The following is a 72,089-nucleotide window of genomic DNA, read 5'->3' as shown; positions in this document are numbered from 1 at the left end:
TGCGGAGGCACAGGAATTTTGTCGATCCTACAAAAACAGAGGGTCACCTCGTACATCGGATGATGCACGACGGTCTCCGCCACACACTGACTCGCAGGCTAGTGCTGACCTGTTTACTGAAACCGGACAGGGTTGACTTATCTCCACCCCATCTTTTTCATTGCAGGCTATTTACCTCAGTATTCTGCATCTGTCAATGCTGTTACCTCTTTTTTTGCAGTGCTTTCCATAATTGCTGAGAATTGAACGTTGCCCCGATTGTGGTTCTCGCATGGCGGAGCGTTGCCTACCCCCATGGCGCGAGCCGTACTGTACTTTTCTCTAACGTTGTCTTTATTTTACAGGTACATTGTTGGACAACTGTTATTGTATGTTGCTCTAGGTTATCTCCGTAAGGGTGGGAGAAGCCTCCTGGGACTTGAGGAGTGTCTGGGTGGTGGGTGGTTGGGATGGGTTGGTTTATGCTTTGGTTCTGTTGTTTGTGCACACGCACTGTTTTGCTATTTTGATGATGCCTGTTTTGCGGGAGAGTGGCGGCGGCTCTGCACGCACATGTTTTATTGTGATTACATCGAGTCTGAATGGCTAAGATAGGTCAGCAGTCTGGTCCTTCCAGACTTACCTTCATGTCTTGGAATGTCCGAGGTTTGAACGACACGAGGAAAAGACGGCAAGTTCTAAACTACGCAGCGCGACACGGGGTGGATGTATTGTTTCTGCAGGAGACGCACCTGGTGGGAGCTGACTCGTCCTCCTTTGCAAAGGGCTGGGGCACACACAGATTTTTTTCTAGCTATAGCAGATATGCGAGGGGGGTGGCGATCTTGATACACAGACGCGTCCCATTTGTGCTCTCAGATACTGTATTTGATGTAGATGGCAGGTATGTTGTGGTTATAGGGGTACTTCTGGGCTTCAAGGTCACCTTTGTTGGACTATATGGCCCCAATTCTGACTCCCCTACCTTCTTCCAGGGTCTCCAGGATGTTCTGCTGCGATTAGACACTGATATGATGATAATGGGGGGGGACTTTAACCTGCTGATGTGCCCTGCCAGGGATAGCACCTCCTCTTCCCCAGATTGTAAGCCCCGTTCACGCGCTGTGCTGGCGGATATGTGCGCGCACTACCCACTGATTGACATTGAGGCCCGTTTGCACTCCAACACACCCACCTACACCCACCACTCGGGATATCACAACACTAGTACCCGAATAGACTATTGGCTCCTTTCCCCAGGGGTGGCCGGTTGGGTGAGAGACCATTCGACACTCCCACGCACGCTGTCTGATCACTCTCCCATAGTGCTGACCCTACTGATCCCCAGGTTGGGAGGGTATGAGAGGCAATGGCGCTTTCCTGGCAAGGCGTTATCTGATCCGGTTTTCAAGGAGGACGTTCGTACTGCCATAGAGGAATATTTTGAGTTAAACGAGGGCTCGGTGGACACTTGGGCTACATTGTGGGAGGGGTTCAAGGCCACTATTAGAGGGGTTTGCATCAACAAACATGTAGGGGCTTTGCGCGAGATCCGAGCTTCCCTGACCCGTATTGAGACGGATATTGCCGCACTGGACATGGACACGCTCACTGACACAGACGGTAGAGTGGAGGCGAAGAGGCTCGAACTGCTGCAAGAGTTCAGGGACACTGCAGACAGGGAACTGACATATCTCTGCACACAACACTCAGCTAGGCAATATGGCGAAGGTGACAGGCCTGGCAAGCTCCTGGCCCACTTGCTCCGTCCCCCCCGCCAGGCTTCATACATCTCTGACCTGGTAGATGATTTAGGTGTTCGTCATCAGACCACCCCTGACATTTGCGGTGCCTTCCTATCCTACTACAAGGAATTGTACACCTCAGGCCTGACGGCTGACTGTCGCGACCCGGGCCCCTATATTAACGAAATCTCTATGGTGTTCCTAGAGAAACATATGCAGGAATTTTTGGCGATGCCTATCGAGCCGGACTGCGTTGTGGAAGCCATTGATGCATTAAAGGGCTCCTCGGCGCCGGGTCTGGATGGCTTTTCGGCCGACTTTTATAAGGCGTACAAGGAGGAACTGGTTCCTCGCCTCATCGAGGTGTATGCGGAGGCGCTCGAGACGGGGATTCTGCCGCCCACGCTGCGGGAGGCAGTTATCATCTTACTTCCTAAACCGGGTCGGGACCCCACTAGGTGTGGATCCTACAGGCCCCTTTCCCTACTTAATCTTGACTATAAGATTTTGGCGAAAGTCCTAGCCACTCGACTGTCTTTACTTATGGAATCTATCATTTCACCAGCCCAGTCTGGATTCGTCCCTCATAGATCCACCTCCTTCAATCTGCGGACACTGTTCTCTATACTTCACAGGATTGAGCCAGATACTCCGGCGGCTGCGGTGTTTTTGGACGCCGAGAAGGCATTTGACTCCTTAGAATGGTCGTTTTTTCTGTCCGTCATGCACCGAATGGGCATGCCGTCCCTGTTTGTCTCCACGGTCGAGCTGCTTTATACTGCCCCCAGAGCACGGCTACGCCTTAACGGCACGCTCTCTGATAGCTTCCCTCTTTCCCGGGGAACCCGACAGGGATGCCCCCTGTCCCCACTTTTGTATATTCTGGCCATGGACCCCTTGGTACGACACTTTCAGGAGCGCCACTTGCATCGCGGGCTCCAGTTCCGGACGGGTCCGTTACTCATCTCCCTCTATGCGGATGACACCATCCTGTATGTCAGGTCTCCGGAGACCAACCTGTCGCCCTTGCTGCTTGAGGTGGAGCGCTTTGGGAAATATTCTGGCCTTCGCATTAATTGGCACAAGTCTGACATCTTCCCGCTCACCCCCTCCAATGCTCGCTGGGACTGCCCGTTCCCGCTTGAGTGGAATACTGATTCGGTGAAATATCTGGGTATCCACATTCATCTAGACACGGTATCCATGATACGTCTCAATTACGGACAGGCGTTGGACTTTCTGGAGGATAATATTACGCTCTGGATTCGCCTCCCTCTCTCGATGGCCGGCCGTATCGCCATAATCAAAATGATTATACTTCCCCGTTTTTTGTATTTATTTAATAACATACCGATCCCGCTCACTCAAATCTTTTTCGCCCAACTACGCTCTCTGTTGTTGCGATTAGTGTGGGGGGATAAGAACCCTCGAGTTTCTTGGCGCATTCTCACGCTGCCTTATGAACGGGGTGGCTTTGGAGTGCCAGACTTTTATATTTATTACCTAGTCGCGCAGTGCGCCTATGCGCATCCTTGGTTCCATCCGGACGCTCGGATCCCATATTTGAGACCTGAAGCGGACTTGGTCCTACCACTTACCCTTAACTCGATATTGCCCAAAGGCTTGCCCCGGGACCCACTTGACATACAGACTGTGTCCACTACATCGTGGGCCTGGATGCAGTTGCGTAGGCTGCTTCGGTTGGACGTGCTGTACTCCCCGGCTCTTCCATTGCCTAACCCGCACTGGCTCCCCATCACCGCGGAAGCGGTGGTCCGCAGAACGTTGTCCAAATACCAACTCGCCACAATAGGGGATCTGTTCCCGGACGGTCATGTTTTTTCGGTGTCCGAGGATCCGCGATTTACGGACCGGACGTTTATGGATTCCTTTGTCCTGACTAGGGTGAGGTCCATGCTTAGAGCGCAGTTTCCCTCGTTCCCACTGCCGCCGGACGACATGGCAGCATTGACTTTCCTACTACAGTCACAAACAGGAGCCCACATGGTCTCCAGGTTGTATGGAATCTGTGTGGCGGCCCTTCCTGCTTCGGATGCGAAAGTTCGTGCGGCGTGGGAACTTGATCTGGGCGGCCCTATCACGGACGCCCAATGGGATGCCTGTTGCCGCTCCACTAAAGAAGTGTCTGTCAACAGTAGACATAAGCTAATACATTTTAAATTTTTGAGGCGCCTATACTTCACCCCGGCGCTGGCCCACAAAATCGACCCGGCCAGGCCTCATCACTGCCCTAAATGCAAGGCTCCACATGCCGATTTTGCACATCTCACATGGACCTGTCCAAAACTGCACACCTACTGGCTGCAGGTACACCACATCCTGGGCGACATTTTAGAATGCGAATTGCAACACAGGCCGGAAATTGCACTGCTTGGCTATGTCGCTGAGTTCCCCCGGACCACGCGCAGGCTTGCTGCAATCGGTTTCTTGCTGGCGAAAAGGGAAATTGCTTTACTTTGGGGGTCCAGGCGAATCCCTGATTCTAAGACTTGGATGCGCAGCCTTGCCCAATGCAACACCAATAGTGTGGAATATTCCACGCAGATCCCGACAGCTTCACGCCCGATCGACATCTGGGGCCCATATCGGCAGTATATTGGCAAGATTACACGGGCTACACACTCCCAAGCTGCTAGCTCTATTGTCCCAGAAGGGGTGGGTTAGGTGGTCTTGGTCAAACTAGCGTGCGCTGCCTATTGCGTTCTACAAGGCTTAGCATATACATACTATTGGGATGGGGTGTGCGTGTGCTGCTGATTTTAGATAGTGTGCTGGTTGGGACCGAGTAGTTTCCCTCATCCGTTTCCTTGCACACTTTGCCTCGGCTGGAGTGGTTGCCTCACCCTGGTCTTTTCGTTTGTCGTTTTACCTGGCCTTGTCTGCCTATGCCAATGATACTGCCGTCATGCTTGTAAATGGATGTGTTGCTTGCCGCTCTCTCTATCACGCAGGCTCATTCGTTTTCGTTATGTTTGAAAATGATTATATCTCTTTGTGTCATCTTTCCACGTGTGCAATATTCCTTTAGAATTGGAAAAGTGAAAATAAGACTCTAGAATGTGTTCCAATGCTAGTAATGTCATTGGTCTAGTCCTCCATTTACTTCCTTTGTATAATGACCATTACTGTTTTTTCTGTACACAGTTTAATGTGTAATTGTATGCTTGCACGGACCAATCTGATGCTAATAAAGAGATTTAAAAAAAAAAAAACTTTCCTTGGAACACGTAAGAGCCCTCAAAGACTTTACTCTTTTATTCTTTATTATAGTTAGCTTAGTTAGGGACTTAGGTTTTGAAAATGTCAAACTGATATTTTTCATATACAATAATATTTTGATCTTCATAAAACTGTCATAACTATTTGCAATGATTCTAATAAAAATGCTTTAATAAAAATTTCTAATGCAAATTCCAAATAAGTAGCTAATAAAAATCTTACTTTGGAAAACAAGCTGGTCTTGTTATTTCATGAGTTTAGGTTACCATTAGCAAGATCTTATCGCCACAGTGGCTTAATTAATTTGTAGGGTTTGTAAAATATGATGAATTCATTCACCGCGGTTGTATATAAATGTATATAATTTGTGAATAGGTTAATTAGGTCATATGATTCAGTTGGTCAAAATATGTCATGTTAGTTTATGAGCCTTGTGATTGATTTATGATTAATGGTCATTATTGTGAAGTTGGGTAGCGTAGTTTATGACATATTTCCTATAGCCCGCTGGATCAATTTCCTGGTAGCAGACTTGATGGTTGCTATGGTAACCAACATGCTACATGGTAGTTACATAGGATTGATGCCTAACATATGTTGAGTTCGTTCTCGTGTTACATGTAAGGTTTTTTCCAGCAGCGTGAAAAATCCTAGTTTTACCGGTACAGCGTAGTGTGATGAGAAGGTAGTCACACAGTACATTTGATCTGTTTCAGAGTTGTGGTATCGTCGTATATCACAAGTGTTGTGGCCGTACAACACGTGTTAGGGATAAGTGTGTTAGATGGAGTGTATGTATAGTAAGGATTGTCTATGAAATTGAAGCTTTGAGTATAGGGACAATGAGCCCGTTCTAAAACTCACTGCGAGAAAGTAATAGAATATATTCAAACTTGAGTGAAGGGTAAAATAACGTCGCTTATTTTATTAACGATTCATGTTATCTGTAGTGGGTTAGAGTTCTACCAAGATTTCATGTGTGTATGGTTAGGGATATATTCCGTTTGAAAGTGTGTAATTGATTTTGTAATTTTGTTCGAGTCAAACTTTGAATTGCTACTTTAAGTGCATTCAGAGGGAAACGCGTTCGTTATTTACCTGTTTGAAGGGTAAAGTAAAGGTTTGCTTTATCGGCGAATGTATATTCTGTGAGAATAGCGTGGTCTATTCCACGTAAAAGAATTCTTGTATGATTGAAAATTCTGTCACTTTATTTAGAGAAACAGACAGATGAGTCTTCCTTGTCGTTGTTAATTAAATTTCATTGAAAAGTGTTCTTAAAATGGCGCTGTGAAAAGTTTTTGTAAAGGAGGGGTGAGCGCTAGGAGTGAGACGCGAAAAACCGCAGCGACTGTGTACGTCACACGGTCCGCGCAGTGATTGGATATCATACGTCACAAGCTATACTCTGATTGGCTCACGTGACTTAGTCGAGCTGAACACTGATTGGTCTTCATGGGAAGCTCCATTCTTATAGGTCGAGCAAAGTAGTGACGTAGCTCGAACCTGATTGGCTCGTTGGTGTGTTTTGCGCACGGATTGGTTAGTGTTACGGAACAACCAGGAAACTTTTACGATCATTTCCGATTAAGTGGATTTGATTTTAAAATGAGTTATTATTATAAAAATGTTGAGAAAAAGCTTACGATGTTTCAGAAATGGAAAATTTTTATTTCACCTGACAAGAAAATTGAAACGCGAGGTGGTAAATTACTTCATAAATATAAAACACCTGCAGCGTATATGGAAGGTGAATATGGTTATCATACTGTTCTGTGGTTTGATGTATGGAAACATTATACTAAAGACGACGGCGTATTGGTTTGGCCGGACGATGGTTCATTTAACATGAACATTTTAAGAAATTTAAGAGAAAAGATGTCAGCTCTTATACCTAAGCCTAGACCAACTCAATTTGAAACTTTAGTTGAATGGGATGATGAGATGTTTCAACTTCAGAAAGAAGCAAGTGGGATAAAAAGAACTCCAAAAATACCGAGTTACAGAAGAGAAACACATGAAGACAGAATGCGAATGTGGAGACAGGGAGACATGTGCGATGGTCTTTATTTAATTAGAGAAATGGTTTTAGGGTCTCCAGGTGAAAAGAGAACTGAAAAGAAAAATAATGTCATAGAAGAAAGTGAATCAGAAGATGTAGTTTTAGAAGAAATTTTTACAACAAATAAAAAGAATGCTCAACTGAGACCGCCTTGTTCATGGTCTACCCCGATGGTTTCTACAGGAACCACACCAAGTGCACCTCCATTAAATGAATCTCCAAAATTGTACCCAATTAATTCCGAATCTTTTGAAACCAGAAAGATTAGAAACCAGAACCAATTCTACTGTTTATAATGAAAACCGAAATTTTTCAGAAACTCCAATGGAAAGGGAAGCCCCTAGAAATTTTATAAGAACTGCCAGAGATGAGGAAGTTGTAAATACTTCAGAATATTTACGAAAGAAAAATAATTCAGCAGTTAACTAAAGGCATGGAAGCAGTAACAGTTCCAGTAACGATTGGTCCTGTTCAGCCTGTTTTTGATAAAAAAGAAATTAAACAGCCAGGTTTGACAATTCCATTAAAAGCAGAAATTCAAAAAGCAGCTGAGAAATTTTATTCAGATTTTTCTGAAATTCATCGGGAGAAAACAAAAATGCCTGATTTGACTTTTAATCAAGGTTCTTTTAACCAGTCACCAATGGGTGCAGAATCAGATGCTGAGACTCCTGAGAAAAGAGGGTCAAATTCAAAATTTGATGTTGCGAAATTAAAAGCAGATTTGGAAGAATTAATAATTGGCACAATTGGTCCTGACAGTCTAAAATGTTATCGTGATGATGAATTACTGTTCATCTGTAAGAGCATTCAATGGAAAACAAAGAATAAATATGATCAGTTAGAAGAACTGGCAGTTGAACTGGAAATCGATTTGGGCAGACAGAAAAATGTAGGGAAACACTACAGATTAGATTTTACAGAAAAGGACATTGAGAACTTTAATACAATGGGAAGAATAATGCACATAAAAGAATTGATTGTTTACATCAAAAAGTTGGGTGACTTGAGTAAGTGGAGAGTGAAGTGGATTAAAAGGAGGAAGATGAAGGATTGGATAAACTGGATAAACTGTCTAAACAGTTTCCAATGAGAGAAATTGCAGGTGGAGGATATGTCCATGTCCCATGGTCAAGACAAGATATTTTGCTTTTCACAAATGATTTTCCTCGGCTGAGAGAAAAGCCTGTGGAATGGTATCGACAGGTGGACAGATTCATCAAAGTTTCAAAAGTTCTGTGGATTGATCTGGATGGATTTTTTGACATTGTTGTCCCATCAGATCTTTGGACAGAATGTAAAATTGCTGTGAGTTGGCCAAAAGAGGAACCGGAGCGAATTAAAGAAACAGGTGCTCCAGCTCCAATAGTCATGGATTTATATGAAAAAGTGATTTACTGGTTGAAAAATAAAATTGCCCCAAAAGAAATTGATTGGGTAAAAATAGACATGACAAATCAGGAACCAAAAGAATCAGTACATTCATTTTATGAAAGATTGTTATTAGTTTTCAAACAGTACAGTGGTTATGAAAAATTAGACGAAAAGGATATGAGTCATTTTATCTACAGATTCGTTTATGGTCTTAGACCAGAAATTGGAGAAATGATCAGGAATAATATTGTCGGATGGCAATCAAATTCAGTTGACGATATTTTGAGAAAGGCAAAATACTGCAGTGATGAGTTAGAAGTGAAACAGAAAAAGTTAAAGGAAAAAGCTATGTGGGCGCAGGTGAAGGTGGCTGAGCAACAGATTGCAAGCTTTGAGAATAAAAATGTAAATTTTGCACAGAATCAGAACCAAAGTCAGGGTCAAGGAAAATTAAAAATTAATTTTAACAAATCAAAGAATAATGCTAGAATTGAAGAATTAAAACAGAAATTACCTTGTTTTAATCGCGGTGAAATCGGTCATTGGAAAAGTGAGTGTAAAAACTCACCCAGAAATTTTAAAAATCCATCATTAAACCCACAGATGCAGAACGATGTTGATCTGCAGCAACAGCTACAGCTACAGCGTCAACTGAATGACCTGAGTCTTCAGCGACAGCTACAGCAACAGTTAACACAACAACAGAATCAAATTCCACAGCCTCCATTTCCTAATTGTGGGGAGGTCAAAATTATAATCCAGGTGTGGGATTCGGAGGAAGTGACCAGGTAATAAGAACTCAAAGACAAAATGTGCAAAATACATCAGGACAATTTTTGTTAACAGGAAACCAAGGAAGCGATTCTGATGACTGCTTCTGACGGTGCCCGAGAGAGGGGGAAGAGTGTGTAATTGGAGCCACTCTTGAGGTTGACCAGACTGGTCCATTTGTAAATGAAAAAGTAAATGATGTAGAAATCACTTTTCTTGTGGACACTGGTGCTACCCGTTCTACTGTTAGATCAGTAGAAATTGAAAACCTGCCTCTCTCTGGGGATACCATCCAAGTAGTCGGAGTAAGTAATCAGCAGATTAAAACAGATTTGACTGATCCTGTGAAGGTTGAAATCGGCAATTTTAAGGACAAACACAGATTTTTTGTTTGCAACAGCAGTCCTGTAAATTTGTTGGGAAGAGATATATTGTGCAAAATGAATTGCAGAATATATTGTTCACCTGATGGAATTGAATTACAAACCATGGAGGAAGATGGGTTGTACCGATTGACAATGATGTTGGTTGAAGCAGAAGAAACAAAATTATTTCCTGCATTTGAAAAGGAAAATTTACCAGAGGAATTAAAAGAGACAGTCAAAACTGAAATTTGGGATTTGACTGGAAATGAAATGGGTCTAATGAAACATATCGATCCAGTCAAAATTACAGTGAAGCAGGGAATAGATTTTCCAAACATTCCTCAATATAAAATGAAAGCTGAAACGATTGAGGGTGTTATTCCTGTAATTGAAAAGTTCATAAAACAAGGTGTTTTAAAAGAAATTGAGAGCAGTCCTTGTAACTCACCGATTATGGGGATTAAAAAGTCAAATGGAACGTACAGGATAGTTCAAGATTTGAGAAAAGTTAACCAAATTGTTGTTCCATGTTGTCCAGTTGTTCCAAATCCAGCAGTCATTCTTTACCAAATTCCGCATGATGCAGAATGGTATACAGTCATTGATCTTTGTAATGCGTTCTTTACTGTTCCTTTGCATCCAGAAAGCCAAGAAATCTTTGCTTTCAGATTCCAAAATAGGACCCTCGCATGGTGTAGAATTCCTCAAGGGTATACAGAGAGTCCTTCTATCTTTAATGAGTTGTTAAAGAAATCTTTGGAAAATCTTAATCTACCTGGCAGGTCAACATTGGTGCAGTACATTGACGATCTGTTAATAGCTGCAAAAACAAGAGACAATTGTGTGACAGATACGATTACTCTTTTGAATCATTTGGCTGATGAAGGACATAAAGTGTCCCCTGCAAAATTGCAGTTTTGTAAACAGGAAGTAAAATACCTTGGTCATAGAATTGCAAAGGGAATGAGACAGGTGACGATTGAGAGAATAAAAAGGATTCAGGGAATGCAACCTCCAAAAACACAAAGACAGGTCAGAATGTTTCTAGGAATGGTTAGTTACTGTGGTCAATTGATTAGTGGATTTTCAGTAATTGCGAAACCACTTCAGAGACTGACGAAAGCAGACATAAAAGATCCAATTATTCTTTCTGACATTGAATTGGAAGCTTTTGAAAAGCTAAAAAGAAGTCTATGTGAAGCTCCAGCTCTGGGCATGCCAGATTACGAAAAAGACTTTGAACTGTACTGCAGTGAAAGAGAAGGATGTGCCTTGTCTGTGTTAATTCAGAGACATGGAAACATGAGAAAGCCTATTGCTTACTTCTCAGCAGTTCTTGATCCAGTTGCAAAAGCCTTACCAAGTTGTTTAAAAGCAGTTGCAGCAACAAGTGTTAGTCTTGAGCAGAGTGAGGGAATCATTATGGGATTTCCTGTAAAAGTCTATGTTCCCCATTCAGTTAAAATTCTCCTTACAAGGAGCAAAACGCAACACCTGACAAGCAATAGATTGACAAAATATGAAAAGATAATTCTGGGATCAGATAATGTGTCAATTGCAAGGTGTGTGAATTTAAATCCTTCCACACTGTTACCTGATACTGAAATTAGTGATGAAAATAATGTAGAACATGAATGCTTGGATGTTATGGAATACTGTACCAAGCCAAGACAGGACATTAAAGATGTACCATTGCCTGAATCAGATTATGTCTACTTTGTAGATGGCTCCTGTTTAAGATCATAGGGAGGTGTTTTAAAAGCAGCATACTCAGTCTGCACAGTGGCAGATGTTGAAGAAGCATCATGTATTGAAGGAATTCGTTCAGCACAGGTGGCTGAATTAATTGCTTTAATTCGTGCTTGTGAGCTGGCAAAAGATCTGAGAGTCACCATAATTACTGATAGCCAGTATGGGTATGGAGTTGTGCTTGATTATGGACAGCTCTGGTCTCAGAGAGGCTACATGACATCAGCAGGTTCACCAATTAAAAATGCAGAATTCATCAAAAGATTAATTGATGGCATACAGTTGCCAAGAGAAATCGCTGTGGTAAAATGTGCAGCACACAGAAAGGGTGAAGATTTTATCACTAAAGGCAATGCTTATGCTGACGAAATTGCAAATTATTGTGCAAGGAATAATTATTCACTTAATCGGGAGAAAAACAAAGAATTTGATTCAAGTTCACTGATGCTAACATCAATTGTTGAGACATGGCAGGAAATTGAAGAATTACAAGATGAAGCTGATGATGATGAGAAAAACACATGGTTGAGAGCAGAATGTAGAGAAAGATGAGGATGGAGTTTGGACATACAAAGATGGCAGGGTAGTCTTACCAAATTGCATGATTGCTGACATGGCCAGAATGTACCATGGTCCTGGTCATATTGGAAGAGATTCAATTATTAGGCTTTTTAAAGAGACTTGGTTCAATACCAAATTCAGAACAATAGCAGAGTCTCTCTGCCAAAGGTGTTTGATCTGTCAACAAATGAACCCAAACAGAAAATCAGTTGTGGGAACAGGAATAATAGGTCGGGAGGGTGGTCCTTTCACCAGGTTACAAATGGATTTCATTGAAATGCCCAAACACAACAGGTTGCAATATGTTTTAGTGATTGTTTGTCTATTTTCAAGATGGGTAGAAGCATTCCCCACACGACACAATGATTCAATTACTGTAGCAAAATTGCTTCTACGTGAGATTATCCCTAGGTACGGTTTCCCTGTGACCATAGAGAGTGATAGAGGAGGACATTTTGATAACAGATTGTTGAAATTGATCTGTGAAGCCTTACACATTGAGCAGAAGTTACACTGTGCATAGAGACCAGAGGCATCTGGAGTTGTAGAGCAAATTAATAGAACGATTAAAAATAGAATTGGAAAAATGTGTCTAGATACAGGCATAAAATGGACAGATGTTCTTCCACTTGTTTTGATGACTCTGAGAAGTACACCAGATAAAAAGACAGGTCTGAGTCCTCATGATATTATCATGGGCAGAGTCATGAGACAAGCATTTATACCGGTAGGAAAACTGTTGAGCATTAATGACAGTGCAATTTTGGAGTATTGTAAAAAGCTGTCTGATGTCGTGACTTCTGTGTCTAATCAGGTGGGAACTGAAGTACAGTCAAAACACAAAGTGCAAGCGCATGATCTGAAACCTGGAGATTGGGTGAGAACAAAAGTTCACCGAAGAAGAAACTGTCTGGTTCCGAGGTGGCAGAAGCCAAGGCAGGTGATACTTGTAACGACAAATGCAGTAAAGTGTAGGGGAATAAAAAGGTGGATTCATCCAAGTCATACTATTCCGATACCTACACCTGAAAATTCTGACAGAGAAAGTGATACAACAGCTGATTCAGATTCTGAAGAAGAAGCTGAAGAAAATCCAGATTCTGAAGATCGACAGAGACGTCGACATCTGGAAAAGCCTTCTGTAAATGGAGATCTGATTGGAAGAGATTTGAAAATTATTGAAATAGATTCTGAAAATGATGAAGATCTGCTAGAAAAAGAATCAGCAGAAAAATCTGAAGAAGAAACAGGTGAAACAAAGAAGTTGAGACAACTGAAGATTCTGATCAAATTCAGAAGAAAGACCAGGAGAGTATCGAAAAGCAGAAAACAAGCTCTGAAAGAAGGAACAAGAAACCAGAAACTGGGAAGTTGAAGGTAATTGAAGAGGAGGAGGAAGACGAATTGCTAAGTACCAGTGACGGAAGAAAAAGTATAGTTCCTAACGGAGTGAAGCTGCCGATTAGAAAAGATCCTGAGTCAAGAATTGACATTTCTGACAGTGATTCTGGAGAAAGTGATGAAGATTGTCAAAGGGAGAGTGTGAGAAAGAGATCTTGGAAAACAGAAACTAATGTGACTGAACCAAAAAGGAAAATTTTGAGAAAAGGTGAAACCTGGCCAAGTGAAAACGGAGGGTGGAGAGTCAGGCTAATAAAAAGATCAAAGGAGCAGGTGAATGAGATTACTAGTCAAGAGGATCCTGAAAAGAAAGCAGAAAAAGGAAAGAAAATAGAGGTTATCTCTAGAAAAACAAAGAGAGTTTTGAGGCCAAATCAGAAGTATAAGTCTCCTGAGTGGGCTTATATAATAATCCCACCTGTAATTGAGATAAATAGTAGCAGTCAGGAAGAAATTGAGGACAATAGTGACAATGATTAAAGTACTAATCTGTTAGAGTTTAGGTTTCTGTTTTTGGCATAAGGCTGAAGAAATTGTGTTAGGTGACAAAAGGTCGAAGAAATTGTGTTTAGTTGGAAAATAACTTGTGACGCAAGGTCGAAGAAAAGTTGTTAGAGAGTTTAAAAAAAAAAAATTGAAAAAGGGGGGCGTTTTAAAAATGTAGGTTTTTATTAGATATATTTTTACATTTTTGTTTTCTTTTTCTAAGATAAGACTAACTAAAATGCCTGTTGTTTTGAAGCGTAGTACTTCAAAATGTTCCATTCTTAAATATTGCTGTAAGATGACTCTGATATGTATGCTCATATTAATTCTGCTCTGGTTAGTGTTAGCTGTCATCTTTCCTTTCGGGATCGATAAGGAGATGTACAAAGTCAATATGACAAGCAAAGCTTTAATTAGTCAAGACAAACATAGTGCAACAAACAAAGCTAACAAAGTTATTGATCACAGACCAGAAGCTCATCAAGATAGGTCTGTTAGTGATTTTTCTAGCAATACATTTTCATGGCTTTTAGGAGAATATGTTAAAGTTATGAGTGTCAAAGATTGCTATATCTGTGTAAAGTTACCTGCTTCTGTTTCTGAGGGAGTGACATACAATATGCTTCCTCTTACTTATGGCATGACCTGTAGTGTGATATCCAGCTTATTTTACCAGACTGGTCGCTTGGAGTATTATTATTCAAACTATGATGAGATTTTTGCTAACCTAAAAATTGAGAATGCTTTAAATAAACATAAAAAAGCTAAACAGATGAGGGAATTCTTTTTAGTTACTAATGAACTCACCTATGAATATGCTTACAGAAATAATCTAACTTGCAAATTGAGAACAGAGGAAAAGACTTTCCTGAACTTAGTTGAAGAGAGAAGGGCAATCTATAAAAGGAATGAAAAGGTCAAACAGACCAAATCCAAGTTTTGGCAGAAAGAGGATGAGAAGCTTAATGGCAAATCTTTTGACAATGTTGCAATTCACATAGATAAACCGATTAGTGGCAAGCTTTGCATTAGGAGAGATAATACTCTTTTTGATAATTATTTTGTAGGTGCTAGCAATTGTGAGGAAACTTACCAAATCATGGGACGTTGGGATTCAAAGGTGTCAAAGATCCAATTTTTCCTGGGATCTATTTTATCTGTGGAGACAAAGCTTATTATAATCTTCCAGACCATTGGTACGGGACATGTTATGTTGGACTTGTTTTTCCAAAAATATTTCATGTTGACAGAAATGCAGAGGGTTCGTTTGAAATCAGTAATCATGTAAATAGGTTCAAAAGAGAAAGTTTCTCAGAAATTTTGGGAGACATTTTTGAAGCAGTAATACCTTTAGTAGGTATAACCCTGAATGCAGGAAGAATCAGAAAATTGTCCACAATTGTTGACAGATTGTCTACTGACACAGCAGGTGGTTTCCAATTAGTGGATACCGAAGTCATTGCGGTGAGGTCAATGGTGATGCAAAATCGCCTTGCTTTAGACATACTCCTAGCAAAAGAGGGAGGAGTCTGTAGCATTTTACATATCCAGCACTGCTGTACATATATCCCAGACGAGAGCAGGAATATTGAGATGTACATTAGGAACATGACAGAGATGCATTCAGAGATAGTTCCCTTAGAAGAAGATGACTTTACAGAACGTCTTTCAAAAAGATTTCAAGCTATAAAAACCTGGTTTCAAGAAATTGGTGGTTCAGTTCTTGGCAAGATTCTAACACCTTTGTTTGTGATCATTTTTGTAATAGTTTTGACAAAGATCAGTTGCATGTTACACAAGAGAAAGAAGCACATGAGAGAAAAGAGGAGAATTTACAAAATCAGAAAAGAACAGGAGAGGGAGATAGAGTTAGAGGAGTTACGCAGAGCTCAATATGACAGTTGCAAAGAATTTGCTGAAACAAAACTTTAGAAATACTAACACAGTGAAATCGAATCATATTCTTTTAGAAAAATTTTGGCAAATTTTGGGTATGGTGTGGTGATTTGTTAATCACCAGATGAGGGAGTTGATGGAGCGAGATTCAGAAATGTTTTCATTTCAACTCGTGAAGTCACACTTCTATAACAAGAATTAATTATATTAATGAATTTGTGATGTGTGTATTAATTCAACCTAGTTTAAAGTTACATTCACGAATATACATGAGGATTATTAACATGTGTGCTCATAAATGTGCAATTATGTCGCTTTCTCATGTACGTGGAAAATAATAAAATTAATCTTGTCTATCGTTGTGTCATGACTAATAGCAGCTGTTTTAAATAATGGCATGTTCTTATTTTGCTTTCTTGTCTATGTGGTGTCACTTTACTTTACAGATGCATAAAGAATCCTATTGGATTAAATGAAGAATGGTAGATATAAATGCTGCTTTAATTGTACGCTTCAGCTAGGTAATTTAGACTAATGAGTTAAATGTAGCTATGGTGGGTGGCAACAGAACGAATTATATTTCTCACATTAATTATTTTCTTGGGTTTGTTTATATAATAGTTTTACAAAAGTGGTTTGGGCCTAAGTACATTCGCTTCTGCTAAAATTCTGCTCGGAGCAAAAGAAAGTCCATGACAGACAAATTCCTGCTGCCTGAAACATTTTGTTGAGACGAGCTGACTGTTCCTTAGTCAAGCAAGGCCAAGGCCAGGAACCGGCAAGAGAACGTGCGACAAATTTCATATCCGAGGAAGCAAATGACTTTACTTGGTTAAATGTTGCAAACTGGAGGAAGCCTCGTTGTTCGAAAACTAGAGACAATGGACTCTAAGAAAGTGACAGAACTGATGTTCTAAAAAGTGGAATGACACAATGGCGTCACTTTTTAGCCAATGGGACTCCGATTTCAGCAGAAAAGTTATACTTTTGCTTAGATTAGCTTAGTGCAGAAAGGTATAAAACTTCTTCCCCGTGGAAGAGGAAGGCTGCTTCTTGCTGACCTTTGATGAGGGTGTCGTGCTGATGAACTTTCCTTGGAACACGTAAGAGCCCTCAAAGACTTTACTCTTTTATTCTTTATTATAGTTAGCTTAGTTAGGGACTTAGGTTTTGAAAATGTCAAACTGATATTTTTCATATACAATAATATTTTGATCTTATAAAACTGTCATAACTATTTGCAATGATTCTAATACAAATGCTTTAATAAAAATTTCTAATGCAAATTCCAAATAGGTAGCTAATAAAAATCTTACTTTGGAAAACAAGCTGGTCTTGTTATTTCATGAGTTTAGGTTACCATTAGCAAGATCTTATCGCCACTGTGGCTTAATTAATTTGTAGGGGTTGTAAAATATGATGAATTCATTCACCGCGGTTGTATATAAATGTATATAATTTGTGAATAGGTTCATTAGGTCACATGATTCAGTTGGTCAAAATATGTCATGTTAGTTTATGGGCCTTGTGATTGATTTATGATTAATGGTGATTATTGTGAAGTTGGGTAGCGTAGTTTATGACATATTTCCTATAGCCCGCTTGATCCATTTTTCCCGGGGAGAGGTGTGTCTCGTGCAGGAAGGCCCCATGCGCTCCGTGGCAAGATAGGTATTGCAACACCTGTTTACCTTTGCTCGATTATTAAGGCACCTGATGTTTCAGGGAAGTTGAACTCTGCCTGGAACCCCGCATGGCCCTTTGGCACATTGGCATAACGAAACTTGAGGGCCCGCCCTCCAAGGTACATGGGCGGGTCCCCTCCGGACTCATTAAGGAGCTCTCCGGGCACAATACTGTGCTGGGGGGGCCTCCTGGAACTTGGGGCACCCCGCACCGCGGGGCTGCAGGGCCTGTGTAACGCCACTGCTTTGGCATCATCCTAGGTTAGTGTCACAGGTGTGTGGCAGCCAAGTGTACGAGCAATGAGTATTACTGTGAACGGACATAAAAGAACAAGACAAACAAACAGTTCAACAATACCCTTCCTTCAACCCCTCCCCCCCCACTAAGTGAGAAAAGGCCCAGTGAATCCCTCAAAGGAAGCCCTGAAAACAAATGAAGGTATAAAGTTATCATAACAGTGTACACCACTGGAGGGCAAGTCTGATGTGGCGGGAGAGGAATGGGTCACAGTCTATCATGAAAATAGCCTGATCTGGGGTGATATCAATGCGTTCAGCGATGAGATATGTGGTTGGAGACACTGAGTTCACCCCTGGAGCCACCGGGAACAACATATTCGTGCCACAAGCTGGGTCCGGGGGTAACAAGTCTGCGCTCGCACTGGAGTGGATGTCCAGGGGAAGCGCTCGGGAGTGGTGCATCGAGGGAGAGATCAGTCTTTGGCCTTGCTGCTTACAAAAAGATAAAGCTTCAGCAGGGGTGTCAAAAATATGGGCCTTGCCATTGACAATTGCGATTCTCCTATTACCATGACTAGAGAATCTGGATTTCATTAAAGACACAGAGGCTGACATTATGCAATGTCTTTTATTGAAGTCTCCAAGCAGCCGCATATGTCATAATACAAGGTGCCATAAAGGACATTGAAACAAGGTAAATGATATGGCATGACAACAATCTGCCTCTTTTAAAACAGGCGAAGAGAAAAGAGAAAGTTCAAAGGTATCGGAATGAAAACTTGAAGGCTTCCACTGGATCCAAATGGAGACGTGAAGAAGAAAGTAACCAAACAAGGATTCAGCACAAGGTATCCAACGTTATGAAGAAGGGTTACCTGAAAAGAAAGAAATTAATGAGAGTCTCTAGAGCAAAAATAGAACATTTCATAAATGAATGAATGTAAACAAATAATGAAGCATTACATAAGCATAAATGTAAACACAAATCATAAATCATAAATCACCAAACACTAGTGAGTGGGATGGGTGGGACAATGTCAGCCTCTGTGTCTTTAATGAAATCCAGATTCTCTAGTCATGGTAATAGGAGAATCGCAATTTCATTACAAGAACGGAGGCAACATTATGAATGTTGGTAGCTTTGTAATACAACATTAGACATATGTTTGATAGGTTTACAATAATGTCTAGTAATGTCTAGCAAAAGTACTGGCGTTCGACCAGTCGGCCGCTTTAAGAATATCATCTAACTTACCTCCAGACCATAGAGATTTACTGGCCATAGCACCTCTAATAGAATGAGCTTGAAATTTTGCCAAATCAATACTTGCCAAGTTCATGGCTGTCTTAACCCATCTCGCAAAGGAAATAGAGGTTATAGCTCTATGAGGTTTAATACAGGAAATAGGAAGTTGTTTCTCACGAAAGGACAAAAACTGGACATTCTTTGATCATATACTTTCATGCACTCAACCACGCAAATTTTGGGCAAGGATCAAAACATGGATAGAAGATAGAATCAGGCATGGTTTTGGTTCTTCTGTAAACTTCGAATTTGACACCAAATATGTTATAAGACCTATTAGAGATCTCCAGGGCTTTGACGTCAGAGACTCTATGACAACAAATAAGACAAAGAAGAGTTGCTAGTTTGATGGAGAGGAGTTTCCTATTCAGAAGGGAATTATCAGGCCAGGAGTTGAAAAGATCTAGAATCAAGTTCACATCCCATAGGGTATCATATTTGGGTTTTGGGGGTCTCTTCAAACGAATGCTCTTCATTACTCTGCAAACAATAAAAGCAGATCTATAGCAATTGATAAATCTATAACTTAAACCTTTATCAAATCGGGGCGTGGCCTGCTGAGCAGCGGAATGGCCGCACTTTAAGCGTGCTCCGCCGGTCGGAACTAAATCCTGCTAAAATCCTGCACTGGGAGAGCCCTCGCGAACCCTAAAACATCTGTGGAGGTGGCGGAAGGGGTCAAGACTGCCTGGATTGATTCTCTTGTCCCGGAGAGTCGCAGATCCGGAACCGGAGGCGGACGACTGCCGAGTCGAGCTTCGGGGGGACGAAAGTGGAGCTCCTGGCCCGGCTGCCCATGCAAATTGAGCCCGCGGCTTCGTGGGCCTTGCTCTGCTTCCACGACGGAGCCATGGACCGGGCATGACTGACGGAAGTCCGGCCTCCCTCAGAAACACACGCTGAGCTTACCGAGTGAACCTGGGCATTGGTTCCCACTACGGGAGACACTGGAGTGGCGAGGAGAAGCCCGAGAACACTGCGGACCCCCACCGGAGAGTGACGGTGGGAGTCCACATCGAGGGGAAAACTCAGCGGTACCCACCTGCAGCACCCCTTGAGACACTCGCTGGTGGAATAGACCCGGGGAAGCGCTCCAGACCAGGTGAGGAGGCTCAGTCAAATATCAGCACAGAGGGCCCCGCATATTGCCATTTTGTGCAGCCCTGCCCTGAGCCTGGTATTGAGAGACAGAGGGCTGGCGGCTAGGACAGACGAGGTACACGGACGCTGCAGCGGAGAGGTGCCACTGAAGATTGAGTCCTGGACGCGAGAACACGGGCTGACCACACTCCAGACCAGACGGGGCCCTCCGCAACCGACTACATCGAACTGCTCCAGAGGGCGCAAAAGTGAGGCAGCCATTTTGTCATCTAGGGGTCGGAGGCGCTAAACCCGGTTCCCTCTGGTGCATAAATTGACCGTTGCTGGGTCACCTGCCGCGGCTGTCCGATTGCACTCAACAAGCAAACTGATAAAATTGAGTGGAGGTATACCTGGGGAGCTCTGCCATCAACGGTCGCATGAAGCGGTGAGCGCCGAGCAGGTACGGGGCCCACGATTGACTGCTTAACACCATGTTGACGGTCGCAGACCTGCAGATCTACCCACTATTGAGGTGGTGGATAACAGGATGACTCCCCTGGCCTGAAGTCCGGATCTGTGGGCAGTATGGGGCGAAACGATGCTCGCCAACCAAAAATCAGGTTTGAAAACAAACGCGCCCCTAAGTCAGGCACGCAGACTCTGAGCCGCAGAGGGATGGGGCTGCACACCAAGAAATGGAAGACCAAAGTCCTTACCTCCGAACCCTTATACTAGATATGCGTTCCAGCCTGCGCAATATTGACGCCAAACTCGACAATCTAACATCACAATTGGACTCGGTGAAAGCGCAAGTATCAACCCACGAGACGCGATTGGACACCCTAGAAAATCGCCACACGGAGTGCCACGAATTTCAAGTTGAGACCAAGGAGCAGCTGCTCCAAATGGACAAGCTGCTTGGCATTATACAAGCCAAGAACGAGGATTTGGAAGCGCGGTTGAGGCGCAATAACCTGCGCGTCACGGGAATACCAGAAACGACGGCAATCGACAAGATGGAGAAGTACATCACGGACCTCCTACACGAGTTGTTCGACCCACATCGCTCTGCTGTATTCGCGGTTGAGAGAGCGCACAGGTCACTAGGCCCAAAACCTCCGTTGGGAACCGCTCCGAGGCCCATAATCACCAAGATCCTGAACTATCAAGACCGAGACATTATATTACGGCTGGCGAGAGAAAAGGGCAAGATCACGCACAAAGGTAACAACTTGTCTTTCTATCCGGATTTTACCCCAGCAGTACAGGCGGCAAGGAGGGAGTTCCTACCTGCGAAGCGCATTTTGCTACAGGCACAGATACCGTACTCTCTACTATATCCCGCAAAGCTGAAGGTATCAGTGGACGGGCAGCCACACTTCTTTACGGACGCCAAATCGGCCCTCAAGTTCGCGAAACACTTGGGAGGGCCACAATCCAAGAAGAAGCAGCTAGGAGCGGAGATGGCGGGAGGTGCCTTAAGCGACAATGACTGAATGGGTATCGTATGTTCACTGTGTGATCTGCATTGCTTTCCTTTTTTATGTATCTTTCTCCTCTCACACCCTGCGGGCATTGGTGAGGTGTCTGAACTATCTGGACTGACCCGAAGTCACTGACACACAGTTAATTTCGTAATTGTTATGTGTAGTCCTGCTGCGGGGGACGCTGAGGTCTCCCTCTACTTCCGACCACCTTGCAAGATGCAAGGGAGTTAGCTGGCACTGCCACGCCTCCGAGGGAAAGTTCCCATTATTTGATGTTCTTTGCGTTGCAGGAAGACCTGCGAAATACAGGGTGAGTTAAACTACAACCTGATTGGGGGGTTGGAGTGGGTGGTGAGAGGTGGGGGAGGGTTGTTTGGTTATGCATTGCCAGTCAATTAAAGTTGAAGTGCGCGTTTCCTACATGTATCGCTCAAGTTACGCCTATAGTTGGGAATACATGTGGAGGCTCTGTTGTATTGATATATGGCTACGTCTAATAAGATAAATTGTCTCACTTGGAATGTCCGCGGCCTTAATGATGGAAGAAAGGCCCGGCTGGTGCATTCATTTCTGAACCGACACAACATAGATTTATGTATATTGCAAGAAACGCATCTGAATAGCACGACATCGCGCAGGTTGAACAATAATAGGTGGGGCAATGTCTACTCTGCGATCTACTCAAATTATGTTAGGGGGGTGGCGGTGCTGCTGCGCCGTGGCCTAGACTGGCGGGAGGGCATGATACAGACGGACCCGGAGGGCCGCTATGTCCTGGTGCAGGGACTACTCTGTGATACTGCAGTTCTTATTGTGAATGTCTATGCTCCGAACACGGACTCACCAGAATTCTTTCTTTCAATTTGGTCAAAAATTAAAGCCACTGGGTGTGACACTATAATTTGGGGTGGAGACTTTAATGCTATTCTTGATAACCAGTTAGACAGGCGGGCACTGCTCGCCCTCTACACCCACTTGCCAGTGAAGCCCTGAGGGAAATGATAGAAGAAGGTAACTTGGTGCACATTTGGAGACATAGACACACTGGGGCACGAGAGGGCACTTGCATAACAGAACACCGCAATGCCTGGTCAAGGATCGATTTCTGGCTGGTGTCCCGAGATGTGGCGGCACACACAGTAGATGTTAAACACCTTGCCCGCTCCCTGTCCGCCCACGCCCCATGCCTGCTGCAGCTGACCCTGCCCAAGATGCATAACCGAGCCTTCACTTGGAAGCTACCGCCACACGCCTTACTTGATGAGGCGTTTAAGACAGAGATTGGTAATGATATAGAGGATTACAGGCGGGGGTGCTTAAAGCAATCAGAGGCTCCCTGGCCTCATTAGAGGCTGAAATAAAGGCGCTGGAGTCACAGTATTACGACAACCAGACCCAGGAGATAGCAGGGCAACTTAAAACTAAACTGTTAGACTTTGCTGAGGAGGCGCAGTGCGAGGTCAAATTCCGGGAAAAATACGCAGAGGCGAGGAGATACGGGGGAGGGAGACAGACCAGGGCGTACACTGGCGAACATGGTAATACCTTATAGATCTGCGACTCACATACACGAGATGAAAGACATGGATGGGACAGTAGTAAGAGGGCAAGACAAGATATTGAAAACGTTCTCTGACTTTTACACCTCCTTGAACTCGGCCACCACTGCCGGCTGCCCGTAGGGACTAGGGTCCTTCCTGGAATCTATTGAGTTGGCCTGGTTCAATGACCCGTATCGACAGTATATGGACTTCCCAACAAATGCGGAAGATATAGCAATGGTAATAAAGAGTATGCCCCCGCACAAAGCGCCGGGTCCCGACGGACTGACGACTGCCTTTTATAAAACCTACGTGGATGTGCTCGTCCCCAGGTTACTGGCAGTCTACGAAGAGGTGTTGGAGGTAGGTAGACTGCCGGACTCAATGAGAGAGGCCTTAATTGTCACGATCCTGAAACCAGGTAAACCGGAGGACGAGCTCGACTCGTATAGACCCCTTTCGTTGATCAACATCGACGCCAAGATCTTTGCCAAGTTATTGGCTGATCGCATGCAGCCCCTGATGCCCATAAATCGGGATTTATTCCTGGTAGAGCTACGTCACATAATTTGCGTACCATTTTCTCCACACTTCACTACTTACACCCAAGTGTGCATGCAGCGGCGGTGTTTCTAGACGCTACGAAAGCATTTGACACCTTGAAATGGCCGTACTTGTTCCCAATCCTGACTAACATGGGATTTAGTGCTTTATTTATTAGTAAAATTCGCCTGCTGTACACAGCCCCTTGTGCCAGAATCCAGGTCAACGCGGTGGAATTGGAACCTTTCCCAATAACACGGGGCTGCCCCCTATCCCCACTATTATTCGCCATAGAAATGGAGCCTTTAGCGGCCCGAGTAAAACAGCACCATACGGCACGGGGGATCGGCTTTACCTCCCACAGTTTGCTAATCTCCTTATACGCGGACGATGTGACGCTATATTTGGTGGACCCTGAGGTCAACCTGGACCCGGTGCTGACGGATGGCACCCCAAAGATAAACTCTGAATTTCCATTGTGGTGGGAGGATGAAGAGGTGAAGTACCTCGGTATCTGGATCAGTCGAAACCTCCAGGAGATATGGAATTTGAATTATGGATGGGCCATGATGTGGCTTGAGGGAAAGGTGAAACTATGGACGAAAATGCCGCTGTCCCTTACTGGTCGGATCGCCCTGGTCAAGATGCTAGTGCTGCTGAAATTCTTGTACCTTTTTGCTAATATCCCAATTCCTCTGATGGCTCATTTCTTTGCCACACTAAAATCCCACCTCACCTCCCTGGTATGGGCGGGAGGACAGGCAAGAACAGCCTGGGGCGGGCTGTCACTGCCCTTGCGACAGGGCGGACTGGGGGCCCCAGACATGCGACTGTATGCACTATGCGCTCAAGCCCAATACTTACATTTTTGGGTGCACCCAACCCCGTTTCAACCGCACGTGGCTGTGGAGCGGGATAGCATGGCACCTACCCCACTAGAAGTGGCCATATGTGCAAAGACAAAACGACCTAGAGGAGAAATAGATACTGCTGAGACGCTGAAGTGGGCCTGGGAGGAGTTGTGGAAAAGGGCGGGTGTTCCACTTCTGTATGCACCGTCGTTGCCCCTAGCCCAAAATCCCCTATTGCCTTGCATCGAATGTGGACTTGGCAAGGAAGTACAATAAAGGCTGACTCTCCATACGCTTGCAGACCTGTTTCCCAACGGCGAGTTCATGCCCCCCCTGTTGCTGGGAAGGGAACTGGGGTCCCCTTCTCGGACATGTTCTTGTATCATAGACTGAAGTCTGCCTGCCGGGCGCTGTGTGATGAGTTTCCGCGAGCCCCCCCGGTGTTTCATGCGCTGGAAGCGGTGCTGGGCTCCCCATCTCCACGCAAATTGATCACCGGGATATACCGGCAGATGCAGACAGCGGCGCCTCTGGTGCAGCTCACAGCCTTGGAAAAGTGGAATGCCGAGCTTGACCCCCCGCTCACGGAGGAACAGTGGTCCTTCTGCTGCGGGCAACTGACTGAACTGTCCCCCAACTACAGGCTGCAGTTGATCCATTTTAAATACCAGCATCAGTTGTATAGGACTCTGAATAGCTTACATAGAATGGGGCTCCGCGAGGAGGACCGGTGTTGGAGATGTAGTTTTTCCCTAGCTTCATTTTTACACATGGCATGTGAGCGATTAGCGGACTATTGGTCCTCGGTGTTTGAAACCATTAACAGCGTGCTAGGTCGTGCTGATACTCCGTCCCCTGAATTAGCAATACTGGGCTACGTCGAACACACCCCGCCCAAGTCCCTGAAAATTCCATGCTATGCTGCTTCTAGACGCCAAACGATAGGTAGCAGTAAACTGGGGAAGAAGGAGGGTGCCCACAATCAAAAATTGGCTTGCTGATGTCACTTATGGACACACACAATTAGGTACCTTTTGGGAGTTGATGCCTGCGGCCTCCAGGCCACGAGACATATGGGAACCATTCCTACAGTGGCAGAGAGACAATGTAGGGGAAGCAGACAATGTTAGTGAAGTGGGCAAATAGTCGGACGATCCTTCAGACATGAGATACTGCATGACATGTGATGTGCCGGGAGGGATTCCAGGAGGGTGGGCGTTGCTGGGGGGGGGGTCCATGGAATTGTTGTGTAAATTTATCGATTTTTCACCATGTATTAGCTACGGTCCTACTTCTATAACTTACAGGTAATTTAAGGAGCGGCATATAATTCTCTACAACCACTGGACGACGTAGGATAGCTTTCCTGTTGACGGCGTAACACTCTGATGTAACTATTGTTTAACACTGTGGAATATAACTGCACATTTTTTTGCCTCATTGCTAATATTTCTGTACTGGCAATTTAAGTTCTTGTGTTTTGTTGTTCTGTATGATTTTAAATGCCAATAAAAACAACAACAACAAAAAACAAAAAAAAACCTTTATCAAATAATTCGACCAGAAAGTTTACCACATCAACGATAGGTGCCTGAAGGGAATCCAAATTCCTTTCCAGGCACCAACATACCCAGAATATCCAAATGTTATTGTATTGGTAGTGGGTGCCTGGTGCCCAAGACTCTCTAAGGAGAGTTGCAGCTGAATATGAAAGTCCTGAGATTTCGCTAGATCTCCTGACACTTTCCAAGCAAGAAGGTTCAAACTCCCCGTTTGGGTTAGGAGGTGGGAATCTCTGTTTATGTCTGTAAGGAGATTCTCTAGAGAAGGTATTAGGTAGGAAATGTCGCATGCTAGTTCCAGGGTGATGTGGAACCATGCTTGGGATGGCCAAAACTGAGTTATCAGGACCAGAGAGCACTCTTCTTGTCTCACTTTCTGTAAGACCCTCTGGATCATGGCAAAGGGAGGAAAGGCATTTGCGTTGATTCCTGACCAAGGTTGCAGGAAGGCATTCACTTATAGGGCGCTGGGATCCGGCATCCAGCTGAAATAATTCTCTAGTTGAGACGTGAGACGGCTCGCAATAAGGTCTATCTCGAAAGGACCCCAAATCTTGTTCAGGGAATTGAAGACAAGTGGATTGAGTTTCCAATCGCTGTGATCCAATAGGAATCTGGAATTCCAATCAGCAGAGATGTTCGATTTCCCTGGAAAGTATTCCACTCTGAGGGCAATTTTGTGTTCTAGACAGAACATCCAGAGTTTCCTGGCTAGATTAGAAAGTTCTGCAGATTTGGTACCGCCCAAACGATTGATGTAAGCTACCGCCGAGCCAATTATTGAAGCACCTATAGGTTCTTGTAAAGCTGGAGATTCCAAACTCAATATCATTTTTTGGAACGTGGCGGGTCTTCGCTCTAAAACGTCCAATGAAATTTGGTTAGATCTGTTGGGAAAACACAATATCCTGTGTTTTCAAGACACATGGTCAAGTACAGATATCCATCTTGAGGGTTATAAAACCTACACCTCGTATGCTCTACCTTCAACCTCGGGGAGATCAAAAGGGGGTTTAACAACGTTTATTTCAAATATTTTAGAAATTAAGGATATAGTCCCATTAAGACTGGAAGCTAATTTCCGGATTTTGATGCTTAAAATAAACAAACCGGCTATCTATTTCCTGGTTAATGTCTATAATAATCTTCAGCAGGCAGACCTTCTTATAGTCCTAAATGATATTCTCCACTCCTTACAGGAACTGAGAAATAAGTATATTAATAAAGCGTTTACGTTAATTTGGGGCGGCGATTTTAATTTATCACTTTGTAAGAATATAAACAATAAAAACTGTGGTATTCAGGATGAGCACAACAATGCTCTAACTCATTTTTCCCACACAACTATTGGTAATTGTTTGAACGAAATTTTGTTTGTTATGGAATTGGGTTTTGCAAATGAGTTGGCGGCTCCCCCAGTCCCATTTTCCACTACATTTAATGCTAGGGGGCTTTCTAGCATTATTGATTATATTTTTGTCTCATGCAATATGGAGTCCACCATCCGGGATTTTTCAACACTTAACAACGCTGTAAGTGATCATTTTCCTAACAGCCTCTCACTATCTTTACCAATCAGCTTAGCTAAGCCTAATTCAATGAGCATTTTGGGGTTACAAACTTTAAACTTGGATAGACTAAATGGCTTCTCCCTGAAATGGACGAAAATTGACCCAGCAGAAATTACATCTAAAGTAGTGAAGAATGGGTTGCCTTTAATTGAAAAATATTTAAAACCTGATACCTTGCACGAAGAGATACTGGCTAGCTATACAAGCATTACTAGAATAGTACAAGATACCCTCCATCAAAAATTGAAATTCAAAGGGAACACCGTTAAAGGGTGGTTCAACAAAGTGTGCACAAAAGCCTATTCTAGTCTGAAAGCAGCCCTTCACAAATCACAAAGGGACAAAGAGGAAAACGTCCAACTTAGAAAGACCTATAACAAGGCCTTAAAATCCCATAAAGTACAATAAAAAATTATTTATTCGAACAACTCCACAAAAGCTGCACTATGAAAGATAGTGCCAGCTTTTGGAGAGTTGTTAAATCCCCTTTTCCCTTAGCTGAGAAGGAGCATCCCAAAATAGATGTAGCTGTTGACGACACTACATGGGTTAAGCACTATTCCCAGATATTTAGCTTGGATCCGCAGGAACATTCCGAGCAAATTGAAAAAGATGGGTTGGCCCCTTGTTCAACACAAACAGTCTATCCTATTCCACTTATATTTACGCATTCAGAAGTGGAAAATGCCTTACTAGCCAGCACGGGAGGGAAAGCACCAAGTCCGGACGGGGTCCCGGTTGACCTTTTTAAATATAATCTGGAACTATGGTCCCCCATTTTGACCAAAGTCCTTGAAGCCTCATGCACCGTAGGGCTAGTTGAATCATGGTCAGCCTCAATTCTTGTTTTTCAAAAAGGGTGATCGCCATAGTCCATCGTGCTATCGTCCCATCTCCCTCCTAGACTCCCTTGAAAAGGTGGCTGGTAGTATTCTTTTGGAATGCCTCCAGAATTGGCCAGACGATTACAGCATAGTCTCTGACCTCCAGTACGGGTTTAGAGAGGGATTAGGTACAGTGGAGCAAGCCCTTAATCTGTCTCTTTTAATGGGCAAATACGTTAGGGCAAAGGGCAGGCATTTACACATGGCCTACGTTGATTTAACAGCGGCTTTTGATTGTGTAAGCCATTCCAAACTATGGTTGATCCTTCTGGAAATGGGTGTAGACTTACCTATAGTCAATTTTCTCCGTGAACTTTATTCCGGTGCTTTAGATTTTTTATTGTATTTTAATGTCGCCTCTTTTTACAATTTTTGCAATACTGCAATGTGATGATTTATATATATTAATGACGTGTATTTTTATATGCACTTTTATGGTTTTCTATGAAATCTTGGAAACCGAATAAAGGTATTTGACTTGACTTTTAAGCTACCGCGGACATATTGTCCATCTTTAAAATGACAAACCTCCCCTGGAGGGAATGATTGAAGCTCATAAGAGCATAAAGGCCAGCCGTAAGTTCCAGGAAATTTATGTGGTGAGATGATTCTTCTTGAGACCAGATCCCTCCTGTGTTCTGGTCCAAAAGGCATGCACCCCAACCGAGAAGGGAAGCATCTGATTCCAAAATAAAATCTGGTTCCGAACCAAAGATTGCCTTGCCATTCCAGGCCTCTAGTTTGTCCAACCACCAGACTAGTTCTGATTTGGTGTCCTGATCCAGGGTAATCCGATCTTCGTACCAGAGACCCGATCTCAGAGCTCTCCCTTTTATCCTTTGTAAGGCCCGATAATTCAGGTGCCTGGAAAAATCGTTTGAATAGAAGAAGAGAGAAGACCCAAGAGTCTGGCTAGATTCCTCAGTGGAAGGTCTGTTTGTCTCAAAATATGTCTTATTTCTTTCTTGATTTTTGATATTTTGGTGGAAGGAAGAAGGAGGAAACACTTGGAGGTATCTCGGGTGAAACAGAGGAACTCCAGTTATTTTGAGGGAGTCAGGATAGACTTTTCTTTGTTTATAATAAATCCTAGACTTTCTAGAAGGTTCATGACTGTCTCTAGGTCTAGGAGAATCTGTTGAAGGTCGTGAGACATTATCAGACTGTCGTCGAGATAAATGATAAGGCGAATGCCTCTTTCTCTCAGGAAAGAGGCGACCGTTCTCATAACCTTGGTAAAACACCATGGGGCGGAAGAAAGTCCAAACGGAAGTGCCTGGAACTGATAAACATGATTTTTCCACATAAGTTGGAGAAAAGGCCGATGGATTACGGCCATAGGAATCGTGAAATACGCGTCCTTTAAATCCAGTTTGACCAACCAGTCTTTTTTCAAGAGGAGGTCTCTCAGGAGGTGGATACCCTCCATCTTGAAATGTCTGTAGACTAGAAATCTGTTGAGACTTTTCAAATTATTTACCGGTCTCCAACCTTTCCCTTTTTTCTCTACGAGGACTAATGTACTTATAAATGATAAAGTATCCAAAGCAACTTCTATTATTGCACCTTTCTTGAGCATAGAGGATATTTCCTCTTCCACTATTTTTTGTTTTTCCAAAGAGATAGGTATGTCTCTTGGGAAGAAAGATCGAAAGGGAACCTGAAAATCTATCATGAAGCTTTGACGGTGTTCAGGACCCATGGGTCTTGAATTACTAACTTCCAATTCTGGAAAAAAAGCTTGAGTCTGCCTCCCACCTTTAAGGGGATATTAGGGGCAGGGGGGATGAGCACTTACTTGGTGGATAGGAGTTGAATGCCCCACGGGATCTCGATCCTCTTGAACCACGAGTTCCTCTCCCACGCTGGGGGTAGAAGGTGGAGCCGCTGAATTGCTGGTATCCCTGACCAAAGCCACGGTATCGTTGATAGGGCCTCTGGTTAAATCGGCGGGAAGAATGGCCCCTTCTCCCGGCCCTTCCAAAAAGGTTATTATTAAAGACTCTTTTCATATTCTGTTGGACCTTGTCTAGGGCTGTAAAGGTTGAGACATATTTCCCAAGTGACTTTATTGATTCTTCTCCGAAAAGAAGTCCTTTTGGATTCGAAGATGGCTCCTTGTCGGCCATATTGGAAAGCTTGGGGTCAATCTTGTAGGGAATCAATCTACGCCTCTCAGAGTTAATGCTAGCATTAGCGTTGCCTAAGAGTATTATTGCCCTTTGACTTCAGCCTTTAATAAGATTAACATCAAGGGGAGTCCCGTGGATATGGCTCTCCTCAGCCGAGTCAAGGATTCTTGTTAGGGGGCCAAGGACGTCTAGAAGACGGTCCTGGCAACCTTTAAATGATTTTGCTATGCCCTTTCTCGGGTCACGACTGAGTTTAAAAAGAAATTTAATAAGCTCTGGGTCAAGATTAGGAGTTTGACAAGTCTTATCTTCGATGGTGGGTCTTGAGCATTCTGCTCTAAGAATATTTCTAGTGTCCCTTTCCAGCAGGTTGAGAAGCCATTTCTTAATAAATTTAGAAACGTGGTCCTGTGGTGACCATTGTGAAGATCTAGGATGCTTTAAGTTTAAGGGCGAAAACATTTCTTCCCCCAAAGGATCTAGAATGTTGTATTTTGAGGATGGAAGGTGTTCCTCCTCTGTGTTGAATAGGTCATCGTCTTCTTCATCTAGATCTAATATGTACTTGTCAGGTACATCTAAAAATTCATCATTGAGAATATATTGGTCATCTCTGATATTGTCTTGAGCACTATTAGATATTGTGCCGCTACGGGCATCCGAGTTGCTCATGCCGTGAAGGGCACCTTCCGCTGTTGTGCCGCTAGGGACACCCTTTGAAATTGAGGTGCGAGGACCTCCAATTAGATTTCAGGTGTTAAAACCTCCCATATATGAAGAGGTGCTAGAACCTTCAGATATTTCAATATTCTTAAGTTTCTTAATTTGTTTACTCCTTAAATGGCCTTGCCATTGGCAATCACCCTGAGGTGAGCCAATACAGCAAGCCATAGCGTAGGCTCAGTTTCCGAAGCGCTGATTTGGCACCTGAGAATTTGCAGCAGACCTCTTGCACTGCCATAGTGAAGATTGGGAAGAGGGAAATTGAGTGTTTGAAATGGGGGTCTCTAGTTGGCAGAGGTAGTTACCTTTGTCCAAATAGGGACCCTTGTTTCTAGTCAGGGTAATGGGATACACTTTAGATAACCCCTGCTCACCCCCTGGGTAGCTTGGCACAAGCAGATAGGCCTATCTCAAAAGCAATGTGTAAAGTATTCATTCTCAAAACACACAGTAATACAGTAATAACACCACAAATGGACACCAAACCAGTTTAGAAAAATAAAGTATCTTTATCTAAATTAAACAAGACCAAAACGACAAAAATACAACAGACATGTAATAAGAATATGACTTTAAAAAGGTTTCAAGCAACTGGGTCCATAGAAAACTATGGTTTCGTGATTTCTCACAAAGTACCTGTAGATGCGTCAAAATTCACAAGTCAAACAGCCGAAGATTGGAAGCGTCAAGAAGCCAAGAGATGCATCAGTTCCTGAGACCATGGGGAGGCCATGCAACAGCTCTGCTGCACACAGGAGAAGTGATGCGTCATGCCCAGTCTGTAGGAGGAAGAGATGCGTCGACTCCAAGATGATTCTGGTCCGAGGGTGATGCATCGGGAAAACTGGCTGCACTGGTACGATGCGTGAAAATCCAAGATGCATCAGTGATCCATGCGGCGACATCGAGCAGAGCTGCGTCGGTTTCTTCAGCCACGATCCCTTGATGCATTGGTTATTACAGGGGTGACAGGTGCTGCGTCTGTTTTGGCAGTGGTGCAGCGATGCATGGAGATTCATCTCGCACAGCTGTGCTGCGTCAGAAAAACACCCGCAAGAAGATTGATGCAATGATTTCTTCAGTTCTTTAGGTTTCTTCCAGCTCCCAGCTGCAAGGGCAACCTCCAGAGGCCCAGGACTGGAACAGGCACCTCCTGACAGTTTTGAACTCTCTGCAGCAGAGTTCAGGGAAGTTGGGGGTGAAGTATTTGTGTTCCTGAGACTTTAGAACAGGAGGCCAGCACACACAGGCCCTTGGAGCTCTTGTTCCAGCAGGTTTAAAGCAAAGTTCCAGTCTTTGTCATTTTCTAGGCAGAAACAGCAACTGCATGCCAACTCCACACAACACACAGCAAAGAGCAGTACTCCTCCTCACAGCTCTTCAGCTCTTCTCCTCGGCAAAGGTTTCTCTTGAGTCCAGAAGTAATCAGTGTTGGGCCCTCTCCACTACAAAGGTGGAAGTGAAATGCTGGCAGCCGAATAACTCAGAAAACGCTCAACAAAGAGGTTGAGATGCCCTCTATGCGTGGACTCCGTCATTGTAAATGTAAATGTACAGGAATTTATATAGCGCAAATCACCGAGCGGTTTCTAAGCGCTTGCTTAGGGAACCCGTCCTGGTATTCCCCTGTGAGATAACCCCGGCAGGGTATCCGCAAGGTGAAAGCCAGGCATCCGGCCGCGAGGGGCCGTTGTGGAGATTAAGCAAGCTATTGCCCAGAGTCGCAGAGTGTGAACCCATGAATCGAGTAGGCACCGGAGCGAGAATTGTCGAGTCCATGGACATTTTAGGACTCAAGACCCCGCCGAGCCGGGAATTGAACCCTGGTCCCGGGCTGACCTCTGCTTCCAGGTCTGCCTCCTCTAACCAGTGAGCCACACTTCTCCTCATTGCCATTATGCGGATGTTATGTCGGCAGTCTTGTGCTTCAAGGTCTTCATTTCTGATGGCTACTGATTTGAGGAGACGTTTCTGCTTCTCAAGGCATTTTGTGGTCGTTGTGTAACCATCCTCTAGACTGGAAATGCACTCTTCTGCACTATCAAGGCTCATGTTTTGGCAGTGAGTCAACTTCCCCATGTAGTCTAAATGGCCTGAGAGCGTGTCAAATCTTCCATCTATGACTCGAAAGCCAGCACAGAGAGCTATCATAATGGCATATTGCCATTCAATTGCCCAACAGCAGGACCCCCAGTTGCACCCAGCTCCATTGCAGCCCCAGTCTCCGGATCTTCAATTTTTACATGGGCAACTGTCACTGTTTGGGGGTCGCCCTGCACCATGGTCCATGGGAGGAGCTTAGGAGGGAAGAGTGTGCAAGCCCCCAACTGGCAGTCTCTAGTATCATGATAGGCAGGGAGGGCCGAGGGGCACCTGATATTGTCATCTAGGGGTGAAATGGGAAGGTATCAGCAGTGTCAGCTAGGTCTAGGTGGGGGAAGGCCCAGAAGCGGTGCAGCAGAAGTGTAAATAGAGAGATTAAGCAAAAGGAACTCACCCAAGCCAGCCACGCCCGATCGTTGCCGCAGGTAGACGGTGAGAGGACAGCAGAAGGGTGGGCCCATGTGACCCTTTCAGTTCACACAGAGGATGGCTGAGGAAATGCCCACGCAATAGATGGTAGTCCTCGGGGTACAACAGCTCAGCAAGGCGGCCGGAACGTGGTCTTCATCTGCAATGGTGTAGCACCCACCTGGGGATGATGGTCCAGGCCACTGGGTCTCTGCATTCAGGGGCACAGCTGATTCAGTCAAGCCTGGGAGGCACTACCGTGCCTGGGGCAATCAGCGTAGGTTTATTAAAATAAACTTTACTAAAATATGTATTTTATTATTCTGAGTTCAGGCATACTAAACTCGAATTTCTACCATGTTCTCTGAGACAGTTAGGATTATAAAATGTAATAACTCTAATAGCCCATTCTGGCCTATGGAGAACAGGTAGCCTTGCAAAAGTGAAAAACGAAAATGGCTGTAATTCACTATTAGGACATGCCACACACATCGGGGCTTGTCCTACCTTATCCTTACAATGCACCCTGCCCTTGGGCCTACCATAGGGGTGACTGATATGAAGAAAAGGGAAGGTTTAGGGACTGGGAAGTTGGTGCACTTGCCCAGTCAGCATGACAGTACCAGACTGCACGCAGGCTCTGCAATGGCAGACATTAGACATATTTTACCAGGCTGCTTCTGTGGGTGGCACAACCAGTGCTGCAAGCCCACCAGCAGTATTTGGATTTACACGCCCTGGGCATACTCAGTGCTCTGTACCAGGGTCTGACAAGTAAACCAAATAGGCAAACATGGAACCACTGATTAATACATCAATTTACAATAGGGAGCACTTGCACTATGGCACTGGATAGCAGTGGCACAGTGCCCAAAGTATCTAACACCAGAAAAAATACATGACACAATAGCAAAATTGGAAGGGAGACCCATGCCAATGGTGCCAGGTCTAACAGTCACACAGAGGATACTGATTTTTATCATACGGTGTGGGACTGTCCTTCACTTATGTTATACAGGGAAGCAGTAGTGTAACTTGTTAAAAATCCACTGGTAGAAGAGTTATTCAAACTCTGGCAACATGCCTGTTTAGGCTCTTTCAAGCCAAATCTAATATTACAACCACTAGATTTATAGATTTAGCTTTAATACTGGGGCACTGTCAAATTTCCCTGAACTGGAAACACTGAAAACATAAGCAAAGCGTGGTGGGGGGGTGGGGGTGGGGCGTGAAGGGGGGAGGGGAGAAATGGGTGAGGAGTCATGATCATACACAGGCTTAGAAAGCAATACTGCGGGGTTGCCCCGCAATGGATAAAGCAGGAAAGATTCTACGTCTTCTGATGGGAACACATCTGGTAGGTAATCAATGTTTCTACATATACCATTGTGCACGTAGGGATGTTACAGAGAGAACAGAATGGCTCCGCATACACTGGCCCTTATTTAATGGGCACGGATGGGCGACCATGCGAAAAGTGCCCTCCCCCTCTGGTGATGGTACCATTCTATGAAAGTAACTGGGTAGCTGCTCCAAAGGGGTGCTGTCTTGTTTTTTCCCTTTATTATTTGGTTACTCGAATTATGGTTATAAATGTATGAAAAGGATGCTATTTTCATTTTAGATAATCCCACATTCTAAAAACATTGTAAAGTCTCGGACCATTACCAGTGGTGTCTGTAATGATTATAGTTGGAATGCAGAAGAGAACTACGTGTATTGTAACAATACTTATTCAATGGAATATGTTATGCAGCAAAATCATTAAAATATGTTTAAAAATACATGCGATGATGGATCCATTAATATTTCAGACACAACACTATGAAACTCTCACAACGTATAAAATGACGTATGTCCTACATTTCTATTGTGAAGTCATTAATGCTACAATTCTGGCAGTACGTGTTTTTTGATCATACCCTTCTACTATTGCTCTTACTTATTGGTTGCTTCAAATTATTAATGTAAGAAATTCAGCTGCATTTACATGGCTGGTTAAAAGTTAGTTATTTCATCCTGCTATAACCTCTAAAAGTCATTGTTCTCTGCTTGTTGATGCACCCATTCCCTTTTCATGGCTCTGTCCCGTTTATTTCACCTGACTCGTGTTTTTAACTCACCACAACCCATACAAATATCCCTAAACCCTCTGCCCACTGTGTACTCTTTTACACTTCACGGTTCTTCTGTACACATTCATGGACCTGCCTGCCATCACTTAAAACTGTAATTACTTTCGAAAAATTATCGTTATCAGTTGAATTACTCTAGTCGACCTGTGACTTTTTATGCAAATGAAAATATTTTAACCAATATTTGATTGCATTTCTGTGTTAGATGCACAGCACAGAGCTCTGACATCCACCTGGGTGTAGTTTAATCCATATGAAGAAAACCTTCAATAAAAATACATAAAATAATATGATCTACAAATTGTTAGGTTCGTGGTAACGGGGTTATTAATCTGTGAATGCTGTTGAACCGAACTTTGGTGTGTTCATTTGTGTTGTGTATTTACGGGGCTACTGTCACTGCCCTCCCCACCACCCCTCGCACCGCCATAAATAAAATCGATCGGAATGCATGTTGTCACCTGAGTGTAACCTAACCACAGGTCACCTAATAACACAAGTTCTTTGCTGTACGTGCTTTGTTGGCACATGTAGCGTGCTACGTGTCTCCCTGTCTGTGAATTATGTGCTAAGCGCTTTGCACGATAGTTGTTTAGCCTTTGTACAAGTTCAGTTGCCCTAAGCTTCCTCCGAAAGTGAGTTGTAAATGTGTCCGCAGCAGCCTTGATTGACCGTTTTCACAGTTGTCTCCGAGCTCCGATGTCAGCCACCGCTTTGTCTTCGAGCCGCCCGCCAAATTGTTTAAAGTCTTTAAAATGAAAAAAATCACCGAATCTTAGCGGAAACATAAAGATGCTTGGTTTGGGGGGCTGGGGGCGAAACACTAATCAAAGGATGTGACATAACTGCCAGAGCTGCCAACTTTGGAACTGGGGTACCAGGGTCGAGTCTGAGAGTCGGCTAAAAAGCCTGTGATTCTGGGCGAATCACCTAGAAGGATATTTACAACAAAATGACAAAATTGGAAACACCCCCGCTCCAACATTTTTAAAATGCAGGGATGCGCTGTATTTCCCAAAGTATGGTGCACCCCTGTGATTCCCATAGCGCTGGAACTAGTTAAGCTGCCTAACACCGGCACAGGCACCCTAGCACCATGTTGAAAGGGTGCCTGGACTGCAGGGGCAATTGTTTATATGCAGGAAGGGACACCTTCCGGCACACGAACAATCTTGAAAGGCGATTTGCTCTTTCTATTTGTGCTGCAGAATTCTGCACATATGGAAAATTTCTCTTTGAATTGTCAGTCTAAGACCAGGTATTCCCTGGTCTTAGTTTTTGGTGCACCTTAACACAGGTGTGCTGGGCGCAAACAGGGAAAGTGTGCCCTATTACTTTCAATGCACTGCCCTCAGGGCAGCCGCAAAGTCATGCTGCCCTGAGGGGCTGCGCATTCAATTGAAATACGGAGGGGTTTCGAAGCAGCCGCTCCATGTTTCACTGTGCAGGCAGTAACCCGCCTGCACTATTTAGAGTGGAGAGAGATCCCTTGCAGGCGGGTGCAGTGAGTGGCTGCACTCGCCTGCTTGGGGATGTCTGTGGTGTCCGTAGGACCCCTTTTCCCCCCTCCAGAGGGCTTTTATCAGGGGGTGCACTAACAGTGCACTTCCTGACAGCTTCTTGGCCTCTGCACCCGCATCTACAATATGGCGCGGGCACAGAGGCAAAGGGATTCCCTCATTTGGATGGGCCACACCCCTATGCAAATGAGGGAACACCATCTGGTGAGATCGCTGGCGATGTATGTGGTCCAGCACTATCTGTATTACAGACTAGAAGCCCGTACCGACGTTGTCCGGGTATGAAATGTTATATGTGTAATGTTTGTAATAATAAACGTTAATGTGTGTCCGCTGACAGTGCCCGGCGTGATCCCGTGTTTGCGAGGGCTGGTTTGAGGCCCCGCCTGAGCCCCGGACAAAATTTTAATTGTGAAGTGGCTTAGATCGTGTGGTACGCTGCCTGCCTTCAGTGTCCGCTGGAGCCGTTGGAGCGTGAATGTGGCGGTGAATGAATGGCGCGCTTGTGCGCCCCCCTTTTTAGGTTTCGCCTCGCCGAAAGCTGCACAGCAGACTTTCGCGCAGGGCGAAATCTTATGTTTAGAGATGTGTACTCATGTCCCGCCCCTCTGTTCCATTGGCTAGCTCCATAAATGGAGGCTAGCCATTGGAACAGACATCTGTCCGTCATGGCCGGAGCAGATTCGTGGGCGTTCCCGCGATTTTTACTCATCCCACCCCTTTTCCTACGATATGCGGCGGTGGGCGGTGGTTTATTTATTTATTTTTTTTACTTTTTTTGGGGTCATTCCTTCAGGCCGACCGCCGCCGGAAGAAGTCCTGGTGAGTGCTCCCCTCTCCTCCCGCTGTCCGTGTGCCCGTTCCCGTTCCCGCCCCCCTCCCGCTGTCCGTGTGCCCGTTGCCGCCCCCCCCTCCCGCTGTCCGTGTATGCCTTCTGGTTGGGTTTTGTTTTTAATGAATGACACCACCTCTGATGACTGAAACAACGAGGCTGCTCCCCCAGCCCATCTTCCATGAGTGACTCACGGTGCCGGCCTCAGTCCCTCTCGATGGATGTATGGGTGGATGAATCCCCACACCCCTCCCCCTGCCCCCAGGACAGAAATAGCTCTCCTTTCAAGCAACACAGCCGGTTTTTGCTGACAAATGCCATTCTTGGCCGCCCGGAGCGCACTCACTCTCTGACTCTCTCTTGCTCCCCCGCCAGACCCCCCCCCCCCTTCCCGGCAGGGAGATGAGCTAATCCCCTAGTGAAGGAGCTCTCTGTGGGGCTGCTTGTAATTAGGGGTCCAGGGGAGGGGGGATTAGGGAGGAGAAGAAGGGAGTTGTACACTGGAGAGGAGGCACAGAGACAAATTAAATGTGATCGTCACAGAGCGAGGGGCGGGGAGCTCAAAACTGGGGGGCACGTGGGGTCTGAGAAGCCCCACTGCCCCCACAAAGAGCAGTGAAGGGGTTACACCCTGAGGCTAAGCCTGTGGGCCGGAAGAGAGATCCTCTATTTATTTATTCATTTAATTATTTTTATATAGCGCGGATATTGCCCACAGGCGTTAGAGTGCTTTAAAACTGAGATAGATCATTGCATAAGGTGAAAACTTACATCATCCGAGGACACATACACATTTAATGCCACGGACACTGGGGGGCAGTATTAGTTGCGGCACGAATAGAAGAATCCACTGAAAGGCGAGGCACTGGGAACATGGGACCTTTTCTCACGGTGGTTTTTGCACGTATGTGGGGGTGGGGGGGGTGGTAGTGTCGAGACGTGGACAGCCATCAGGTGGGGGTGGGGTGAGACTACTGTGACAACAACACTGCCAGCAGGGGTAGGCCCCATGTCAGTGGTCACAGAAAGAGCAAAGGTCACCTCACATGCACAAGAAGGGAGGGCAGGTTCTGACTCAGGTAAACACACTACAGAAACTCTACTCAGCGCCATCATCTTTAAAACTGTGCTCGACCACATCCTCGGTCTGCCGAGAAGGGTCCAGTGAATAAAACCTGGCTCTGCCCCCTGCGAAAAAATACTCCTGAGCAAGATAGGGTATTCGACCCTCACCTTTTCCTGCCACGATGTGAAAATCCCTTCCCCGTCAATAGAAGAGCCAGTTTCTATGCCAGGAGTGGGGGGCCCTTGGGAGTGGGGAACACGAGGGGTGTCATGGCCTCGCGCTCTTACGGGCTGTCCATGGACACCCCGTTGGATAAGGTACATGTCAAACCTGTTCAGTTTAACTGAAGCGGGAATACAACTCCCAGAATGCACTAGTTCAGGTGCCTGCCACACAGACTCATCGTGGTTTATTGCGGTAACTCAGATGCCGTTGCCCACATCCTGCTGTCATGGAAACGAAATACGCACCAGGACCGGTTCCAGCAGGTGAGAACCCGCTGCAACTGGGGGGTGTTGTGGGAAGACCGCGGGGCAACAGAACCAGCGCTTTGCTGCAATAAATGCTTCTTCCAGGCGCTTCTGTTTTTTCAGAGCAATCCCCAAACTAACCCTCTCTTTTAAGAACGAGGTCAGTCAGCCTTAAGTCCAAGCTCCCTCTGTCGGGCAGCAGGAGAGCTACAGCTAGCACCGGCTGCGGTGTATGTATCATTTGTGCAGCAGGTGCAGTGGCCACCGGGTAACAGGGGCCCACTGCACCCGAATAATTACTGCAAGATGAAGATACAGTATAAACGCGAAAAAAATGACTACAAAATTAATAAAATAATAGAAAGTGGGGAAAAAAGCACTGTCTGAATCAAGTATTATCTGACAAGTCATGGGAGTGAAGTGCACTACTTGTTAGGCGGATGTGCACAGGTGAAGAGGCTGAATGCTGTCACCTACCGACTGGCCCATTGTCCGAGGCTGTGGTGGGCGGGAGCAACATGTGAAAGACAGTTGTACAGACCAATTAAGGAAGGCGCCCGATGCAATCCACTCAATTGATGTTTGTAAATATGTATTTTTTTATTGCATGACGCCAAAAAAAATAAAGCTGCCTCTGGGCCAGACCTACAAGGGGAGGCGAGACGGGTCAGAGAGGTGAAGGAGAGATGCAAGGAGGCAAATTCTACACCTGCCCCGGTGCTGACTGCCACTGACTCACCCCTGGCATGGCTCACCCGCTGACGGGAAGGGCATGACATGCCTTCTATTCCAAGGATGCTTCTTCTCTGCCCACTTCCCAGCACCACCCCTCTCCCTCTTCCTAGGAGGCTGTCACTCTGTCTGGAGTCCCAGTCAGTGGCTAATTAATATAAGAGCCGGAGCCCCCTCTCCCCCCCAGACTAGAACCCCAGACAGAAGGCCCAAGGGACTGAGGATCGAGGTGGGAGGGGCACTAACACACAAATGGCAGTAGTCATTGTGTACAGCGCTTAGCCAAAGGCACAAGGCGCTAAAATAATACACGTCTCTCTAACAGTCGCTTCGACCCCCAGGCTCTGTCGCCCACCTCTTTCTCGGCCCCTCTATCGTATTGTCTCTCTCGGTCCTCCTTCCCTGCCTCTTCTCCTTTTCTTACCCTCTTTACCTTTCTCCAAGTCTCTTCCACCTCTCTTCCCCTTCTCCCACTACTTCTCTCTCCATCCACTCTCTTTAACCACGCGTGACGCTCCTCACTTGTTCCAGCTCTGTTTCCGTCTGCCTCCCACCTTGTTTTTTCCTCTCTCTATCCCCTTCTCTCTCTGTCCTTCACCCTCTCTCCTCTTTCATTCTTCATTTTTTAAATCAACGGAATCTTGTGAGCACCATCCCGTGCGACTGGTTACCTGTGGTACTTTAGGGGACAGATGGTTTGTTGACTGGCCTCCTAGTCAAGCTTCTAGGACTAGTCGACTGCTGTGGTCACTAGTTCCTTGGGCGTCAGACCGTATCATTCCTTTTTGAAGACTGTCCGGCAGCTGATTGGAGTTTGTTCAGGGTTGGTTGAGAGCGGTGATGGTACGGCCCGGGGGTGGGTGCTTGCGGCCCTCTTGACCTTTACATCTGGCCCTCTGGTGAATAGTAGCACCAGCTGCTGTTTACTTGCTGAGCACTAATATTCAGAAAAAACGATAAATAAACGGGCAAGAATTTATTTGCAGGTTAAATGAACTGCTGTGGTATCCTGCACCACTTAACTTCAATTAACCTGCAAATAAATGCTTGCCCGTTTATTTAACATTTAGACGTCCTTACGCAATCACTGACCCACCCAGGACCACTACCGCTATAGTGCGGCCCTCTGTCACACCACAGATCTGGGTGTGTGTGTGGCTCTGGGTGTGTGTGTGTGGCTCTGGGTGTGTGTGTGGCTCTGGGTGTGTGTGTGGCTCTGGGTGTGTGTGTGTGTGTGTGGCTCTGGGTGTATGTGTGTGTGTGTGGCTCTGAGTGTGTGTGTGTGGCTCTGGGTGTGGGTGTGTGTCTGGCTCTGGGTGTGTGTGTGTGTGGTAGTAATTGCTGTCTGCTGAGCTCGTCCGTAGGGTACAATAGGTCTCACATTTGCGAGAGATTAAGCTAATGGCAATGTAAATGACAATGCCATTTATTTATCTGTTTTCAAAACCAACACATACATTTTGTCATTTACAATGCCAATAGGTCTAACTTTTCCAAAGGCGAAACCATTGCATTGTAAATGCTTGTTTTTCCCTGCTGCCACTTCTGAGAAATCTTACCTTCCTAAAGGAGTAAAGTTTTGTTTTGTTAGTTTAATTTTGTAGGCAGTATGGCAAGGTCCGTCAATGCGGCGCCCGTTGGTGTTTTGATACGGTCGTGTGAGAAGTGATCAGAATGCCAAGGCGGAGCGTGAATGTGCGCGCACATTGGTGGCGAAAGCCGCGCCCCTTTTTTTTGTTAATTTTAGTGCAGCCCCCTCTGACAACGCTGACGCCCACAAAGTTTGCGCTGCACTATATATCATTAATGTCGCGTCATCAGAACGCCAAGGGGGAGCGTGAATGTGCGCGCACATTGCTGGCGAAAGGCGCGCCCCTTTTTATTTTAATTTTGGTGCAGCCCCCTCTGACAACGCTGACGCCCACAAAGGTTGCGCAGCACTATATGTGATTAATGGCGCCGGAATGGCACTGTGCGTGAATGTGGCGCACCTTGGTGTTTGTAGAGGGACGTGTGAGACGCGAAGGTGGATTGTGAATGGGCACGCACATTGTTTCTGAAAGGCGCGCTACTGAAGTACGCGGCCATTTTTAGTTTTATTTGTGGCCCGCCCCTCTGACAATGCTGTTGTGCCACGCCTCTCTGTCAATGCTGCACGCCCACAAAGGAATAATGTAGTGTAGTTTGACATGCCCACGCCAACGCCCACAAGGGACTACTTTACCCCTAAGGTTGTTCGACCTTTGTAATGTATATGGTGGCCAGCTGTATAGCCTATGTCCATCTGCTGCATCTCCCCTTCACAATGCTGTATTGGGTGTTGTGATTGGTGCTGTACTTCTTGAGTTTACCCGCCTCAAAGGTTTCAGCTCTCTCTTTATAATAGTAGTATAGATAGGGCCGCTCAAGCATCTGCAGCACCTTCTGTAATGCCAAAGTGGGTGCTAACACTCTTTGCGCCCCAGAGGCTTTTCCGTAATAAAGCCCCAGGTGTCAGTCCTGATCAGAGGGCAATGTGACTAAACAATTGCATCTGAAGAAAGTTTAAAACATTGATGCTGCCATTGCATGTGGACAATTGCAGGGGACAGCACCTGCAAAAGGAAATATTATGAAAAGAACTTTCATATGCAATACATGATTTACGCCCAACTGGAAAAGTGGAAAATGTTTCTGGTTAAAACCGTGGAATTTTACTTAATTTTGCTTTCAGAAATTGCAAACATTTTGGGGGGGGTTGACTATTGTAGGTGTTTATTGCTTTGAGCATGCCTGTCTTCATCAACTTCTAAGACATTTCTAATTGAAAGGCATTGAAAGGCAAATGGGTGATTTTTCAGTAATAGCCTATTTTATGCTAAATTTCTTGTGGCCATGTTTTTTGATTTATTTATGGCAAGACTATAGTTCTGGCTTTTATGTGCAAATGCATTGGAATAGCATTTCTTTATCCCTGAGTTTGCTAGTGCTAGCACATTTAAATGAAACCTTGTGACTTTGCCAATGCTTATTTAGGTAGCATGGACTATGTTCCCATATATGTCAGAGTACTTTATAGGCATGGGTAAAAATACACAATAAACACATATATACAGTTAGACATATGCTATTGACATACTGGCAGATGCATCAAGCAAAATACCTCCCGGTAAAATTGCGATTCGGTAAAACAGGCCGATACCGAATGCAAAACCTGGAAATGCAATGCATCAACCCAAAACCCTTAAAAAATAAAGAATCGGTAAATACCTCCCGCGGTAAAATACCGAATCGCATAATAGTGAATCGGTAATACCGAGAAAGAAACCAGCCTCCGGACATACCGAATCGCTAATAAAGAATCGCAACTAAATGCATCAAAACTCGCAAATACCGAAAATGCTCAAAATCGCTATTTTGCATGAGCAAAATAAGGGGAATCACAAACTGGAGGTAAAGTTATTGGAAGGTAGGAAAAAAAAAATTCCAACACAGGTGCAGCCAATCAGAAACCCTTCAAATATGCCTCTGGAGACCCTGTAGGTCTTCCAAAATGGCTGCCCCCTACATGCTTGTTAGGAGGAGGAGAATCAACGCCCTTGCACAGCGCAGGAGGATGATCCAGGACAGAGTCTTCAGGGTGCGCATCACATTGCTGGGCCAGACAGAGGAACAGATCTATGACAAGTACAGGCTCAACAGGGCCATGATCATGCGCCTCATAGCCGACCTTGAACCACTACTGCAGCACCAGACCCGTAGGACCAACGCCATCCCAGCCCATGTCCAGGTCCTATGCAGCCTGCACATGCTGGCGTCAGGAAGCTTCCAGGGGGTCATAGCAGAAGCTGGAGGCGTGTCGCAATGTGCACTATCACGCTTCTTCAACAATTTCCTAGATGCCATGCTGACATTGATACATCACCACATCACCTTCCCCACAACCCCACAGCAGTTGAACAGCACCAAACAGGAGTTCTACCAGGTGGCACAATTCCCCCATGTGATAGGGTGCGTGGACTGCACCCATGTCCCCATCCGTCCCCCGTCAGCCAACGAATACATCTACCGCAACCGTAAGTCATACCATTCCATCAAAGTCTAGGTTGTGTGCAATGCCAAGCACATCATTACGGACATCGTATCACAATTCCCAGGAGACACCCACAACGCATACATATTCAGACACAGTGGCATCCACAGGCGCCTGATCAACGGGGAATTTGGAGAGGGACACCTACTCGGTACATACAAATGCCTCCAAATGAACACCATCCTCACATATGTAAATGTATCCATGCAACTAACCCTTTGCTCCCCTCCCTGCAGGTGACAGCGCCTACGCCTTGCATGATTATCTACTCACTCCCTACTTCAACCCTGCAACACCTCAGGAGCAGCGCTACAACGTAGCACATATCAGTACCAGGAATGTGGTAGAGCGAACCTTTGACATCTTCAAGAGTCGCTTCCGGATACTACACAAGACAGGAGGTGCCTTGCAGTATGACCCAGTTACCTGCTGCCGGATAATAGCAGTCTGCGCCATGCTGCACAACATTGCCACACGAAGGGGGATACCAATAGAGGTGGGCGGAGAGGACGACTTACGGGCACAGCAACCCCCCCCAACACCAACAGGCACACGTGCCAAATACAGCTGAGGGACAAAGGAGGCGGACATACATCACAAGACATCACTTCTGAGACAGGTATGAAAGAGCCAATACAACATGTTTATATTTGCAATTGTTTAATGCACATGAGTACCTGTCAGGTGCATATGTATGAGACGCCAACATGACGCAGAATCAAATAAACGAATGAAAACATGTCCGTTGTCATCACGGGTGTAACATGTTGCTGTATAGTTGGCCCATGGTTACGTCACCATGGCCAGGGATCCAATGGTTCATGGCTATTTGCGCCTGCCCCGTACCCCCAGCCTCCTGTCCCGTGACTCGGCCACATCTCCGCGATGTGTTTCTGTGGCTGTGGTGCTGCGTGCACTGCGCCTCCTTTTGCTGGCCTCCGGAACAGAGACGCTGCTCACGCTTGAGGCAGCCTCACTCCCTTCCTCCCCTCCCAAACGGCTGGCACTGAAAGTCCCAGACTGCAGATGCTCGACTGCAGTGGTCACTCTCTCCAGGGACTTTGCGACATCCCCGCAATAATGGCCCAAATCGACCTGCAAGGACACAGATCTGCGCGACAGCACAGCTGTGCTGTTGCACAGCTTAGTGATGGCTCTATTGGTGGCATTAGTACGGACCATGTTCTGCCGATGCCTACGGCGCTCGCTCTGTTGGCCTGCAATTACAGCACGTTTGAGTTCCTGCAGGCACAGTTTGATGTCTCTGTTGCCCTCAGCAACGGCTGTGGTCATCTCGCGCATTGCGTCTGTCATGGTGCCAATTTTGTTTGTCAGTTTCACAATGTTGATGTTCATAGCACCCATGTGTCTCCCCTGCAGGTGCTGGACACGCAGCATCCGTGTCTCCACCACTCCGTATCCGTGTGCTGGATCATCTGCTCTCTCAACAGCTCTACCTTGGGGCTGGCCCGCTGCCTGACTCGGACACTTGCTGCTGCTTGGGTGGTTGGAGCAACGACTGTCTGTCGTGGGACAATTGTGTCAGCTGGCCTCTGCTCTGACTCCATCACCTGCAGGGAGGGGACATTTTCCCTGCGGCTCTGTGTAGTTTGCCGCGGTGGTGGTGGTGGTGGTGATGTCCGCCGTGGTGGTGGTGGTGATGTCCGCCCTGGTGGTGGTGGTGGTGGTGATGTCCGCCGTGGTGGTGGTGGTGGTGGTGGTGATGTCCGCCATGGTGGTGGTGGTGATGTCCGCCGTGGTGGTGGTGGCGGTGATGGTGGTGTTGTGGGTTCAGGTCCCTGCGGGGTCTCAACATCTGTCACCACTGGTGTCTCTGAGTTGACGAGGCGTCCGCTGTCATCTGAGTCAAGGGGTGATGCAACTGCATGTGAAACAGTGCATAGTTATTATTTTGCCATGATGTATCTGTGTTACATAAAGGAGATTTTGCACTGACATATGGCCATGTGCAGCTGGTTTCATTTCTATTACATCAGGGGTCAGACATGCACTCATTCATGATATGACTACAACTCCCATGATGCACTACTCTGGTGAGGGGATATGCATTAGGCACAGCTACATATGCACTGTGATTGGTCTAGGGGGATGGGCATGGGTGGACAACACGCTGCATATCTGCGCTGGCATGCATCTTACCTTCTCCTCCTGCTGCTGCGCCGGATGTGTCCAATTGAGTGACCCCCACAACAGCTTCTGGCTCAATTGTTGCCTCGACGAGGTCCTCAAGGGCTGTGTTTGTAGTCACGTTGCATGTTCCCCCTCCTGTGCCAGCTGCATCCCTCACCCTTTCGGCAATCCTCTTCTTTGCCCTCTTCCTGAGGTCATACCACCTCTTCTTTAAATCGTCTATGCTGCGGTGGGTGACTCCTACAGCATTGACTCTGTCTTTAATGCACAGCCACAATTTGCACTTCTCTGCCTCTGAAACTTTTTGGGACAGCCTCCCAAAAAGCCTGTCGTGTTTGCTGCTCACCCCCTCGATGAGCAGTTCTAGTTCCTTATCTGAAAACTTTTTTTTCTCTTCCTGGGTGCCTCCTTGTTCTGGGGTGCATCCTTCTCCCTCCTGGTAGTCTGCTCTGAGTTTGTTTTGTGTTCTCACTGTAACAATCCTCACCTCCTGTGCTCTGCCTCCTCCTCTGAGCTCCTCAGGGTACTGAATGAAGCATGGGCTGTGTTGCTTACTGGTTGTGATGTCATCAGCCTGCTGCCGATGCGACTTTTTTTTTTGCGGAATCGCTATTACCGAAATCGCAAATACCGATTCGGTATTTGCTACTTCGGTATTTGCTCATCTTTGAATTGGTGTCTCGCAAACGTGTTTACCGGATATTTAACGATTTTTAGCGATTCGGTATTAAATACCGAATCTGTTGCTGCATCGCGGTATGCGACTCCTTATTAGCGATTCCTTATTTTTCGGTAATAAGGACTCGTTTTACCGATTTTTGATGCATATACACAATAATGACTACACAGGCAAATTAGGCACACACAATGGCACTATTACTAGGTACAGTACGTTTTGTGGCTACAGGAGAAATTGGGATGGGAGATACATACCAGGGTCCATTTTACAGAAGAGCCCCTGGGACATAGAGGACATTTGCGTCCGCTTTGTGCACACTCGAAGCACTTTGGTATTACAGAAGGAACTGCAAACGCTGTGCGGCCCCTTCTGTAATACAGATAGCACTGGCGGACATGTAGCACCAACACTATCATTAGAAGGCATGCCCCATGCAAATGAGGGGATCTCTTTGCCTCTGCGCCTGCGCCGTTTTATCTACGTGGGTGCAGAAACAAGCATGCCTTTGGGAGGCGCCCCTGAAAGTGCGCCACAAAAAGGTGGCACACTTTCAGTGAGCCTCTTAAAGGTAGCCCTCTGGTGGGATGAAAGGGGGTCTCAGGGACCCTCCACACACCCTGGCAGGCTGGTGCAGTCACTCCCTGCACCCACCAGGCAAGGGGAGTTCTAATGCCTCTTAAAAGTGCAGGCAGGTTGCAACCTTTAAAGAGAAACACGGAGCAACTTTTAAACAGCTGCTCCGTATTTCTCTTGAATGCACTGCCCTGGGGCAGCGCATTCAACACAATAGGGCGAATTTTTCCGGTTGCACCCGGCGCACCTACTTGAAAGGTGCACCGCGGCACAAACAGGAATAGTGCGCCCTATCTGTCGTAGGCTTCCTGGTTGGAGATAGCTTGTGGGATTCGCTTTGGCTTGACAGCAAACGACCACACCTTGCTTACCCATCTGCTTGTTTGCATGTTATCTCTTTGCTTTGTTCCTCTGCGAGTTTCCTTAGCTCACACTTTTCTTACCTCCAGGTACTTCCTATCTGCCTGCTTCTCCGGACCCGGTTGCCCCTGTGCTTCTTTACTATGGACAGTGCTTTATTTTATTTATTTTATTTATTTATTTTATTTTGGAGTTTTCTATAGCACTGGCCAAACCCGAAGGTATCAGAGCGCTTTACAGCATTTGTCGAAAAACAGTTAGGTAACATTAAACACATTATTCAACGGTGGGTATCAGTGAAGGACCTGTTGGATATGAGTGCAGAATCATCGAGGAGGAGGTAATGTTGCGGGCAAGGGTAAGATGCTGCAGGAAGTTAGTCTAATCGTGGCGCCTAGATTCTCAGTAGGTGGCAGATCTGCCTTTGTATGACCATTGTCATTTCTTGAGAGATGGATTGAGGAGGAGCACTTTGAGCTGGCTTTTGAATTCTTTGAAGGAAGGGTTCGTCCTGACATGAATAGGGATGGCATTCCAAATTATGGGAGCATTTCCAGAGAAAGACCGTGATAAGGTCCTTTGTTTACGGGTTTTCGGTGGGATGAGTAGCATAGTGCTGGTGCTCCTTAGGTTTCTAGTATGTCCTGCTTTGTTGAGTTTGGCGGCTAGATAGGTGGGTTTGCCAGTGTGCAGAGCTTTGTAGGTGAGACAGGCAGTTCTGAAGTTAGCACGCAATTCAATTGGGAGCCAATTGAGCTCTTTGAGAGAGGGGGAGATGTGTTTGTATTTCTTCACTCCCGTCACCATTCTGGCTGCTGCATTTAGGGTAGATCTAAGAGGAGCAAGATGAAGCTTGGCCGTGCCTGTGAGAAGGATGAGATGTCTTGCCTTAGTCCCAAAAAAGAGGTGTTTGAAAAGAAGCAGCTATGTTTTTTACACCAATGATGTCCAGTGTCCTTATAAATGTATTGCTGCAGTTTGAATCTATAATAAATGGACTTTACATATTAAACTCGCCTCTGGCTTTAATCAAATTTCAGATTTTCACTGCTCTCATATTTGGAAAATTCCCTTTCTCAAAAAGGGTTTTGTGTAACAGATGTGCTGGTGCAGGGCAACAATTGCTGAAACGGTATACATTGAGCACGCCCTTTTTCTACAGTTGAAACATTTTTCTTTTGTGGGCCTCAAGGCATATGTCTCCTCCAAGATGAATGTAAATTAAATCTGGTTAATAATCTCTACCTGTTGTTTAATGGGGCATTCATCGTGACCCACCGAACCACATAGGCTCGAAGCCTCCTATTACATCTGATGGCAAAGTAACGTTTCCCATGGCATGTACTGCACGAAACCAATACACAGTCCCTTTGTCAATCTTTCAGCACGTTTCTTTTCATTAACTCCTTATAGTTTAAAGAGGCCATCATATCGATAGTGGAAACATTTACTGGTAGAGCAAAGAGGAAATGAGTTTGTGTCATTAAAGGAAAAGTACACGTGCGTGCGGGTACCATGCACCATTCTTCTCTGCACCAGCGGTTCGACTTCCTGAATGATTTATTTAAGGAGTGTGAGGCTCATTGCTTGCCATGGGCAGCCCGAGCCACAATACAAAAAAGTGGGAAATGCAAAACCTCAGGCATGAGTCTCGGGCCTGTAACTCGGGTTCAGGGCCTTTAACAACCGGTATAGCCCTCAACAGTGGGCTATGAGGCTATAGTTGTGCTCACATTGCCCCCTTACTGAGGATATTGCAACAATCTGCATACACCTAACTCCAGTAATTTGATTTGTAGTTATTCAGCTTACCGATTCCATATGTTTTTTTAGATATCGCTCTTTTGTTCTCCATGTTAAGAGAGTGCAGAGAATGAAAGGTCTTGAGCATTTAAATGTATTACAGAGAACTATGGGCCCCATACCGATGTCAGGTGGAAGGCAATCTGAGAGCTCTGCGGTGGCGTTCTGCCCGACATCTGAGGTATCAGTACGACCGCCGTAGTATGATATGGGCGGTCTGACGGATGCCTGCGGGGGAATCCACTCTGCCTCCGACAGACTCAAGGAGCTCACCAGGGACATGGGGCGGATTGTGATCCCCAAAATGGAGGCGGTGCCTGCTCAGGCACTGCTGTGGGAATGACGATGCACATTTCTGACAGCCCTTCTATGGAAGTCTGACTGCCATAGAAAGGCTGTCGGAAACAGGCTGTGAGGGCCCCTAGCAGGGCCCCGTCCCCCTGCAGCGGGCCTTGAGCATGAATGCAGTAAACATGACCTCCTTCAGGGTGTAAGAAGCGTTGTGGCATGACTCCGTCCAGATCACAAGTATGGGCTGCTTTTTAGAAGTCAGCTCTGTCAAGGGATGCAACAATGGTGACATACCCCTTGACGAATCTCCTGTAATAACCAATGTGACCTAAGAAGGCTCTCCCTTCCGTCTGGGTCTTGGGGGTTCCCAAGCCAGAATGGTCTCAGGCTTGACCTGGAGGGGCTGCACCTTGCCTCATCGCACTTGGTGACCCAAGTAAATCACTGAAGCCTGATCTATCTGACACTTACTGGCCTTGATAGTCATGTCTGCTCACTGCTGAGACTGAAGCACTGCCCTAGGTGGCACAGGTTGTCCTCCAAGCTACAAAAGTAGACCACAATGTCATATAGAAGGACGGCAAGTACTCCAACCAAGCCAGGACCTGATTGGTCAACCTCTGGAAGGTGGCAGTGGTGTTTTTCAACTCAAAAGCTATCACCCGGAACTGGAAGTGCTCTCCTGGGGTAGAGAATGCAGACCTCTTTGGATCCCTTGCTCAAGGCAATCTGCCAGTACCCAGACATTAAGTCAAATGTGCTAAGGAACTTGGTAGCTCCCAACCGATCTATGAGCTTCTCAGCTCTGGTGATGAGGTGTGCGTCAGTCTTGGTGACTGCATTGAGCCCCCGGTAATCCACAGAAAATCTGGGGTGGTACCTGGAGGAGCAGCCTTGGGGACCAACACTATTGTACTGGACCAAGGGTGGTTTGTGGGTTCATTAACTCTTAACTCCAGCATTTTGGAGACTTCCTCCTTAATGCTGGACCTCACCTTGTCAGACAGCCTGTAGATCTTGCTCTTCACAGACATGCTATTCCCGGTATCAATATATATCATGGGGCACCATGTAGAGAGTCCTGGGTTAAAGGAGAAGAGTGCGGCAAACTGTCCCAACAAATGGCTGCAGTCTATCTGTTGCTCTAGGGACAGTGTAGGAGAGGCTGACTCACTCCACTGACCACTCCTGCTGCTTGGAAGAAAGGAGATCAGAGGGGGTTCACTCTCCTCCTCCACTCCATCATCCGTGACCAGGATCATGGTTACCTCAGACCTCTCGAAGTAGGGTTTGAGGCAACTGATGTTCAAATTCCTTACAGGGTTCTTGGAAGTTTTGAGGTCCACCAGGTAGATAACCTCACTCTTGCACGTTCACCTCATTGAAGGGCCCAAAGTAGACAAGAGTGGCTTCAAAATCTTCTTTGGCTCTCTCCCACAAGTGCTTCACCAGGGTATGGAGAGCCAGCATGTAGCTGACCACATACTTGTCATCAACACTCCATCACCAGACTGAAAAGTCATCTGATAGGAAGCTCATACACAAGCTCAAAGAAGCTGAAGTCAATCTCCTTCTGAGGTACCTCCCGGTATGCAAACAACAGGCATGGCAGGAGGACATCCCACTTCCTCCTCAAGGGCCTGACAGGCCCATGATCATGCATTTTTAGGTCTTCTTGAACCTCTCAACAAGCCCATTAGTTTGGGGTGGTAAGGAGTGGAGCACATATAGGTTATCCCACACTCCTTCCACGTGGACTTCATGTATGTCGAAATGAAGTAGGTATCACGGTCAGAAACCACCTGCTTGGGAAACCCCACATGGGTAAAGATCTGCATCAGTAACCTGGCCACCACGGGCGCAGTTACCGATCTCAGAGGTATAACCTCCGGATACCATATGGCATGGTCCACTGAGACCATGATGAACCTTTTGCCAAGGGCTGTTTTGGTGTTCAGAGGCCCAAAAATGGATCTTCTTTCACCCAACCTTAAAGTTGGGTCACTTGATAGAGTGGTATTTTCAGACACCTTCACTGCCCAACAGCAGACTGATTGCAGACAAGTCCCAAACCAGTTTGCTTAGTTCTTTTCCTTGACCCCTGGTCAGACTGACTGGTGTACACATGATGCGGACACTGGTGACAGCCTACCTGTCAAAAGCAAAATATACAGGCAGTCTGATCATGTCAAAGAAAGCATCAAAGCTGAGGTAAGCAGGATGTTGGAGTTGGGAGTCATTGAACTCTCAGGGAGTTGTGTTAGCCCCCAAGCCTCATTCCCAGGAGGGAAAGAAAGAAATGAGGTTGTGTGTGGACTGAAGGGGCCCCAATGCAGTCACAAAAACTGATGCACATCCAATTCCAAGAGCGGATGAGCTTATTGACAGGTTGTGGGCAGCCACATATCTGAGTACCTTTGATGTCACATCAGGGTACTGGCAGATAGGTCTGAACCTTGGAGCAAAATAAAAATCATCATTTCCACTCCAGATGGGCACTTCCAGTTCACTGAGATGCCCTTTGGTTTGCGAAATGCCACTGCCACCTTTCAGAGGTTGGTAAATAAAGTACTTACTGGATAGGAATCCTCTAGAGCAGCAGCTTATCTTGTTGATAGTACTGTCTTTAGATTTACCTGGTAGGATCACCTGATCCACCTCCAAAGATCCTGGAGGATCTCCAGAGTATAGGCCTCACTATCAAGGCAAGTAAGTGCCATATAGGGCAGGGGAAGGTTGTATACTTGGGCCACCTTGTAGTTGGAAGCCAAGTTCAGCCGTTAAAGCCCAAGATCCAGACCATTCTGGATTGGGTAACTCTAATCACCAGACCCAAGTCAGGGCATTCCTTGGCTTGACTGGGTACTACAAGAAGTTTGAATAGGGATATGGGTCCATTATGGCCCCCCTCACAGAATTTACCTCTAAGAAAATCCCCAAAAATGTAAACTAGAAAGTGAGCTGTCAAAAGGCTTTTGACACCTTGAAAGAAGGAATGTTCTCAGCACCCATTCTAAAAGCTCCAGATTGGAATCTATTCATTTTGTCAGGCTCATATCGATTTGATACGAGCCTGACATAATGTATAGATTCCAATCGGATTGGCCTGTGACTTCTGTGGGTCTACCAGGATTCCTTCCTAGTTGAAGAGGTAGCTGTAACACTCTATCTCCTTCTGAAAGAAGAGGCACTTTTCTCGATGTAGGGTGATGCCATACTCCTGAAGTCGTTGTAGCGTGGCCCTTAGGTATTGGTAGTGCTCATCCAAAGTGGTGGAAAGGATGAGAATATCATCACTTACATTCAGCACGCCAGGTAAGCCAGTTAGGATCTCCCGCACCATGTCCAGGAAAACCTCAGCTGCGGAGGATATCCCGAAGTTAAGGCGCTTGTAGCGTCGTAAACCTAGACGGGTGCTGAATGTTGTGATGTATCTGCTCACTTTGGCCAGGCCCCGCTGGTGGTATCCCACGTTCAGATCTAGTTTTGAGAACCACCGGGACTTGTTGACGTCTGCTACTATGTCATCAAACGGGTAAGATTCAAAATCTGCTGCATTATCCACAAGTTACTGTTTAATTTAGGCCCTTCTTATCTTTTGGAGAAATGTACACCGTATCTACCTTCCAGATCCCTTCGATCAGGTGCCAAACATCTTCTTGTGGTACCTCGAGTAAGGAAGGCTAGATTAGGAGGAAGAGCTCTCTCCCACCTTGGCCCCCTGATACTGGAACGAGCTTCCCGTAATTTTGAGACAATGCACTGATCACCTACAATTCAGGAAGCTGCTTAAGACTACTCTTTTTGCACCTGATCCAGCTACAGCTGCAATACATCCTCACGGTCCGTCCTAAGTGCAGAGATACCCCTCTGGGGTCAATTCAAGCGCTATATAAGTAAATAAAATAAAAATTGTTGGCATGATGTGGCGTTCCCGCCGAATGTCCTTGTTGGGGAGGCGCATATCGATACATAATCTGATCTTCCAGGATTGTTGTGGCTTCTCTGCTATGACCATGGGAGACACCCATGGGGTTGGCCCAGATGCTTTCTACATGACCCCTTGGTCCTTCAGCTTTTGCAGCTCTTGTTCCACTTGCGGCCGGAGATGGAAAGGGATTCACCTGTGTCATAACGCGGTTGGGGCCGCTACCGGGTCCATGTGTAGTTTCACTGGGGCCTTTTTGATGCACCCTAGCCCTTTAAAGAGGTCTGTGAACTGGCTCAGCAACTGTTCCGTCTGGTTCACCCACACGATTCTCGCAAACGTCACTAGACCTAAATCTTCAACAGCATGACTGCTGAGTAGCGTGTTGGCTTCTTGATCTAGAATTTGTACTGTTGTCACAATTTCGTGTTCTTCTGACCGGATTGGCACTGTCATCTTCCCTCGTAGGGGCAGGGGTGAGTTGCTTCCATAATTAAAGATTTTTGTCTTTATGGCGTGAGTTCGGGCCTGGGTCTCAGCTTGTTGTATTGTTGGATACCCATGATGTTCATGGAGGCTCTGGTGTCGATGACTGCCTTCACCTCTGACCCGGCTAGTCTCATGGTGCAGGTGGGCTGTGGTCTCCTCCGTTTTTTGAGCTCTTGTGTAAAAGAGACTAGATATGGTTCAACTTCATCTTCTTCTGTGGAGGAGTCCACCTGGAAAGTGCTCATTCCTTCTGACACTGCTGGATGGTGCCAAGGAGGCGCTCGAAAGCTGGTGCATCATACTCCGCATCGGTTTTCCCACTCCTCTACTGTCTTTGCGTTGGTTCTTTTTCCGACACACTGACGCGAAGTGATTGGGGATCCTACAGTGGGAGCACGCCCGTCCTTGAGCCCCGTCATGCCTGGATGGGGTGTTTTCCGCGCCCACAGTCTCCACACTGTCCTTTCAGGCTTTGGGTGGTCGTCCTCATTGCCTGCTCCCTTTGTCCTGTGGTTTCACCGCGTCGACTCGCTCAGTTTTGATTGTCACGTTCCTGTCCAAGGCCTGGGTCAGGGCCAAGTCCATCTCGTCGGCTCTGGCTGCCAAGAGGTCGTGTGTCCTGGCTTGGACTAATATGTCATTGAGGGATATAGTCGGCTGCCTTAAGTTCAGCCCTGGTAGTACCTTGCTGCAGACACCTTGGATGATTTGCACCCTGATCTCTTCAGTGGCTCGATCTTCTGTGGTAAAGATGCTGGCTAGCTCTCTGAGTCAGGCGTAAAACGCATCGATCGACTCTCCCTCTCTTTGTTGGGCCTGGCTCAGTTTGAACCTTTCGAAGTCCAGGTTCAATTGCGGATCGAAATGTGCCTTATGCGCAGCTAGGGCGGCGTAGTCGGTGGGCTTTCCTCTATTCGGAAGGTGCTAGAACATAAGATATACTTCTTCCCCCACATTGTGGAGCAACAGCGAGCGTTTCACTGCTTCATCTGTCTCCCTCATTGCTACGTAGTAATTCTCCAGTCTCACCAGCCACGTCTTCCAGTGTGGGGACGCAGTGGTGGGGTCAGTCACCTCACTGAATGGGGGAAACACTCCTGTGGGAGCATGTTGTGTGACTATGCGGGTCGGTGGCTGATCTGTGTCCAGGTTATCTCCCATCTTGACGCCCTGGGTGTATCCCTTGTGTCACTCTGCAGGCCTTTTCTTTTTTTTGTGTGTGTTGTGTGTCCTCCACCCTATGACAGCCACTCACAGGGCTGGTAGGAATTGATGAGCTTGTCCTGTTTTCATTGTGTCCTCTCTCTTTCCCTTTCTTTTCTGTGTTTTGTCTTTCAGGGGCGTCCAGCTGCAGTGTGGGGCTGGGGTGTGACGAGAAGAGGCTACTTCCTGGGACCCCAAACAAGTAAGTTACTGAGGGAGACACCGACCCACTCCTAGGTGTGTGTGAAAACCCACCCTGGCTTAAGAACAGGCAAAACCTCTGGGGGCCACAGTCCCAAACTGTGGCTGTCGGGTGGGTGTGTGGAGACCCACCCTGACTTCTCTGCTTCTAAGTTGTGTGCCAGCTGGGATCTGCTAGCTGTGGCAAGATCTCCTGCAGTGCGCGTGGGCGTATCCTTGTACCATGGTTCTGACGCCTGGGACAAGTTAGAGAAGCAGTGTGTACGGGCCACGGGAGGCAGCTGCGCAGCAGCAGGTGACACACTGCGCTCTTACCCGCTCATCAGCTGGCCCGGCATGCTTCAACTAGCAGCACAGATAATTCCTCCACGGGACCACTTCATTAGCACGCACACGAGAGAATGGCTCATGGATGGCATTCGCCCTTCCTCAGCGCTCCGGAGGGGGCGCGCTGCTTGGGGTGTGTAGTTAGCGTGGACGAGTTCTGCGGGAGCGTGGGCTCGGCTCTACGCTCGTTGCCAACGTAATGGTGACAATCGTGTCGCAAGCGGCTAGCACAATGTGGGGCAGATAAATAATTGACACAGACAGAGTTGTAACTGGTACGGGCACTGGAGCGCCTCGTGTGGCCACTACCCCTTTTATTGATTCGCCTAGGGCCACGCCTGGCCCGAGGGCACACATGCTCAAGCTGGGTGTGAGCTGCACTGCTAACTCACTAAGGCACCAATTACACATTTCTACACAGAAAAGACAATGAAACAAGATAAAACCTGTTTAATATTCAATACTTTGATGACTCCCTCTTTTGATATCTAAGGATTAGAAGGCGAAGGGCAGGGAATGCATGCCCCAGTGTGAGAGTCAGGCCCTGACTGATTTCAGGTCTCCCCCCAGCAATGCCTGCTTTCTCAGCCTTCCACACTCTAGTCCCTCTCCCCCCAGCAGAGCTTGACCTCACTCTCTCCATTCCCTTCCTGCCTAGACAATCTTTCCTCAGCAGTCATTGCTCTCCCTCTCTCTCCCAAACTTCTTGCTTACAAACCTTTTGCTCTCATCCCTTTACCTACTTTTGGCCCCTCTGTCCTCAGCAACATCTACTCTCTCACTCCCCCTGCCTGCTTTGTTCTCAGTATTGCCTTCTTTTAGCCCCTCCCTCTCCTTTGCCACTCTCTTCTTAACAGTACCTTCTTCCTGTCCTGTCCCTTCTCCTGGTCGCTATGAAGTTTTGTTCTGCTTTGTAAAAGAGGGTGTTCCACTTTCCCTGGTGAGACTGACCACAGCCAAATCTTGATGCAGGGTATGCACAAGATGAAAGTTCTCTGGCTGTTGTGAGAAATTGGGTTGCTGATTTAGGGGGAGGGTGTGAGCCTTCCGAAGCAACAGTCACAATCCCTATCAGGGTGAACCTTCAAAGTTATTCATTTAATCTGTGCTTAGCCCGCCGATAGCTAGGCACAAAAGAAGTCAGGCTTAAATCAGAGACAATGTGTAAAGTATTTATCCAGCACATAAAAAGTAATATTTGAAAACACAACACAATAAAAATCCCACACTAATTTAGAAAAAGAGTAAGATCTAATACATTATTTGACACCAAAAGGACACAATTCAAATTAGTAGAACTAGTGATGTGCAATTTTGAAGATTTAAGGTAGGTATCGTGCCTAAAAGCACAACGGGCGACCCGTGGTCATCTGGTTATGCAAGACCGAGGGACAGGGTTCGAGTCGGGGTACCACGCGGGTGGACGGCGTCCCCCACTTATTTTACCAGGAGCTCGATTACTGGAGCAAATGGAGCCACACTTTCACTCTTTGGCTTCTCTGGGGCGAGATCGGAGCTCATTCAGAACGCTGCTCACGTGCTGGCTTCTCTGATGCAATCGCATCTAAGGGGTGAGGGAAATGAGGCAATGAGTCTGATGGTGCAAGCCACCTTTCGTGACGTCACTTCCTGTTGTGACGTCAGCGTCCCCCCACTTATTTTTTTAGGACTTGTGCCCTGCCGAGGGAAATGCACAAATTCGGGCTGACTGCTATGATATTGGACCAAGACATACCCCAGTATTCTCCTTTCCCCAAATCGGCAAAGAGCACTGGAATATTTCACGTGTTCCTTTATTTTTTTTTTACAGAGTTTTATGGAGCGCAAACTTGACCTGCAGGTTTCGGGCATCAGAGCGCTTTACATAGCACCAGTTGTGTTTACATGAGTACACATTAATCTTTGTTAGTCACGGGAAGATTAAGTGATTTGCTCAGAATCACAGGATGTTCAGCTTTATTTTTTTTTTATAAATCTTTTTATTGAAAAATAAATATATAAGAAGCAAGGCAAAGAGATATGTTACACGAAGTACCAAGTCAAATGGGGAAGGAAAGACAATACAATAAAATCAGCAATCAATATATGGAAGGGGAGGGGGGAAGGACAGGGCCAAATCAATATACATACAAGAAAATAATCAGAATGCAGGGTCAGGGTGAAGGTGGGACATCAGTGTTTTCTATTATGGGTGGTGCACATATCTTGCAGCGATAGCTATTCCAAGGTCCCCACACTCTGCACCACTTTCTGGGACGACCCCGGGCCAAGTATACTGTTTTTTCCCTAAACATGCACCAGTCCATGTTCTCCTTCCATGTTTCAACCAAAGGTGGCCTGTGGGATCCCCACAATTGAGCAATGTCTCGCTTGGCAATCATGGCTCCCAGGGTCGCCCATTGTGTCTGAGCTACATTATAATCCGTTGGTTCCCAGACATTTAATAAACATCGTCTAGCTTCCGGCAAGAGGGCAATCCCCGTTACTGTGCTCATTACCTCATACACTCCTCTCCAAAAGGCCGCAATCTCACGGCACTCCCAAATAATATGGAGAAACGTGCCTATCTGCCCACATCCTCTCTTACACAACCCCTCCTCAGAGAAGCCCATGTGGACCAAACGGGGACCCGTGACGTACACTCTATGAAGAATCTTAAGCTGAACCAGTCGGAGTCGAGCTGGAATCGCAACCTCCTTTGGAGAGGAGATCGCCGACTGCCAGTCCTCGTCATCCAATTCAAGGCCGTCACGGGTCCACAGGTCCCGAAGATGTAAAAGGAGGTCTGACCTATCATGAATCTATTTTTTATAGACTAGAGAGATAGTGCTGTCGGGTACATAACCGTCTAACAATCTATCCTCAAGCGGGGATGACTTCGGAATGACCTCCCCTATCGGGAAAACCGATCTCAAAGCGTGGCGTACTTGAACATAACGGAAGTACTCTGTATCGCTTAAAGCAAATTCCTTCTTCAGTACATCAAATGATTTCACCTGGCCCTTGACCCAGAGGTCTCCCACCTTACTAATACCAATGAGGTCCCATTTGTCGAACCCCTTGGTGTTCCATAATTTACCAAGTTTATGGGAGGCAAAAAGAGGGGTCGCTCGAGTCAAGCGGTCTTTCCATCCCATCGAACTAGTTGCATCCCGCCACAGACGCACCACTGTCTTGGTGGGTCCCGACAATACCTGAAGTACAGATTTAGAGTACAGCGCCCTATAGTAGTTACCCCCAGATAATAGCCATTTATCCATGGCAAAGGCGGGATTCAAGTCTGGGCCATACATACCATGATTAATGGCTCCCAATTGAGACGCCCAGTAATAACGTTTTATATCAGGGAGAGCAATACCCCCGTCGTACCACAGGAGCGTTAGTTTGGCGAGCGCAATACGAGGTCTGTTGTCCCATATGAGCTTCCTTTGAAGATCCTCAACCGCGCGAAAATAGCTAGCCGGGACTATGTCGAGAGTGTTTTGGAGAGCATAAAGAAAACGAGGCAAAGACATCATCTTGAAGAGGGCTGCGCGACCCAGTGGCGAAAGCGGAAGTCTACGCCAACCTGCGACGTCCTGCTTCAATCTAGCCAAGGGTGGGAGAAGATTCCGGTCGTACCTAATTGCGGGGTCCAATGAAACGTAGATACCAAGATATCCAAACCCCGTTAGTGCGATTTGAATAGGACAATTATTTGGAAGAAGAGGGACCTCTCCAGAAAGGACGTATAGATAGGCTTTTGTCCAGTTAATAATTAGACCTGAGTTCCTACCAAATGAATTCAAAACATCACACAAAACTATCAATGACTTCCGGGGTGAGGTTAAATACAAGATATCATCTGCATAAAGCGAGATGTGATCTTCAAACTCAGATGACCACCGAATACCCTTTATCGAAGGCTCCCATCGGATCCAGGCAGCAAAGGGTTCGAGTGCTTGGGCGAACAAAAGCGGCGACAAAGGACAACCCTGACGTGTTCCCCTCTCAAGACCAAAAGAAGCGGAGACTCGGCCATTAACAAAAATTTGCGCGAGGGGGTCTTCATAGAGCAGCCTCACCCAGCCAATAAAACCGGGTCCAAATCCGAATTTAGCCAAAACCGCCCATAAATACGGCCATTCAACGGTGTTGAAAGCCAACGTGGCATCCAATGACGCCAAGATGGCCGGCTCACGCAACGTTGCGGCTCTCGCGAGAACACTATGCAGACGCCTAAGATTCAAAGCGGAAAGGAAAGGAAAGGAAAGGAAAGGAAAGGTTCTGGCTCTCCCACCTACCCATAAGAGCGACATAGCGCCCCCTATCATCTAGGACAATGTCATCAATCTCTAGCGGAAGAGAATTCCTGATGAGGATACCAACCCCCCTGGAGCCAGAGGAAAAACCAGCATGTGCAGCCAAGCGGTACCCCGTCCTGTTCATAGCACGACAAGCATTTCCAGTCAAATGTGTTTCCTGAAGTAGGACCACATCAGGAGCGAATCGCTTCAAAAGTTGCAACACCACCCCACATTTTATCCTATCCCCCAGCCCATTTACATTCCAACTCATTAGTTCAGCCCTCTACCCCATCCCTAAAGAGAAAAAGGATCTAACCCCAAGAAGAATTCAGCACCTTGACCAAAAAGTCTACCAAATAGTCTAAGAACACATTGCCTTGCGAAGAAACAAACACACACCCCAACAAACCCCCCAACCCTTCCACCAACAACCCGTTACAACACCCCCCACCCTGCACCCCTGCATAAAACTGGAAAACCACCCAAAAGTGCAGTGTGCCTCTCGCCCCCACATCTAACTAAGCTACAGAAAGAAACTTAGAGGAGGAATAAGACCCTCTACTAGCCCCGCCACCCCCCGAATGCACATCAAATCGAATGTCAAGATTGTCGAACCACAGTTCGAGGCCTACAAGAGACCCCAGTAGCCAAGTTGCAGGCGCCTATTCCTGTTCCATCGGTCCACCTTCCGCACCGCCAGACTGCTCCTCCGATGAACGCTGATTCGGCAAATTGTCCAGCCAGTCGGACACCACATCTGGACGATCGAAAAAATAAGTCCGCTCCGCATGTTCGATCCTCAACTTGGCAGGGAAAAGCATGGCATATTTGAGTCCCATATCACGCAAATGTTTCTTCACGCCCAGAAAACCAAGTCTTTGCTTCTGGACCGATTGGGTGAAATCTGGGTAGAAGCTGATAGTCGTGTTTTCAAACTTTGTGGGTCCACCCATCCATGAGGCCTGCAGGATAGCGTCTCTATCATGAAAATTAAAAATTCTCGCGATTATAGGCCGTGGTGGGGCGCCCAGTTTCGGCGGACCGCCCGGTACTCTGTGAGCGCGTTCAACAGTAAAGAACTTACTGAGTCCCTTAGGTGCAAGGGGGCCAACAATAAGATTCTCGACAAAGAGGTCAGCAGCCGGGTCCTCCGCCTTCTCCGGGACCCCAATGATACGGACGTTATTCCGCCTAGCCCGTCCTTCATAATCCTCCAGACGTCGTGTAAGGAGATCACTGGTAGTCCTCAAGCGACGGACCTCCGTCTGTAAGTCAGTGACATCTCCCGTCAGACTGGAAGTCTTAATGTCCAAAGATTTAACCTTCTCGTTAGTTTTGGCCAGGTCCGTACGGATCAGGTTGACGTCAATTGCCGCAGTATCCAGCTTATGGGCGATAGTATCCTTTTGCTGCCCCAATGAGGATTTAATCCCGTCGATTGCAGCCATAACATCTTGCAGGGTCAACTCAGTTACCGATGATGGCGGGTCTTTCATGGATGTTCAGCTTTATTGACGAGACTCGAGCCTGGTTCCCCAGATTGAGGTCCCCCGCCCTAACTGTTAGGCAAACTACTCTCCCTTTTAGTGCATTAGACATTTTTGAAAATGTGTGCCAAAATTGTGCTTCAAATGCACTTTTTGATTTCATTTTGTTTCAAAACTTTCTCTTTACTCAAGGGGTTGGGAAATTCAGACAAGGTATTACATCTGGCTGTCAGCAGTGCCAGATGTGGGTGTGGGCGGAGCATATTGAGAAGTAGGTGGAGCTATTGGAAGAAGAAGATGGAGGGGGTAGTGGGTGTGGCCGCCTTAAATATTGTGAGAACTGTCTTAAAAGCCTCCCAAAGTGATACAGCGGATGACACGGATCCCTCGTTTTCCAAGAAATACAGGTCAAGCGACTTCACCAGGGCAGCACGAGTTTTAGGATACCGATGATACCAAGGGTTAATCTGAGCAATCCGTCCCTCGGTACCGGACTCCAACTCCACCCGAAGCCACAATGGAGAGTGATCAGAAATTCCCCGAGCCAAGTGCCTAACCTCAACAATGGAAAGAGCCTGAGCAGCCGGCACCAAGAAATAATCAATCCTGGAGAGGCTACCATGAGCGCCAGAGTGAAAAGTATATTGCCGCTGAGCAGGATGCAACAGTCTCCAGCAATCTACCAGTCCCAAAGTGTCAAGGAAATCGGGAAGCCAGTTTTGTGCTCCCCGTAAATCTCTAGGTGGGTATCGATCAATCCTCCCGGAGACCACCGCGTTAAAATCACCCCCTAGAAACAATGACCCCTCAGGAAGAGCTAGGATAACCCGCCCTAAATCAGCGAAAGTAGTTGACTGCAGGTCAGGGGGAACATATACAGAGATCAAGGAAAGGTTCCAGCCCTCCCACCTACCCGTAAGAGCGGCATAGCGCCCCCTATCATCTAGGACAACGTCATCAATCTCTAGCGGAAGAGAATTCCTGATGAGGATACCAACCCCCCTGGAGCCAGAGGAAAAACCAGCATGTGCAGCCAAGCGGTACCCCCTCCTGTTCATAGCGCGACAAGCATTTCCAGTCAAATGTGTTTCCTGAAGTAGGACCCCATCAGGAGCGAATCGCTTCAAAAGTTGCAATACCACCCCACATTTTATCCTATCCCCAGCCCATTTACATTCCAACTCATTAGTTTCAGCCCTCTACGCCATCCCGAAAGAGAAAAAGGATCCAACCCCAAGAAGAATTCAGCACCTTGACCAAAAAGTCTACCAAATAGTCTAAGAACACATTGCCTTGCATAGAAACAAACACACACCCCAACAACCCCCCCAACCCTTCCACCAACAACCCGTTACAACACCCCCCACCCTGCACCCCTGCATAAAACTGGAAAACCACCCAAAAGTGCAGTGTGCCTGTCGCCCCCACATCTAACTAAGCTACAGAAAGAAACTTAGAGGAGGAATAAGACCCTCTACTAGCCCCGCCACCCCCCAAATGTACATCAAATCGAATGTCAAGATTGTCGAACCACAGTTCGAGGCCTACAAGAGACCCCAGTAGCCAAGTAGCAGGCACCTATTCCAGTTCCATCGGTCCACCTTCCGCACCGCCAGACTGCTCCTCCGATGAACGCTGATTCGGCAAATTATCCAGCCAATCGGACACCACATCTGGAGGATTGAAAAAATAAGTCCGCTCCGCATGTTCGATCCTCAACTTGGCAGGGAAAAGCATGGCATATTTGAGTCCCATATCACGCAAATGTTTCTTCACGCCCAGAACCAAGTCTTTGCTTCTGGACCGATTGGGTGAAATCTGGGTAGAAGCTGATAGTCGTGTTTTCAAACTTTGTGGGTCCACCCATCCGTGAGGCCTGCAGGATAGCGTCTCTATCACGAAAATTAAAAATTCTCGCGATTATAGGCCGTGGTGGGGCGCCCAGTTTCGGCGGACCGCCCGGTACTCTGTGAGCGTGTTCAACAGTAAAGAACTTACTGAGTCCCTTAGGTGCAAGGGGGCCAACAATAAGATTCTCGACAAAGAGGTCAGCAGCCGGGTCCTCCGCCTTCTCCAGGACCCCAATGATACGGACGTTATTCCGCCTAGCCCGTCCTTCATAATCCTCCAGACGTCGTGTAAGGAGATCACTGGTAGTCCTCAAGCGACGGACCTCCGTCTGTAAGTCAGTGACATCTCCCGTCAGACTAGAAGTCTTAATGTCCAAAGATTTAACCTTCTCGTTAGTTTTGGCCAGGTCCGTACGGATCAGGTTGACGTCAATTGCCACAGTATCCAGTTTATGGGCGATAGTATCCATTTGCTGCCCCAATGAGGATTTAATCCTGTCGATTGCAGCCATAACATCTTGCAGGGTCAACTCAGTTACCGATGATGGCGGGTTTTTCATGGATGTTCAGCTTTATTGATGAGACTCGAGCCTGGTTACCCAGATTGAGGTCCCCCGCCCTAACTGTTAGGCCAACTCCTCTCCCTTTTAGTGCATTAGACATTTTTGAAAATGTGTGCCAAAATTGTGCTTCAAATGCACTTTTTGATTTCATTTTGTTTCGAAACTTTCTCTTTACTCGAGGGGTTGGGGAATTTAGACCAGGTATTACATCTGGCTGTCAGCAGTGCCAGATGTGGGTGTGGGCGGAGCATATTGAGAAGTAGGTGGAGCTATTGGAAGAAGAAGATGGAGGGGGGTAGTGGGTGTGGCCGCCTTAAATAAAGTGAGCAGCTGCACTAAATATTTTACAAATGAAGCAGTGCAGCTATCCAGGTGAAACCTCTGCTTTTAGGCAAATCTAGTTTAAAAGGCAGATTCTAAAAAAAAATTTTATCCCAGCAACATTACAGAATAATATTTTTAACTGGATTAAATATTGCATAACGTTGTAGGATGGTGTTCGGCCGTCAAGGGAGTGGGTCAAATGAAAATGAATGACGTGATGCAGGCCCCAGCGTCGCTCCGCTTCAAGACAGGTGTGATGCGCATCCCATCCTCAGTCCACCTCGAGAAGTGTGTGATGCGCGCCGAAAGCATCGCTGTGTCTGAAGAGATGCTTGGTGGCCGCCCGTCACCGCTCGGCCTCCCGTTCTTTGAACCCCTCCCAGGGCTCCTGTAAATGATCCGGTTATGGCTTGGCCTTGGCAGGCCAGATTAAGTTCATGTGGGATTCGATCAAACAAGGCATGCAGGATATGACAGAATCAGTGGACTGTGCAGCACAGCAAACTCTCCCCTAAAGAACTCTCCTTAAAACAGGATTACGGGCCTCTCCGGCGCGGAGGATGTGAGAGGCAGCGAGATTAATCAAATGCTTGAAGTGTCAGGGCCGAGAAAAGAGGATTGTGCGCACTAAATAACTTCTGCCTCTTTCTGAAGACTCTTTCTCTGCATGTGAAGAGCGCTGATCCCTTCCGCTCAAGGTGCCGTCGAGCAGGCGTTTGACCCAGACACAAGGAAGGAAAGGCACAATGGCCGGTAGTGCGCGGCGTCTCACATGAGTGGCCCTGTCTGGTGTGGAGTGGTCTGCAGTGCTCTGGGACGAAAAGACAAACACGACCACCTGTCCTTTGAAGCCTAAAGCGTCACCGTTCTTGTTTTGAAGACTGAAATGACAAGGAACCGTAAAGATATGCCCCAAAATTGTCCTGTCAGGGTGAAAAGATTTGCACTTTGGGCTTTACAATAGAGGCCCGTGAAATATCTGTTAATAGGTGCTGAATGTATCTCCCCCGCCCGCCACAATAGTACGTGCTCGTGTCCTCGTCCTGTAGCCTTGTGTACTCATGTACTTGGCGGAGGCTCACTTTACACTGCAAAATCTAATCTTTATTATAATTAAAGAGCTGTACCGTTTTAACTAGGCGAGACCCTAATGCATATAAAAACTGAACTTTGTATGCACCTTAATGGTTCCCGCTTGTACCTCGCCCACAACTGTCTTCAATTCTAAAACACGTTGCACTTCTGATCAGAGTCCCCCACAAACCCTAGCCACAGAGGCATGGCCTACCCTCAGGGCCACTGGAAAAATGTGGCACGGGATCACCAAATATGTTGTAGGGTTGACTAAATTATGCTGCAGGAAAAAAGCAAATTATCCGGCACATTTTTGATAGTATTTCTTCATTATTTTGTCGTTTTTACACATGGAAATACTGTCTGGGCAAATATTTCCCCTCATTAGTACCAAATTAACTAGAAATACAGAAATAAGCAACTAAAAAATGAGCAGTTAATTTTGCGAAGGGTCTAAGACTGCACACAACCACGTTGTCACGTTTTTAGTAACTTTTGACACATTTGAGCTACAAACCTTTTTTTGTTGTTAAATGCTACAGATTATGCATCAGTTGGTGGATTACGCAACAACTGTGGCAAATACACAATTATGCAAAAAAAGCTGCAGCTGCAGAATGGCATAACTCCAGTGGCCCAGCCTACCCCATACTGTTATAACAGGAGTGGGAAACGCTTCTTTCCCAAAAGCAGATAGGAAACCAGCATTGGCAAAGCCAATATGTTTTACCGTTGAGACGGATTGGCTTTGTCCATGGTTTTTAGCCACATTCTACAGCATCCCTGTTTCTGTGCAGCATGGCTAAATAAGACAAAAAGAAGCCTATGACACAGCCAGCCACATAATTTTGTAAGTGCTCATATGGCGCACCTACAAAATGAGGTCGATGCTTTTTATTCTTTTTATTTGTCAATCCGAATTGGATTGGCATATAAAAAGAAAAAAAATGTGAGAAAACATTTTTCTGAAGCACGCTTGGAGTGGGGTAACTTGGAGAGTGCAGATCGGGAAGCAAGATTGGTGGTGGGTATCAGAAGCAACAGGTAGCAGAGAAGGGAGGTGCTGGTGGGGGAAGCAACACAGAGGGCGGATAGAATGGAAGCAACATGTAAAGAAAGGGTGAGGATGATAAGCAAAGATGGGAGAGCAACATGGAGGGAGCATGAGTGAGCTACACATGGAGGAGGCACGGGGAGAAGAACACAGGCAACAGTGAGCAACACAGAGTGCAGGTGGAGAGAAGTACATGATAGAGACAGCTGGAAAACACATGCTTTCTCGTGGAGTGCTTAACCAAAAAGAAAAAAAGGATGCCTGAAAATCAAGCAGTGGAAACATACAAGTCAGCCAATCAAAAGAGATGTTAGAGGCTGTGCTCCATTTCTTTTTTAAAACAGATTTTATTGAGCTTTTGGATATACAATATTACATTTTTCAGCCGTTATTAACATTCTTACAATACACATATGCATGTTTTCACATTCAACAGGGATTGCAGTTACAAAGTTTAATGACGAATACTCATTCCGTGATAAGGCTTATCTGCCCTGTCATCCCCTATCTCTTAATAAATGCTCTATGTAGCCATACACCCGAGTCCATCAGCTGAGTACTATTCTAGTTACACCAAACACCTAAGAGTCCAAACATGGCAAAACAATTCAATACCCTCCCACCCCCCAGGCGTGTCGCGTGTGGGTGTCAACTTATTCTCCTAGTTAGCAGACATAGTCTCGGGGCCTTGTGCCTATCCGATCGGGGGGGTTTACGTCATTGTGTAACTTCTCCTCAGCTTCTTGTCTTTTGGTACATAAGCTAGCTTCAGCTTCTCTTGCTTAGGCTTCCCTTAATGGATCCCCTTCTGCCTCAGTCTCTGGATTCTTTAATGATTCCACCATCGCTGTCCATGCTCTAGCTGCCTCCAAAGCTTTTTCACTTTCAGTTTTCTTAGCTCACTGCCCCCTCACATTCTGCCCATTTTACGAATTCCTTTTTCCATCTAAGTGTATTAGGTCCCTGCGTGATGTCCAGTGGGTAGTGATATCTCTCTTTGCCTGTACTAGGACTAGGTCCTGGAACTTACTTGTTACTTTATTTTTAGTCTGTTCGGGGAACCAGTGCAGCAGACAGTACCCTGGTGTTGCTGCCACTTCTTTTTCCATCACATCCAGTGGGGTTGTATTCACTTCCTCCCAGAAGCCGCCCAATCCCGGGCTGCCCCAGAACATGTGAAGGAATTCCGCTCCCTCTGCATTGCAACGTGGGCAGACGGCTGTTTGTGTGTTAAAATATCTATTAATTTTTTCCGGGTGAGGTATGCTCTATGCTGTCCATAAACATGCACTAGTTGGAATCTGGCATTTCTGGTTCTCTTCCATGCTCTTTCTACTAGTTCCCCGCATGTTTTCTCAGCTATTGGCTCACCTAGGTCCTCCTCCCACCTCTGGTGCAGTTTACTCAAGGGAGGGATCGTCTCGTGTGTAAGTCACCTGTAAAGGCAGGTAACTACCTTGTATGTTCCTGCTGGAGTTGTCACATATTGACATTCCTCCGACATTGGTTCCTTGAGCCCCCTCCTCCAATGCTTCCGAATAGATGCTGTGAGGGCAGTGTGCAGCAGGAAGTCCCCACCGGGAATGTCATATAGATATCTAAGGTCATTGAATGGTAACAAGCTGCCTTCCTCATATAGGTCCCCACTGTGGACACCCCTAGCTCTCCCCAGGCCTCCAGTCCACATCAGTCTCCTCCATGTGGTAATGCCTCGCAGATAGCCAGTGGAATCTCCGGGACATAGGGGCATCTAGTCTTAGATCTATGTAGGCTTCTATTCCAGCACTTACAAGCCGTTTTTAGTTCTGTGGACATTTCCCGATCTTGAATGTGGAGTCTCAGCACCACCTGCGACAGTGATCTCAAACTTGGCGTCGAATCCCCCTTTTGCACCAACCCTCTTACCCGGCTCGCCACCCATTTCGTGAGCCACTGCAGCTGGGCCGCTAAGTAATAACACTCAAAATCAGGTACCGCCAGCCCTCCCACCGTTCTTGGCCTCGTTAGTGTGGAGAGTGCTACGCTTCGCCTTCCCATCCCCCACAAAAACGCCATCACCAGTGTTTGCAGTTGTTTAAACATTCTCACCGGAATCTAAACCGGCAGCACTCCAAAGTAATATAGGAGTCTCTGTAAGGTCACCTTCTTCAATAAGGACTACCACTGATATGGGAACAGTTACCCAGAAGTCAAAACTAGCTTTTACGCCCCTCAAGGCTCTCCCTACATTTCCCTCTAATAAGTCCCCTAGGGTGTGGTATATCTGAGTTCCTAGGTATGTTAAGCATCAATCAATCAATCAATCAATCAATCAGGGAATTGTAAGAGCGCTACTCCTCCATGAGGGTCTCAACGCGCTGAGGGCAGGGTCCGCAGATCTGTTTAGCTGAAGTGAGATCTTCCTGAAGGTGTTCAGGGAGGGGGCTCGTCTGATGTCTGCCGGTAGCTCGTTCTAGGTCTTGGCTGCAATGTGAGAGAAGGATCTTCCGCCTGCTCTGGCTCTGTGGATGCACATGGTTTTGGCCAGTGCGGGGTTGGAAGATCGGAGGTTTCATTTGGGTACGTGGAAGTTGATTCTGTCATTGAGGTATTTGGGTTCTTTGTTGTGTAGGCATTTGTAGGCGTGAGTGAGGATTTTGAAATTGACTCCTTTCTTCAAGGGGAGCCAGTGGAGATGTGTTTGTGTTGGGATGCCAAGAATGAGTCTGGCGGGGGTGTTCTGTATTCTGTGGAGTTTGCGGAGTAGGGACTTGTTGATGCTGGCATAGAGTGCATTTCCAGATTCCAGTCTGCTGGTGATGAGTGTGTGGGTGACTGTCTTCCTTGACTTAGGGGGGATCCACTTGAAGGTCTTGCGGAGGATGCGGAGAGGGTTGAAGCAGCTGGAGGTGACGGCGTTGACCTGCCGGTTCATGGTGAGTGATGAGTCGAGTACAATGCCAAGGTTCTTGGCGTGGTCTGAGGGGGTAGGTGGGCTTCCGAGGGCGGTCAGCCACCAGGTGCTGTTCCATGCAGAAGGAGTGGTACCAAGGACGAGGACTTCTGTCTTCTCGGTGTTTAGCTTCAGGCAGCTGTCGGTCATCCAGACTGCGATATCTTGCATTCCTTTCTGTAAGTTGAGTTTGGCAGTGGTGGGGTCTTTGGCGAGGGAGAGGATGAGCTGGGTGTCATCGATGTAGGCTACAATGTTGAGGCCGTGTTGTCGGACGTTGACTGTGAGGGGGTCCATGTAGATGTTGAAGAGGTTGGGGCTCAGGAATGAACCCTGTGGACTCCGCAGGTGATTTCCGTGGGGTCGGACAGGAAGGGTGGGAGTCTGATCCTTTGACTTCTTCCGGTGAGGAATGATCGGATCCAGTACAGGGCTGTTCCTTGTATGCCTACGTCGTGTAATCTGGCGACTAGTGTGTGGTGGGAGACGGTGTCGAAGGCTGCTGATAGGTCGAGTAGGATGAGGGCTGCAGAGTGGCCTTGGTCCAGGAGGGTGCGGATGTCGTCTGTGGTGGCGAGTAGGGCTGTCTCTGTGCTGTGGTGCTTCGGAATCCGGATTGGGACGGGTCAAGGACGGCGTTCTCTTCAATGAACCGTGTCAGTTTCTTGTTCACTGTTTTCTCTGCAACTTTGGCTGCGAAGGGGATGAGTGAGATGGGCTGATAGTTCTTGAGGTCGGTGGGGTCAGCTGTGGGCTTCTTGAGCAGAGGTCTGACTTTTGCGCACTTCCAGTGTTCTGGGAAGGTGCCTGTTTTGAAGGTGGTGTTGATGGTGTATTGTATTTCAGGTGCAATGGTGGCCGCAGCTCTGAGGGCGTGGCTTGAGCGCCGACTGCGATGGCGGCGTGAGCCCGGAGCTCCGTCCGGGATCCCGCATTTATCCTGGCCATACCTGCAAAGGAGCTGTAGAAACGACCGGAGCGGTCGCCCTCCGCACCAGACTCGCAGAGGCAAAAGTTGCGGGACCGGCGGAGGTTCTACGGTGGTGGGGAGAGCCTGCGCGGAGCTCCTGCGGGATCGCGACCCAGCGCCTAAGATGGCGGCGGCTGCAACCAGGGCTGGTGTAACGGAGATTGGTGGCGCTGCCTGGCAGTGGTGTATTTATAACAAGGGGTGGTGATGGACAGAGTCTCTGAATTAAGCAGAATACTCTCACCCAGTCAAGAGATCAGGGCTAGATCCAACACCGTTTTTTAGCTCATTGCACCATCCCAGTTTCAGAACCCGGCTGTATGCAAATTAGTCTGTCCCTGGCCCAGTGCATCATGGGAACAGGGCAGACCAGACTACAAAAGCCAATTCTTTCACTGGGAAGGAAACAAGCTTCCGGGGACCGGTTTCTGGCATTTCAGCCGTCTTCGGCCCGGCTTGCTTGAATCCTGATGGTGCAATGAGCAAGGGACTCACATCTGAATATACCCTTCCACGCTTAGGGTGGACAAAAATATTTATAACAAGGGGTGGTGATGGACAGAGTCTCTGAATTAAGCAGAATACTCTCACCCAGTCAAGAGATCAGGGCTAGATCCAACACCGTTTTTTAGCTCATTGCACCATCCCAGTTTCAGAACCCGGCTGTATGCAAATTAGTCTGTCCCTGGCCCAGTGCATCATGGGAACAGGGCAGACCAGACTACAAAAGCCAATTCTTTCACTGGGAAGGAAACAAGCTTCTGGGGACCGGTTTCTGGCATTTCAGCCGTCTTCGGCCCGGCTTGCTTGAATCCTGATGGTGCAATGAGCAAGGGACTCACATCTGAGTATACCCTTCCACGCTTAGGGTGGACAAAAATATTTATAACAAGGGGTGGTGATGGACAGAGTCTCTGAATTAAGCAGAATACTCTGGCAGTGGTGAGCGGGGAGCGGCTGCCACGGGTG

Source organism: Lissotriton helveticus, chromosome 2_1, assembly GCF_964261635.1.
Source record: "Lissotriton helveticus chromosome 2_1, aLisHel1.1, whole genome shotgun sequence".
Taxonomy (NCBI): domain Eukaryota; kingdom Metazoa; phylum Chordata; class Amphibia; order Caudata; family Salamandridae; genus Lissotriton; species Lissotriton helveticus.
This window is presented reverse-complemented; position numbering follows the sequence as displayed.